We start from the raw sequence: 72,089 nt of genomic DNA, 5'->3' as shown, positions 1-72,089 counted from the left end.
ACTGATAAAATAGGGTCATGTATGGTCCAGATCCTAACTTGTTGAGCAGTGACAGGGGTTCTTTCACTCTCAAAAGCATCCATTACTAACAGTAGATCTGCAGGTTGAGGCGTCTCCACCTCAGTTGTGGGTAAGGGTAGACGACTCAGTGCATCGGCACAATTCTCAATACCAGGTCTATAGCGGATACACACAGGCCAAAGCTTCTTTCTCTACCATACTGTAAGCTCTTTCCACTTTAGACAGACTTCTCGAAGCATACGCAAAAGGTTGTAGCTTGCCCGATTCATTTGCTTGTTAGAGTACGCAGCCAACCCCACGATGAAGCATCACAGGCCAATACAAGACGCTTACACGGATTGTAATGAACAAGCAACTTGTTTGAGCATAGCAGATTCTTGGCTTTCTCAAAAGCTTTATCTTCAGATGCACCCCAGACCCAGTAACACATGCAGTGGCTCTAGTAAAGTGCTCAATCTGGGTAAGAAATTACCAAAGTAGTTGAGTAGCCTAAGGAACAACGCAGCGCTGTCACATTCTGAGACCTGGGTGCATTTTTGATGGCCTCAGTTTTTGAATCTAATGCCATCAGCAGCAATCTTCCTCCCGAGGAATTCGACTTCAGGTGCCATGAATACACCCTTCGAGCATTTCAGCCTGAGTCCCACTTTGTCCAGACACTGTAGGACTTCTTCAAGATTGTTCAGATGTTCAGCAGTGTCACGACCTGTGACCAGAATGTCATCTTGAAACACGACAGTTCTAGGAACGGACTTCAGTAACCTCTCCATATTCCTCTGAAATATGGCTGCAGCCGAACGAATCCCAAAAGGACACCTGTTGTAGACGAACTGTCCTTTATGGGTGTTGATACAGGTGAGCTTCTTCGAAGTGTCAACAAGCTCCTGGGTCATATAGGCCATTGTCAGATCCAGTTTCGTGAATGACTTTCCACCAGCTAGCATGGCAAACAGGTCATCAGCCCTCGGTAACGGATACTGATCCTGTTTCGAAAATCGGTTAATTGTAACCTTGTAGTCTCCACAAAACCTGACAGTGCCATCACTCTTCAACACAGGAACAATGGGACTAGTCCCCTCGTTAAACTCGACCGGTGATATGATCCCTTCACGCTGGAGTCTGTCAAGCTCAATTTCAACCGTCTCCCTCATCATGTACGGAACTGACCGAGCTTTGTGATCGACAGGCCTTGCATTGGAGTCAAGGTGAATTTGCACCTTGGCTCCCATAAAATTACCAATGCCCGGTTCAAACAAATAAGGAAACTTTTTCAATACTTGAGCACATGAAGTATCATCCACCGAGGACAACATCTTGGCATCATTCCAGTTCAGCTTGATTTTCTCGAGCCAATTCCTGCCGAATAGCGTTGGACCATTACCTGGGACGATCCATAATGCTAGCACACCATCATATGACACCTCGATTGCTGCACTGCAGAGCACCGGTATGAGTTCCTTAGTGCAAGTACGCAACCTGGCATTGACTGGACTCAGCTTTGGTTTCGCAGCCTTAGTGTCCCACAGCTTGTTGAATGTCCTTTGGCTCATTATCGACTGGCTCACACCCGTGTCCAGCTCCATTGATACAGGCATACCATTCAGCTTCACATTAACGACTATCGGCTGGCTCTTGCTCAGGAATGAATACAGTCCATTCACTTCCTCCTCCGGTTGTGTCTCCGAGCCATCACTGAACTGGTCCTCATCAACCATGTGGTGAGCCGCACCACGTTTGCTCTGTCGTGGACACATCCTATGAAGGTTTGAATGGTGCTGAGCTCACATGTTTAATACCATTGAGTTTCATGAACTCTTGAAACTCCAGACTTGTGAAGCAAGATCCATTGTCGCTCACAACGATGTCAGGCAGCCCATGTGTAGCAAACATGACACAAAGGCTCTCAATGGTAGCTGTGGATGTACTGGATGACATGATTATACACTCTATCCACTTGGAATATGCATCCACCACTACAAAAAACATCTTACCCAGGAAAGGACCCGCAAAGTCGATGTGGATCCTCGACATGGTTTGGATGGCCACGACCACAGACTCAGCGGAGATTCCGCTGGTACTTTGCTTAGCTGCATGCAAGTGTTGCACTGATGCACACATGATTCCAGATCAGAGTCAATTCCAGGCCACCATACGTGAGACCTGGCGATGGCTTTCATCATGACAATACTGGGATGAGTGCTGTGTAGATCACGTACAAATTTCTCTCTGCCTTTCTTAGGCATAACAACACGATTACCCCACAGTAAACAATCTGACTGAATGGATAGTTTGTCTTTGTGATGGTTGTAAGGTTTGATCTCATCACACATTTCCATAGGTATAGCAGACCAATCACCACTAAGGACACAACGTTTTACAACCGATAAAATCGGGTCCTGTCTGGTCCAGGTCCTAACTTGTTGAGCAGTAACAGGGGTTCCTTCACTCTCAAAAGCACCCAGAACTAACAGTAGATCTGCAGGTTGTGGCATCTCCACATCCAGTGTGGGCAAAGGCAGACGGCTCAGTGCATCGGCACAATTCTCGGTGCCAGCTCTGTGGCGAATGACATAATCATAGGCAGATAATGTCAGCACCCACCTCTGGATGCGGGATGATACATTGGTATTGATACCTTTGTTTTCCGAAAACAATGAAATAACTGGCTTGTGATCCGTTTCGAGTTCAAAACGAAGACCAAACAGGTACTGTTGCATCTTATTAACCCCATACACGCAGGCTAAAGTTTCTTTTTCTACCATGCTGAAGGCTCTTTCTGCCTTTGACAAACTTTTCGAAGCATACGCAATAGTTTGTAGTTGACCCGATTCATTAGCTTGGAGCACGCAGCCAACCCCATATGATGAAGCATCACAGGCCAATACTAGACGCTTACATGGATCATAATGTACCAGCAGCTTGTTAGAACAAAGCAGATTTGTAGCTTTCTCGAAAGCTCTATCTTGAGACACACCCCAGTTGTCGCCTTTTCTGAGCAGCATGTGCAGTGGCTCTAATAAAGTGCTCAATCTAGGTAAGAAATTACCGAAGTAGTTGAGTAGTCCAAGGGACGAACGCAGCTCCATCACATTCTGAGGCCTGGGTGCATTTTTAATGGCCTTAGGTTTCGAGTCCGTAGGCCTGATGCCATCAGCAGCAATCTTCTGCCCCAGAAATTCTACTTCCGGTGCCATAAAGACGCACTTCGAACGTTTCAGCCTGAGTCCCACTTTGTCCAGATGATGTAGAACCTCTTCAAGGTTGTTCAGGTGTTCGCCAGTGTCACGACCTGTGACCAGAATGACATCTTGAAACACGATGGTTTGAGCCGGACTTCCATAGACTCTCCATGTTCCTCTGAAATTATGGCTGCTGCCGAGCGAATTTCAAAAGGACACCTGTTGTAGATAAACAGTCCTTTATGAGTGTTGATGCACGTAGGTTTCTTCAAAATGTCGACGAGCTCCTGTGTCATATAGGCCGACGTCAGATCCAGTTTAGTGAACGACTTCCCACCGGCTAGCGTTGCAAACAGGTCATCAGCCTTCGGTAACGGGTACTGATCCTGTTTTGAAAATCGGTTGATCATAACCTTGTAGTCTCCACAAATCCTGACAGTGCCATCACTCTTCAACACAGGAAGAATGGAACTGGCCCATTCGTTAAATTCAACCGGAGATATGACCCCTTCACATTGGAGTCTGTCCAGCTCAATTTTGACCTTCTCCCTCATTATGTATGGAGCAACCCAAGCTATGTGATGGACGGGTCTTGCACCCGAGTCCAGGTGAATTTGCACCTTGGCTCCCATGAAATTGCCGATGCCCGGCTCAAATAGCGAGGGAAACTTGCTCAGCAATTGAACACACGAAGTGTCATCCACCAATGACAATGCTTTGATATCATTCCAATTCCATTTGATTTTTTCAAGCCAATTCCTGCTGAACAGCGTTGGACCATTTCCTGGAATGATCCATAATGGTAGATCATGAACCACACCATCATACGACACCTTGACTACTCACTGCCAATCACTGGTATGAGTTCTTTGGTGTAAGTATGCAACTTGGCATTGACTGGACTCAGCTTAGGCTTCACAGCCTTAGTGTCCCACAGCTTGTCGAATGTCCTTTGGCTCATGATCGACTGACTCCTATCCGTGTCCAATTCCATCAATACCGGCACGTCATTTAGTTTCATATTAACCATTATCGGTTGGCTCTTTGTGAGGAACGAATACAATCCATACACTTCCTCCGCGGGTATCTCGGGTTGCATATCCAGGTCCGCGCTGGACTGGTCATCATCATCCATGTGGTGAGTCGCAGCACGCTTGCTCAGTTGTGGACACATTCGCTGAAGATGCCCCGCTTTCGAACAGCCTTTACAGATTTACTGTTTAAAATGACACTGATGATGCCGATGATTGCTCCCACAATGCCAACAGGGTGAAATCAGATTCATATCCATTGGCGGACTTTGAGCAGCTTCATATTTCGCACACGCAGTCGAGTAGGCCCTGCCATAAGCAGCTCTGCCATACGACGACACAATCTTGTTTACAGCACTTGCCGTGGAGCTCCGACTCTTCGATGATATCTGCCTTAAATTATCATCCATCATCATGCATGCCTGGGCAATCGTGATGGCCTTGCTCAAATCCAGCATCTCCGCAGCCAATAACTTCTGGAGGATCACCTCGTGGTTGATTCCTATTACGAAAAAATCTCGCAGTCTCCCAATGCGTCTTCGAACTTACATGGCCCAGGTCGGCGACGAATTCTGACACATCCTGGCCCTCAGAACAAACATGCGTGTAGAATTGATAGCGTGAGATGATGATGCCTTCTTTTGGTTTGAGATGGTCATGTACCAGAGCGCACAATTCCTCATAGTCCTTGTCCATTGGATGTGCAGGCGAGAGGAGATTCTTTATGGCGCCATAGATTTTCGGATCGTAAACAGTGAGGAAAACTGCCCTGCGCCTAACTGCATCAGTAGCTTCCTCCATTTTGTTGGCCACGAAGTAGTGGTCCAGGCAATCGATAAAATCCGACCAGTACTCTCCCTCCACGAATCTCTCCAGAATTCCAATGGTGCTCATTTTGCCTGCGAAGGTTCTTGAGTTACCTCGTCAAATGTTATGTATGTAATAACTCGATAGACTGAATACTGTAAACTCACTCAGGTGCAAACCTGGCTCAACTTTATTCGGTCCCAAAGCGCGCACATTACATGGTGGCTTGCTTTATATACCTGTGTACAGCCCAATGACCTCCGACAGTGGTGCCCCCTGGTGGCTAGTAACCCCAAGCATAAATACATGACATAGGTAGAAATTGGTATGTGTTGTGCCTGTTGTTCAGGTGTACAATGGGAAAAATGCTGACCAAATTATCAGTGAGACGATCTGCATTCAATCTGTTTGGCCCACTGCTAAATTTGTTGGGACCATTTTTTGGGCAGTCCAGGCGGCTGCCTAAAACAGGCACCTTGCATATGTTAATTAGGGTCCTAACATCTGTTGAAGGACCCCATTGTCAGTTTTGTCGCCCTGAGGGGTACAGGTGCTGGGTCTGCTCCATTCAGGTTTTCTAGGCATTGATGCGGCCTAGCAGCTCGCCTCAACTGTGAGCATGCTCACAGGTTTGTAGAGCTGTTAAAACCTGGGAGGCATCCGAACCTCCATGCGGGGGCTGCCTGACTTTGACGAGGAGCGCAACAGGGTCTGGAACAAAGTCGCCTCCAAGCACAGTTCTCCCCTGTTTGGAGTGGCGGCTGTCCTTCGGGAGCCGCTGCTCAGGAATCCGTACCTCCACAACCGCGGTTTTAGGTGGCAGGGGGGTGAAAGGGCTGTGTTTGGCAAGGTGACCAGGGTCAGGGACCTGCTCGATGGCGGAGGAGTGGGCTGGATGGCGTCAGAAGAGCTGGCACAGCACCTATCCTGGGCTGACGTCCGGCGCGCGGCCGTTGCTAAAAACAGCGCTGGGCCTTGACTCCATTAGGCGTGTTGAGGAGGCTCAGGCATATGGGGCGATCCCATCTGAACTGACCCCTGTCCGGACGGAATTCCTCATCGGCGCCAAGTCCCAAAACCTCTCTCGGGAGTCGGCACTTCACAACTTGAGCCTCCTCGGTGAAATCCCCTCCATGCCTTTCAGTTCTGCACGGAGGGGATTCCTGTACGGGCTGCTCTTACACACTCCACCTTGCCATCCTCGTCTGCCGTCCTGTCACGCCACGGCACACCATCTTGCCTTCAGAGGAGGCGGGGTTCCCAAATGGAGTGCACTCTATGTGGGAGTCCTCCTTCTATTTATTGGGGACTTGACCTGGAGGGTGTTGCACGGAGCAGTCCCGTACAATAAATTTTTAAGTCGGTTCACGGGTTCCCAGGCCGCCTGCAATTTCTACGGTCTGGAGGAGTCCGTGTTCCACATTTTTATTGAATGTGCGAGGTTGCAGCCCCTCTTCCAATATTTGAAGGGACTGCTCCTCAAATTCTGGTTGCACTTCAGTCCCACACTCCTGATCTTTGGGCACCCTGTGCGGAGGGGAGCGGGCAGGTCGGAAGGCCTCCTCGTAGGACTGCTCCTGGGCATGGCCAAGGGTGTCATCAACCGGTCCAGGCAGCGGGCAGTCGAGGGAGTCATTCAGCCGACTGCCTGCCTCTCTTCTGCGGTTACATCTGAGCCAGGGTGCCCCTCGAGATGGAGCACGCGGTGTCCACCGGTACACTCACAACCTTCCGCGAGAGGTGGGCGCCGGAGGGATTGGAGTGCATCATCACCCCCAGCAACCAAATTTTGATTTGAATTAATGTCCAAAATGTAATTTGTTTTTGTGTCAGTTTTAGTGCCCCCCCCCTTTTAGCCAAGGGGCACTTGTATAATTTGTGTGTTGGTGCCCCCCAAAAAAACAAGGGGGCACTTGTTTGAAAGTTTCTGTTTTAGTGCCCCCCCCCCCCACGCCCCATCAGGGGGCATTTGAGTTAACAAATTATGTTTTACAAATTACAACAAAATAGTTGTAGAGCTGTTGAAACCTGGAATGCATCCGAACCTCCATGCGGAGGCTGCCTGACTTTGACCAGGAACTCAACAGTGTCTGGAACAAGGTCGCCTCCAAGCACAGTTCTCCCCGTCTGGAGTGGCGGCTGTCATTTGGGAGCGGCTGCTCAGGAATCCGTACCTCCACGATCGCGGTTTTAGGTGGCAGGCGGAGGGCAGTGTTTGGCAAGGTGACCAGGGTCAGGGACCTACTGGACGGTGGAGGAGAGGGCTGGATGGCACCAGAAGAGTTGGCACGGCATCTATCCTGGGCCGATGTCCAGCTTGCGGCCAATGCCATCAAGTTGCTAAAAATGGCACTGGGCCCTGACTCCACTAGGTGCGTCAAGGAGGCTCAGGCACATCGGACAATCCCATCCAAACTGACTCCCGTCCAGACGGAATTCCTCATCGGCGCCAAGCCCCGAAACCTCCCTCGGGAGACGACACCTCACAACTTGAGCCTCCTCCGGGAAATCCCCTCCATGCCTTTCAGTTCTGCGCAGAGGGAATTTCTGTACGGGCTGCTCTTGCACACTCTCCACTTTGCCATCCTCGTCTGCTGCCTGGACATGCCATGGTGCACCATCTTGCTGTCCGGAGGAGGCGTGGGTCCCCAATGGAGTGCTCTCTGCACGAGTCCTCCCTTTATTTATTAGAGACTTGGCCTGGAGTCCCATGCAATAAGTTTTTAAGTCGGTTTATGACTCCCAGGCCGCTTGCAATTTCTGCGGTCTGGAAGAGTCCTTGTTCCATGTCTATGTCCAATGTGTGAGTTGCAGCCCCTATTCCATTATTTGAAGGGGCTGATCCTTGATTTTTGGCTGCACTTCCGTCCCACATTCTTGATCTTTGGACACCCGGTGCGGAGGGGAGTGGGCAGATCGGAAGGCCTCCTCGTAGGACTGCTCCTGGGCATAGCCAAGGGGGCCATCAGCCAGTCCAAGTTGCGGCAGTCGAGGGAGTCATTCAGCCCGACTGTCTGCCTCTCTTCCGTGGTTATGTTCATGCCAGGGTGGCCCTGGAAATGGAGCACGCGGTGTCCTTCCGCGAGAGGTGGGCAACGGAGGGACTGGAGTGCATCATCACCCCCGGCAAACAAATTTTTATTTGATTTAAGTTTCAGTTAAAGTTTTATTTGGAAATTTGTGGGTTCTAGTGCCCTTGCCAAAAGAGGGCATTTGATTTAAATGTTCTACCAAAAATAGTTGTAGAGCTGTTGAGTTATGAGTGGCTTAGTCAGTCACGTGATGTTCACAAGACTCAGATCCATACAGTATGGATCTGAGGCATGGACGATGTATAGAAGGCACCTCAAGTCGCTGGAGATATACGGCAACGATGACTCTGCAAGATCCTGCACATCCCCTGGGAGGATAGGCGCACCAACATCAGTGTCCTCGACTAGGCTAACATCCCCAGTATTGAAGCACTGACCACACTCGATCAGCTTCACTGGGCAGGCCACATAGTACGCATGCCAGATACGAGACTCCATAAGTAAATGCTTTATGCGGAGCTCCTTCATGGTAAATGAGCCAAAGGAGGACAGCGGAAACATTATAAGGACACCCTCAAAGCCTCCCTGGTAAAGTGCGACATCACCACTGACACCTAGGAGACCCTGGCCGCAGACCGCCCGAGGTGGAGAAAGTCCACCCGGGAGGGCGTTGAGCTCTTCGAGCCTCAACGCAAAGAGCATGAAGAGGCCAAGCGCAGGCAGCGGAAGGAACGCGCAGCAAACCAGCCCCTCCGACCCCTTCCCTCGACGAATGTCTGTCCCACCTGTAACAGGGTCTGTGGCTCTCGTATCAGACTGTTCAGCCATCAAAGAACTCACTTTGGGAGTGGAAGCAAGTCCTCCTCAATTCCGAGGGACTGCCTATGATGATGATGACAAGACTCAATAAAACCCCAGCCAGTTGGGTTCAAGGGATCCACGATGAGGCAGGCGGTTGTGAGCCTGGTGAATGAACTGGTAATGTGTAGTGTGATTGTTAAACCTTGGCTATTAAACCAACTAGTTCTTAATAGCAATGTGTTGCTAGGAATTATTAAGCAAAGAAGCCATTGAGCAAATATATTATGTCAACTATAAAGATAAGGCTCGAGGACCAATTTCTAGTGATCCTCAGGATTGACTTTGGGTGTTTCTTTTCTCTTAAAGGGCAAGTGTTTGAATACATTTCTTAAGTGTGAATTGGGAGAAGAAAAAATTACATGGAGACTTTGTTTGATACTTATACAAAACAAAATATTGCAGATGTTGGAAATCTGAAATAAAAGCAGAAAACGCTGGAAATACTCAGCAGGTCAGGCAGCATCTATGGAGAGAGAAACAAAGTTAACATTTCAGGTCGATGACCTTTCGTCAGAACTGCAAAAGGTTAGCGATGCAACAGATTTTTAAGCAAGTGTAGGGGCAGGGTACAGTAATACGGTATCCTCTACATTGGGGAGACCAAACGCAGAACACCTCCATTCAGTCTGTAAGTGTGACCCTGTGCTTCCGGTCGCCTGTCACTTTAATTCTCCACTCCATTCCCACTCTGATCACTCTGTCCTCGGCCTCCTGCACTGTTCCAATGAAGCTCAACGTAAGCTCGAGGAACAACACCTCATCTTTTGATGAGGCGCTTTACAGCCTTCTAGACTCAACATCGAGTTCAATAATGTCAGACCTTGATCTCTGCTCCTAACTTTTTCTCACATGGCAGCTGTTGATGATTCTGCCATTCCCATTTACACCCTATCTAAACTCATCTTTTGTTTCTTAACTTGTCCCATTACCATCTCCTTTTGCTTTGCAACAGCATTCCTTTTGTCATTTAATCTCTCCTGCCTTCCACCCTTCACAGACCTTCCCTTTTGTTCTTTCCTCCCTTCCCCCATTCCCTGCCCCTACACTAGCTTAAAAACCTATTACATCTGTAACTTTTTCCCGTTCTGACGAAGGGTCATCGACCTGAAACATTAACTCTGTTTCCCTCTCCACAGATGCTGCCTGACCTGCTGATTATTTCCAACATTTTCTGCTTGATGTTTAAGTTGGGATCAGTGCTATCGATGCTTTTAAGAAAGAAAGACTTGGATTTATATCGCGCCTTTCACGACCACAGATCGTCTCAAAGCACTTTGCAGCCAATGAAGTACTTTTGGAGTGTAGTCACTGTTGGAATGTGGGAAACGCGGCAGCCAATTTGCGCACAGCAAGCTCTCACAAACAGCAATGTGATGACTAGATCATTTCTTTTTGTTATGTTGATTGAGGGATAAATATTGGCCAGGACACCGGGGATAACTCCCCTGCTCTTCTTCGAAATAGTGCCGTGGGATTTTTTACGTCCACTTGAGGGAGCAAACGGGGCCTCGATTTAATGTCTCATCTGAAAGACGACACCTCTGACAGTGCAGTACTCCCTCTGCACTACACTGGAGAGTCAGCCTAGATTTTATTGTGCCCAAGTCCCAGGAACCCACAACCTTCTGACTCAGAGACAAGCGTGCTACTCACTGAGCTACAGCTGACACTTCTGCAGTGATATTACCTCTTTAACCAAGCTTTTGGTCATCTGCCTTAATTTCTTCTTTTGTGACTCGGTGTCAAATGTATCTGTTTTGCCTTGTGGCACTGCTGTGAAGCACATTGGGACGTTTTACAATGTTAAAGGCACTATATAAATAAAAGTTGTGGTTGTTGATATATTCTCAAGTCACAAAGACTCCTGCTGCCACAGTCTCTCACACACGGATACAAACAACTTCCTCTGTTTGGAATCACAGTATCAATCTAGAGTGATATTAATGTGGAGCCCAGATACATGAACAATCCCTTCAGTTATTTAAAAAAAAAAGGAAAACCGTCAAAATTTTTCTTGAGGTCTCTGAACAAACTATCAGGGCAAGGAGAAGAAATCCTTTAAACAATTTTTCTTATGGTGGAGATTTAAAATGAAACCCAGATAATGGGGGGAACCCAAATGCATTGGACAATGCTGGTGGAAAACGATGAGTAAACAGGGCCTCCCAACAAGGCCGCTGCACTGACCTGGGTCTTGTGATGCTCCAGCCCCTGCTCGCCTTGTACTCCACACCACTGCGCTTCAACTATCTCAGCTACAAACAAATATTCTTTGTAGAAAGTCTCCTGCTCTTTCAAATAAAAAAAAGGAGGAAATCATTTAATTAACTTTGGGCCCAAAATTGAAAAACTTAATGCTCACTGCCGCTGACATTCCTCTGTAACATCCGCCCAGTGCCACTTTCGATGTGGCCTGGAGCGGGCGGGAGGGGAGAGCCACTGGGAATCGCCTGCCGACGTCAGCGGACGGTTGAGTCGCGCAACTGACCTCCCGCCTGCTGAGCTGCGATATTGATGTGCGCGGGAGTCGGCGGCAGAATGGGGGTGGACTGTTGGCTGGAGGCTGGTGTGTCCCCGACGGTAGGTAAGAAAACGGTGAAAAAAAGGTTAGTACACTTTTTTTGTAATTTTTTTCATTACAGGGACTTACCTAGATGGGGGTCCCCTGAAGGTCTTCCGATGTTTTTTTTTATGCCTTTGCTTTTCAGGTCTTCGACCCTTCGAGGGCCCGACTCCATCCTCGGCGGCACTTGGGCGGCAAGCGCCTCTGCCGCCAAGAATGAGAGCTCCCACCGGCTGCCGCCCAGATTGGCAGCGTAAGTTGCTCATTTGCCACCCGCTGACCTTCGAGGGACCTCTCCGATGAAAACCCCGCTCAAAGTACCATCAGGGACCATGGTGGCCAACGGCACTCCTTTGGGCGGCACTTGGGCGGGCGGAGGCATTGACCAATTTTGGGCCCTTTAAGTAAAAAGCTACTGATCGCTTCCAAGAGTGAGCCTGATTTAACCAAAAGATGTACATGAATGGCATGAACTTGCTTCTCTCCTGTTCTTCACAACCATGGTGCGGTTTGTAGGATTGCTGACACTAGTTGCACATATTCCTGAAGATTTCATCCCATCTCCAACTGCCCCGCCCACAATTTTTATAACTGACAAATGAAAGTGTTTGAAGAAAATTCAATAAAAAAACACACACAATTTATTTAACTGCCCCTGTGATTTTTCTCCTGGGTTGCTGGCAGTAGTGTTCAGATGACTAATCTTTCATTCCTGAAGATTCCAGGGCAAATGTGCAGGTTGGGAATGGAACAAAAACGGATCTGTGAGCAGTGACATATCTGTTGTGAAGTACTATCACACACGTTTTATAGGAATGAGCCACTAGGGATATGTTGTACAGCTACTTTAATGTGCAAGTGCTGCACAGCTTCACTCACTCCAAAACTATCGTGACTGACTGAGCGAGAAAACATTCTTTGAAGAATGGTTGACTAAGTAATTTTGCAAAATTCCATAATCCCTTGTTTCTGGTCTGGTACCTGCAGCTGAAGCCATAGAGGATTGAAATAAATATCCGTTTTAGCAACTTCAAAACTCTTGAAGGAATTTATTTGCTTCCAAGTTTTTCATTGTCTGCACTTTCAACATTTATACATACACACTGAATCAATTTTATCATTAATATACACTTTTATTCTTACAAAAGGTTAAGTCTTCTTCTTCTTAGGTAGTCCCTCGGAGTCGAGGATGATTTGCTTCCACACTAATGAATTCTCTGGTTACTGAAGAGACCAATGTGGGACCTACAGTCTCTGTCACAGGTGGGGCAGACAGTGGTTGGAGGGACGGGTGGGTGGGGTGCTTGGGTTGACCTGTGCTCCTTCCACTGTTTGTGCTGGGCTTCCGCGTGCTCCCAGCGAAGAGACTCGAGGCGTTCGGCGCCTTCCTGGATGCTTCTCCTCCACTTTGAGTGATCTTGGGCCAGGGGTTCCCAGATGTCGGTGAGGATGTTGCACTTTTTCAAGGACGCTTTGAGGGTGTCCTTAAAGCCCACCTGGGGCTCGCTTACCGTGTCGGAGCTCTGAGTAGAGCACTTGTTTTGGGAGTCTAGTATCGGGCATGCGGATGATGTGGCCTGTCTAGCGGAACTGATCGAGTGTGGTCAGTGCTTCGATGCTGGGGATGTTGGCCTGAGCGAGAACACTGACGTCGGTGCACCTATCCTGCCAATGGATTTTCAAGATCTTGCAGAGGCAGTGTTGGTGGTACTTCTCCAGTACTTTGAGGTGCCTGCTGTACATAGACCATGTCTTTGAGGCATATAGGAGGGCGGGAATCACTACTGCTCTGTAGACCATGAACTTGGTGCTGGGTTTGAGGTTCTAGGATTAGAACCTCCACTTTTGAGTTTATTGCCCAAAAATGGGTGTTATTTCCGGCGTGGGCGGTAAAAAAGGATTTTCAGATCGCTGACTTCTCGCCCATTCTCAAAACACCTAGTTTACATTTTTGAAAATGGGCGTTACCGTGAGCGATATCAAATGGGCAGTAGCGTTACATTTTTTTGACCTTCTGCCATAAAGTGTGGCCGTCCTTAGCAACGGCATGGCAATGCTCGATTCCCGTGATTCGGGAGGTCAAGGGTCACCATGACATGTGCATAAGAGGAGACAGAGACAGAGGGAGCTCAGAGGGACTGAAGGCGTGGCTGGGTGTGATGTGGCTGCTTTGGGAGGAAGGAGGGAGACTTTAGAGCTTCACAGCAAGTAGGCAAACAAAAAGTAGCTGTTACCAGCCACATATTTGACCGAATTTGCCCTATAATGGAGGGAGAGGAGGAGGCATCACAGCACGCTGTGGAGACTGACGCTGGAGAGAGCAGTGAGGTGGGAGAGGAGCACATTGGAGGGCGCAAAAGAGCCAGGAGTTTCTCGGACGAGGCAAATGCCTCCCTCCTGCAGGAGGTCGAGTCACGTTGGGATGATTTGACACAGGGAGGGCATGGGATGCCCACCCCAAAGGCCTACCAGAGGATATGGACCGAGATAGCAGAGGTGGTCTCGTCAGCGACCAACGAGGTATATGACGGCAACCAATGCCACAAACGATGGAACGACCTTGTGGGATCCGCAAGAGTAAGTATTACATTGATTTACTTATGTATTTATATCATTTGATTTGTAACAGTCATGAGTGACTATCAGCAGATGTGAGGTCTTGCACTTTGATCAGGAATGTTTTACTCAAAGCCTGCGGGTCACGATGTACGTCTTTCGGAAAAGAATGTTAATAATCATAATAATCATCATTACATCTGTCGGTTATATGTTGTATCAGTCTCTGTGACAGTACCTAGCAATTATATCATGCAATGATCTCATGCCATGTCGTCGTGTCACCTTTTACAGAAGAAGCTATCAATGATGAGGTCCATGCAGAGGCGAACGGGTGGGGGGCCACTAGGCCCCAGCGACATCACTATCATGGAGGAGCGAGTGCTAGCACTCATGGGGAAGCACCCCCGGACAGCCACGGACACATCTGCAGACCCTGAAGTGATGCCACGTGAGTAAAGCTTACACCATTGCGTGATGTAAAGTCAATAGATGCCACACCAACTCATATCCAACCAATCATATTTGATAGATGATTTCTAAAAGTATCGTAGAAATAATGCTGGCCTAATGAAAATCATTGCAATGCACAATGTGTTGATGGTCATGAAATGTGATGTCTGCGATGGTTTTGAGAGCAGTGGTGCTTTTGTCGTGCATATGTTGTGTGTAGCGCTGGACTCACCTTGTCACTCTAGCACCCCCTTCTCCTCTAATAACCTTATTTGTGTCTTGCAGCTCAGCCAGCAGCACAGCCACAGGCAAGGCCACAGAGACCAGAAGATAGGAGCGTGGGGCAAGAGTCGACCGATGATCCAACTACATCTGGTAATGAGGAGCCCCGATTGTTGTCCATCAATCCATTGGGTCTATTCTCGACGGATGAGAGTGTGGACTTCGAAGAACCTGCATCACCACGCTCCAGAACCCATTCCACCCCAAGGCCATCTATTGGTCCTCCAGTCACTCTGGAGATGCCGACCCCAAGCACCTCTCCACAGGGTGCCCAGTTTGTCCCCAGGACGGCACCAACCCCACAGAGGCCTTGTGGACACAGCAGGTCTGTTTCACAAGCGCGACATGACAGCGGAGAGATGGTACAGTTGTCCAGAAGGACAGTAGACATTGGTGACCAGCTCATCAAAGATTTGGGGGGCATATCTCAGCACCTCGCCACCATGTCCGAGTACATTCCACGCATGGCGGAGTCCCTGGATGTGATAGCCAGGAACACTGCTGCCACAACCCTCCCAGTGGTCCCAGAGCGTGACACTCCACCCCTAGGTACGGCACCACCACTGCGAACGACAGATGCGAGCAAAGACCAAGATCCTGCTTCTGCATCAGAGATTGTGGCACCCCCGCTCCCGAACCCGTGCAACCACTGCATCTACCTTCATTCTCCCCAATGAGGCACCGCCTGAGGAGCTCCTCGGCCAGGCGGGGAAGGGATAGAGATGGGGAGGTGAGGAGAAGAAAGAGAGGGGGGAAGGAAAGTGAGGTGCATGTGCACAGGTGATGGCTGTGTTATGGCTCCATCTGTGTGTATGCAATGTTTTGCAATGTATGTGGGCTGGGGACCATGCTTCTGTTTTGCCTTTGTTCTCTGTGTTGCTGGATATGTTGACCATGTGATTTATGTTAATGGTGGAAAAAGTGAGATGTGGGTGGGGGTTGGGTGTTATTGGCTGTGTTACTTATGATTTCAGACCAATGTTGGTATTAAACTTTTGTTATTGAACATAACCTTGTTGCGCATTGTCTCAGATAGCTGGACCATTACACACTGGTGATTCCTTACCGTGAAAGGGTTAAATACAACTTAACATCAATCAATGTAAACTTTAACTGGCACCAAGATGATGGGCACCATTGATGTTTGAGCTGCACACACACAGCAGTGTGTCAGCATTGTTACTCACATCAGTGCTCTTTCAGGCAAATCATTCAGATATCAGCTCCTCATGTAAGAGTGGGATTTAACAAATGTCAGCTACACCGCTGGCGTCCGTCCCGGTTAGTTCCACTTTTTTGGCCGTTTTTTTGAGCGGGTGATATTCTGGGAGATATGTGTGGGAGGTGCTGAAATTGACGGTGGCCGATCTCCATGGCTGCTAGTTTAGGTAAATATGCTCCTTACGACAAAAAATAGTCGGTGGGCGTTATTATTGAATGTCGGCGTTAAGACTGTGTGGAAAGTAACGCTGGGCGATAAGATGGGTGTTGAAATCGCCCATTCTGCTGATTTTGCCCCAAAAAAGTGGGCAGGCGGCAATATTTTTTTCTCGGCGTTAAGCCCATTGGGAAAATAACGTTCGGCAATGTCTCCTAAAAAAGCCCGTCAGTTTCCATTTTGTGCCAAAATGGCCGATATCTGGACGTTATACGTCATTTCAGCGGTTAAATGGGCATTAAGTGGGCGTTAAGCAGGCAAAAAATGTGGCGGTTCTAGCCTGTGGTCTTTTCCTCAGGCGACCGAAGGCTGCACTGGCACACTGAAGGCGGTGTTATACGTCGTCATCAAAGTCTGCCCTTGTTGACAGTAGGCATGGAAAATGGTCCACGTTGTCCAAGGCCTCGTCATGGATCTTGATAATCGGGGGGCAGTACTGTGTGGCGGGAGCAGGTTGATAGAGAACCTTTGTCTTACGGATGTTTAGTGTAAAGCCCATGCTCTCGTACACTTTGGTGAAGGTGTTGATCATGGATTGGAGTTCAACCTCCGAGTGTACGCAAACATATGTGTCATCTGCATACTGTAATTCAATGACAGGCTGGGACGGCCTTGGAACTGGCCTGGAGGCGACGGAGGTTGAACAGATTCCCATTGTCCGGTAATTTAGCGCCACTCCAATGGGGAGCTTGTTGAAGGTGAGATGGAGCATTGCAGCAAGGAAGATCGAGAAGAGCGTTGGTGCAATGACACAGCCCTGCTTGACCCTGGTCCGCAAGTGTATTGGGTCTGTGGTGGATCCGTTGGTCAGGATCACGGCTTGCATGTCATCGTGAAACAGGTGGAGGATGGTGATGAACTTTTGAGGGCAGTCGAATTTGTGGAGGACCTCATGGTTGACTGTGTCGAAGGCCTTTGTGAGGTCAAAGAAGACCATGTGCAGGGGTAGGTGCTGCTCCCTGCATTTCTCTTGAATTTGACGCACGATAAAGATCATGTCCATTGTGCCCCTTAGTGGACGGAATCTGCATTGCGACTCTGGGAGGAGCTCTTCAGCCACTGGGAGAAGGCGATTGAGGAGGATTCTTGCGATGACTTTCCGTGTAGCAGACAGCAGGGAAACTCCGCTTTAATTACCGCAATCGGACTTGTAACCTTTCTTGAAGATAGTCACGATTACAGCGTCTCTGAGATCCCCTGGCATGCTCTCCTCCTTCCAAATAAGGGAAATAAGTTCATGAATTCACGCCAATAGTGCTTTAGTGCTTCGGCAGGGATTCCATCTGATCCTGAGGCCTTGTTGTTCTTCCGTTGGCGGATGGCCTTTTCAACCTCATGCCAGGCTGGGTTTGTCCTAAGGTAGTAACGGGTAGCATGCTGCGGGATGAAGTCGAGGAGTCCTGCGGCAGCGATTCTGTTGCCACCGCTGTTTTGGGGCTACATTGATGGAAATGACAGCAGATTAGACGGTAGTCTGACCAGCAGTTGTCAACTCCTGTCATGGTGCGGGTGATGAGGACGTCCTTGTGGTCCCTCGCTTAGCAGATGCCAGTGCTTGGAGCGAGGGTGTTGCTGTTGTGTATCTGTAAAGCATGCACTCCCATGTTCCACCACCAGGGAGCTCATCCCCTGAAGTCCCAAGGGATCCCAGCATCCCTTGCGAGCACTGTACATCAACCGGCCCCTAAGGCATGTTCCTCACTCCGGAGTGTCTTATTAAAGACTGAGGTCACTGTTATCTTAATCTCCCTGTGTGCAGCCTCATCCGTATTAGGAACACAATAACTGGTGACGAGAATACGAATCCAACGCAAAGATGCAGCAAACTGTGGGCATCCTGGAGAAGTTCTCAGAGTGTGAAGACTGGAAGCATATGTCAAAAGGCTAGACCAGAGCTTTGTAGCCAACGAGCTGGACGGAGAAGGAATCGCTGCAAAAAGGAGAGCGGTCCTCCTCACGGTCTGCGGGGCACCGACCTACAGCCTCATGAAGAATCTTCTGGCTCCAGTGAAACCCACAGATAAGTCATATGAGGACTGTGTACACTGATTCTGGAGCATCTTAACCCGAGGGAGAGCATGCTGATGGCGAGGTATCGGTTCTACACGTGGCAGCGATCTGAAGCCAGGAAGTGGCGAGCTACGTCGCCGAGCTAAGGCGACTTGCAAGACAATGTGAGTTTGACGGCTACCTGGAGCAAATGCTCAGAGACTTTTTTGTACTGGGCATTGGCCACGAGGCCATCCTACGAAAACTTTTGACTGTTAAGAAGCTGACCCTCAGTAAGGCCATTGCAATAGCACAGGCGTTTATGTCCACCAGTGATAACAACAAACAAATCGCTCAGCACACAAGTGCTAGCAATGTTCAGAAATTAACTGGAACTGTGTTTGCGAGCAGAAATGTACAGGGCAGAAACCACGAATCTGCAACTGCCAGCAGGCCTCAGGTGACCCAAGTGACTCAGAGTCCCCAACAAAGGATGAATGCAAGGCAATTCACACCTTGTTGGCGTTGTGGAGGCTTCCATTCAGCCTATTCATGCCGCTTCAAAGGGTATGTTTGCAAGAACTGTGGAACAATGGGGCATCTCCAACGAGCTTGCAAACGAGCTGCAAGCTCTGCAAAACCTGCTAACCACCACGTGGCAGAGGAAGATCGGTCCATGGTGGATCAAAGCAATTTCGAGCCTCAGAGAGAGGAGGCAGATGCTGAAGTACACGGGGTGCACACATTTTCAACGAAATGTCCACCTATAATACGTAAAATTGAATGGCTTACCCATAGCCATGGAACTGGACACTGGCGCTAGCCAATCCATCATGAGTAAAATGTTTGAGAGACTGTGGTACAACAAGGCATTCAGACCAGCCCTGAGCCCCATCCACACGAAACTGAGAACGTACACCAAAGAGCTTATCACTGTCCTGGGGAGCGCCATGGTCAAGGTCACCTACGAGGGCACGATGCACGAACTGCCACTCTGGATTGTCCCGGGCAATGGCCCCATACTGCTTGTAAGGAGCTGGCTGGGCAAAATCTGCTTGAACTGCGATGGCATCCGAGTGCTATCACATATCGATGAAGCCTCATGTACCCAGGTTCACAACAAATTTCCTTCCCTTTTTGAGCCAGGCATTGGAAACTTTTCCGGGGCGAAGGTGCTAATCCACTTGGTCCCAGAGGCACAACCCATTCACCACAAGGCGCGAGCGGTACCTCACATGATGAGGGAGAGAGTGGAAATCAAGCTGGATAGGCTGCAATGCAAGGGCATCATCTCCCCAGTAGAATTCAGCGAGTGGGCCATCCCAATTGTTCCAGTACTCAAAAGTGATGGCACGGTCAGGATTTGTGGCGATTATAAAGTAACTATTAATCATTTCTCGCTACAGGGCCAATACCCGCTACCTAAGGTAGGCGACATATTTACGACGCTGGCAGGAGGCAAGATGTTCACCAAGCTCGACCTGACTTCGGCCTACATGACGCAAGAGCTGGAGGAGTCTTCGAAGGGCCTCATCTGCACCAACATGCACAAGGGACTGTTCATCCACAATAGATGCCCGTTTGGAATTCGATCGGCTGCAACGATCTTCCAGAGAAACATGGAGAGCCTACTCAAGTCAGTACCACACACAGTGGTCTTTCAGGACGACATATTGGTCACAGGTCGGGACACCGCCGAGCACCTACAAAACCTGGAGGAGGTCCTCCAGCGACTGGATTGCGTAGGGCTGCGGCTGAAGAGGTCAAAATGCGTCTTCATGGCAACAGAAGTGGAGTTTTTGGGGAGAAAGATCGCCGCAGACAGCATTTGGCCCACAGACGCCAAGATAGAGTCTATCAGGAACGCGCCCAGGCCACAGAACGTCACGGAGCTGCGGTCGTTCCTGGGACTCCTCAACTATTTTGGTAACTTCCTACCGGGGTTAAGCACCCTTTTAGAGCCCCTACATGTGTTATTACGCAAAGGTGAGAACTGGATATGGGGACAAAAAACAAGTAATTGCTTTTGAGAAAGCCAGAAACATTTTATGCTTCAACAAGCTGTTTGTATTGTATAGCCCGTGTAAAAGACTTGTGCTAGCATGTGACGCGTCGTCGTACGGAGTCAGGTGTGTATTACAACAAGCTAACATTGCGGGGAAGTTGCAAATTGTCGCCTATGCTTCCAGGAGCTTGTCTAAGGCCGAGAGGGCCTACAGCATGATTGAGAAGGAGACATTAGCGTGTGTGTTGGGGGTAAAGAAAATGCATCAGTACCTGTGTGGCCTCAAATCTGAGCTGGAAACCGATCACAAGCTCCTCACATCCCTGTTCGCTGAAAACAAGGGGATAAATACTAATGCCTCAGCCCGCATACAGAGGTGGGCACTCGCGCTATCAGTGTATAACTATACCATCCGCCACAGGCCAGGCACCGAGAACTGTGTGGATGCTCTCAGTCGGCTATCATTGCCCACCACGGGGGTGGAAATGGCGCAGCCTGCAAACTTGTTGATGGTGGCGCAGCCCGCAGACTTGTTGATGGTCATGGAGGCGTTTGAAAATGATAAATCACCTATCACGGCTCGCCAGATTAGGACTTGGATCAGCCAAGATCCTCTGCTGTCCCTAGTAAAAAAAACTGTGTACTGCATGGGAGCTGGGCCAGCAGCCCCGTTGAAATGCAAGAGGCAATCAAGCCGTTCCAGCGGCGAAACAATGAGCTGTCCATTCAGGCAGACTGCCTGATGTGGCGTAACCGCGAAGTGCTACCCAAAAAGGGCAGGGAGACATTCATCTCGGATCACCACAGCACACACCCAGGTATAGTAATGATGAAAGCGATAGACAGATCCCACGTGTGGTGGCCCGGTATCGACTTTGACTTAGAGTCCTGTGTACGGTAATGCAGCATATGTGCGCAGTTGAGCAATGCACCCAGAGAGGCACCACTAAGTTTGTGGTCCTGGCCCTCCAGACCATGGTCGAGGATCCATGTCGACTATCCGGGCCCGTTTCTCGGTAAAATGTTCCTGGTGGTGGTGGTGGATGCTTTTTCTAAATGGATTGAATATGATGTTGTAGTGGTGATGTTGGGGAGGGCATCAAACTGGAAATTAGGGGTGCATGCAATAAAGGTGCAGCAGTTATCATGGGTGACTTTAATATGCATATAGATTGGGCTAACCAAACTGGAAGCAATACGGTGGAGGAGGATTTCCTAGAGTGCATAAGGGATGGTTTTCTAGACCAATATGTCGAGGAACCAACTAGGGGGGAGGCCATCTTAGACTGGGTGTTATGGAATGAGAGAGGATTAATTAGCAATCTCGTTGTGCGAGGCCCCTTGGGGAAGAGTGACCATAATATGGTGGAATTCTACATTAGGATGGAGAATGAAACAGTTAATTCAGAGACCATGGTCCAGAACTTAAAGAAGGGTAACTTTGAAGGTATGCGGCGTGAATTGGCTAGGATAGATTGGCGAATGATACTTAAGGGGTTGACAGTGGATGGGCAATGGCAGACATTTAGAGACCGCATGGAGGAACTACAACAATTGTACATCCCTGTCTGGCGTAAAAATAAAAAAGGGAAGGTGGCTCAACCGTGACTATCAAGGGAAATCAGGGATAGCATTAAAGCCAAGGAAGTGGCATACAAATTGGACAGAAATAGCAGTGAACCCGGAGACTGGGAGAAATTTGGAACTCAGCAGAGGAGGACAAAGGGTTTGATTAGGGCAGGGAAAATGGAGTACGAGAAGAAGCTTGCAGGGAACATTAAGACGGCCCTGGGGATTTATCGGCCTTCAATCCCATCAATTTCCCCAAAACAATTTCCCGACTAATAAGGATTTCCCTCAGTTCCTCCTTCTTACTAGACCCTCTGACCCCTTTTATATCCGGAAGGTTGTTTGTGTCCTCTTTAGTGAATACCAAACCAAAGTACTTGTTCAGTTGGTCTGCCATTTCTTTGTTCCCCGTTATGACTTCCCCTGATTCTGACTGCAGGGGACCTACGTTTGTCTTTACTATCCTTTTTCTCTTTATATATCGAATTTAAAGAATTCATGACCCGCAATGGGATCAAACATGTCACCTCGGCCCCGTTTAAACCAGCCTCCAATGGGCAGGCAGAGCAGGCAGTACAAACCATCAAACAGAACCTTAAATGAGTCACAGAGGCTCACTCCAAACCCGCCTGTCCCGAGTACTGCTCAGCTGCCGCACGAGACCCCACTCGCTCACAGGGATGCCCCCAGCTGAGCTACTCATGAAAAGGACACTTAAAACCAGACTCTCACTGGTTCATCCCAACCTGCATAATCAGGTAGAGAGCAGGCGGCAGCAACAAAATGTAAACGATAGTCGCGCCACTGTGTCACGGGAAATTGATCTGAATGACTGACCCTGTGTTTGTGCTAAACTATGGACATGGTCCTAAGTGGATCGCGGGCACGGTGATAGCTAAAGAAGAGAAACTTTGTAGTCAAACTACACAATGGACAAATTTGCAGAAAGCACCTGGACCAAATGAGGCTGCGGTTCACAGAATGCCCTGAACAACCCACAGCAGACACAAACTTTTTCGAGCCCACAACACACACCCAAAGGATCAACGACATCACACCGGACCAGGAACTCGAACCATACACGCCCAACAGCCCAGCAAGGCCAGGCTCACCTCGCAGCCCTGCAGGGCCAACAACACGCCAGCCCAGCGAGGGCACAGCCAACACACCAGAACAGACATTTGTACCGAGGCGGTCCACCAGGGAAAGAAAGGCTCCCGACCACCTCACCTTGTAAATAGTTTTCACTTTGACTTTGGCGGGGGGGGGAAGGGGGGGAGTGATGTTTCTATCTGTAAAGCATGCACTCCCATGTTCCACCACCAGGGAGCTCATCTCCTGAAATCCCAAGGGATCCCAGCATCCCTTGGGAGCACTGTATATAAGCCGGCCCCTAAGGCCTGTTCCTCACTCTGGAGTGTCTTATTAAAAACTGAGGTCACTGTTACTTTAACCTCCCTGTGTGCAGCCTCACCTGTGTTAGGAACACAATAGTTGCCACAATGCCTTGTACTTGTCTATCTGACAAAACAAAGTGTTGGTTATGATCAGACCATGTTCTAAGTATTTCAGCAGGAGGTGGTGTTGGTTTGCCCTACCCCCTCTCTGCCGATCACACCTCCCCAGAGGTCTGTGTCCTTTCCAACTCTGGCATTAAAGTTGCCGGGGAGGATCAGCTTGTCGCCCGGTAGGGCTTGGGTCAGGGATTGTTCGAGGCTGGAGTAGAATTCCTCTTTGGTCTCGTCTGTCGCTTCAGTGTTGGGGTATACGCACTGATGACCGTAGCAAACTGGTTCCAGGCTAGGGTGAGCCGAAGGGTCATGAGGCGCTTGTTTATCCCACAAGGGGAGTCTCGGAGATGCCCAACCAGCTCATTTTTTATGGCGAAGCCCACCCCATAAAGGCAGCGTTCTTCTTCTGGTTTACCTGCCCACTGAGTTTCACTTAGGGCGGCGATGTCTACATCGAATCGTGTGAGTTCCCGGGCAACGATAGCAGTATGGTGTTCCAGTCTGTCGCTATTGGGGTTGCCCATGAGGGTCCTGATGTTTCAGGTCCAGAACTTCATTTTTAAAGTGTAAAAGATGCCTGTGCATGACTTCTTTTAATGTGGGGTGGCCGTTGACACCAGCTACCACACGGGCTTGACAGAGCTAGGTCTTGGTTCAGTGGCGAGGGGATCCAAGATGATTGGAGACCAGGCTTTGCTGCATGGGTTTAGTATACACACACACATACTCCTACTGTCTTTCATCCTCCTTCCCACAGGTCCTCTCTCCCTGGTTTCATAGGATGCACTGTAGGCCTCCCGACCTCGCTGTTGGCCCACGCTGCACCATTCCTGGGCCTCGACCTCACTGCCCCTCGCTGCCCTTCCCGATCTCGCTCCTGGGTCCCGACCTCGCTGCTCCTCCCGACCTCTCTCCTGGGTCCTGACCTTGCTGCTCCTCCCAACCTCGCTCATGGGCCCCGACCTCGCTCCTGGGCCCCGACCTCGCTCCTGTGTCCCGACCTTGCTCCTGGGCCCTGACCTCGCTGCTCCTCCTGACTTCATTCCTGGGTCCCGACCTCGCTCCTGGGTCCCTCGCTCCTGGGTTCCGACCTCGCTCCTGGGCCCCGACCTCGCTCCTGGGCCCCGTCCCTCGCTCCTGGGTCTCTACCTTGCTGCTCTTACCAACCTCGCTCCTGGGTCCCTCGCTCCTGGGTCCCAACCTCGATCCTGGGTCCGACCTCGCTCCTGGGCCCCTCACTCCTCGGTCCCGTCCCTCACTCCTGGGCCCCGACCTCGCTCCTGGGCCCCGACCTCGCTCCTGAGTCCCGACCTCGCTCCTGGGCCCCGACCTCGCTCCTGGGCCCCGACCTCGCTCCTGGGTCCCGACCTCGCTCCTGACCTCGATCCTGGGTCCCTACCTCGCTCCTGGGTCCCGACCTCGCTCCTGGGTCCCGACCTCGCTCCTGGGTCCCGACCTCGCTCCTGGGTCCCGAACTCCCGGCACCTGGCCACCATGTCCGAGTACATTCCGCGCATGGCGGAGTCCCTGGATGTGATAGCCAGGAACGCTGCTGCCACAACCCTCCCAGTGGTCCCAGAGCGCGACAATCTACCCCTCGGTTCCGCACCACCAATGCGAACGACAGATGCGAGCAAGGAACAAGATCCTGCTTCTGCATCATAGAATGTGGCTCCCTCGGCACCTCCCGCTCCCGTACCCGTCCAACCAACACATCTGCATTTATCCCCCCCAATGAGGTATCGCCTGAGGAGCCCGAACTCGCTCCTGGGTCCCGACCTTGCTGCTCCTCCCGACCTCGCTCCTGGGTCCTGACCAAGATTAATAAGGATAGCATGATGGTGGGATTGATAATGTGAGTGGCGGCTCCTCATTGTTTAACAACAGTTTCTGGTAGTTTATTACATTATCAGAAAGGAAAAAGATGATCAGAAGGAACAGAGAATGGCATATATTTAATCTGAGTAAGTATTTTGTTTCCTATTGAGTACAGGTTTTAATCTTCCATACTGACAAAATCAATAAGTACCAAATGGTAGTTTTTTTTATGTTATTCAGGAACATGGGGCTAGAAATTATCCTCGACCAGTGACACAAAACGGGCGGTACGGGATCGACCGCCTTTTATACACAACGCCTAATGGTCAGTTCCACTACAGTCAATAGAACTAAATAGCAGGTGCTGCGTATAGCGGGCAATCTATCCCATACCGCCCGAGATGAATTTCTAGGCCATTATTTTTACATAAGAATGTTTAGCATTACAAGCAAGTGATTATAAGAAACTTACTCAATAATTCAGCCAATTAGTATGAAATTGGGAATTATCCCAATTTCCCTATTGATTAGCTACAGGTATTTGCAACACAGAGGGCACATAATCAAGGCCAGTGGAATACCCAATTTATTCCCTTAGTGGGAACAACTTGATAGTTCATGACTGACAAATTACTAATTCCTAATATGCACTCTGCTGATGAATAGGTTTAAAGATGATTACTTAAATTAATTTCATTTTCTTAAATAGTGATATGAAGTATTAGGAGCATGGATACAGCAGTTCTACCTCCAGCTGTGTCTGGAAAGCTCCTTTTTGCCTTTGCAAATATTCGTTTCTAGAAATAGAAACCGATGGATTGGTTCCTCCAGGGGACAACAAGTTGGCTAAATTTCTGTTTCGGCTCTTTGTAACACGCACACACATGGACATGAATTTGTGCATACACTTTAACACCTGTAGTCTCTAAATAATAGGAGTTCAGCTGCATCTAATTTATAGTTTTGTACATCAATGTAACTATTATTTAATGAGGATAAATAGGATCTATGTATGTTTGGGCACTTGTTGTGCTCCATCAGTTTTCCATATGACCTTTAGCACAGGGAAAATGCTCTCAGTCTGTGTGGTGTACTGTTTTGCATAAGAACATAAGAACAGAAGAAATAGGAGCAGGAGTAGGCCATTTGACCCCTTGAACCTGCTCCGCCATTTAACAAGATCATGGCTGATCTGATCATGGACTCAGCTCCACTTCCCTGCCCGCTTCCCATAACCCTTCACTCCCTCATCGCTTAAAAATCTGTCTATCTCCGCCTTAAATATATTCAATGACCCAGTTTCCACAGCTCTCTGGGCAGAGATTCCATAAATTTACAACCCTCTGAGAGAAGAAATTTCTCCTCATCTCAGTTTTAAATGAGCGGCCCCTTATTCTGAGATTATGGGCTAGATTTTCCATTTTTTTTGTATGCATACCGCCCACTTAACATCCATTTTAATGCTGAAATGAGGTGTAATACCCACATTCCGCCCATTTAGGCACAAAATGGAAAGTATCGCCCTTTTCTTGGTCATTTATCGCCGAGCGTTACTTTCAGCACATAATTAACGCCGAGATTTAATAATACCGCCTGGCCACTGTTTTTTGTCGTAAAGATCACATTTGCTAAAAGTAACGGCCAGAAATTCACCCATCCTTACTTTCGGCATCTCGCACACATCTCGCCGACAATATCGTTTGCCGAAAAAAACGATGTGAAAAAGTTGAACTGACCGGAACTACTCACAGCGGTATGGACGCCATTTTCTCCGGTCACATCATTTAAAAAGGCTGCTCTGTTTCAACTTCGGAAGAGTTTGGATGTACTCTGGAGATGTTTTGAGGTGATGTGAACATCTGAACAAATATCTTATCATACTGTGGATGATTGGAATTTACTTTAGGTGTCTTAGTGGGGACATTCATTGTTTGTGAATAATCAGTGTAATACAGATTGCTATTGAACATAAGAACATAAGAACATAAGAATTAGGAACAGGAGTAGGCCATCTAGCCCCTCGAGCCTGCTCCACCATTCAATAAGATCATGGCTGATCTGGTCGTGGACTCAGCTCCACTTACCCGCCTGCTCCTCGTAACGCTTATTGCTTAAAAATCTATCTATCTTTGACTTGAAAACATTCAATGAGCTAGCCTCAACTGCTTCCTTGGGCAGAAAATTCCACAGATTCACAACCCTCTGGGAGAAGAAATTCTTTCTCAACTCGGTTTTAAATTGGCTCCTCCATATTTTGAGGCTGTGCCCCCTAGTTCTAGTCTCCCCCACCAATGGAAACAACCTCTCTGCCTATATCTTGGCTATCCCTTTCATGATTTTAAATGTTTCTATAAGATCACCCCTCATCCTTCTGAACTCCAAGGAGTAAAGACCCAGTCTACTCAATCTATCATCATAAGGTAACCCCCTCATTTCTCGAATCAGCCTAGTGAATCGTCTCTGTACCCCTTCCAAAGCTAGTAAATCCTTCCTTAAGTAAGGTAACCAAAACTGCACGCAGTACTCCACGTGCGGCCTTACCAATACCTTATACAGTTGCAACAACACCTCCCTGCTTTTGTACTCCATCCCTTTCGCAATGAAGGCCAACATTCCATTTGCCTTCCTGATTACCTGCTGCACCTGCAAACTAACCTTTTGGGATTCATGCACAAGGACCCCCAGGTCCCTCTGCACCACAGCATGTTGTAATTTCTCCCCATTCAAATAATATTCCCTTTTACTGTTTTTTTTCCCCAAGGTGGATGACCTCACACTTTCCGACATTGTATTCCACCTGCCAAATCTTAGCCCATTCACTTAACCTATCCAAATCTCCTTGCAGCCTCTCTGAGTCCTCTACACAACCCGCTTTCCCACTAATCTTAGTGTCATCTGCAAATTTTGTTGCACTACACTCTGTCCCCTCTTCCAGGTCATCTATGTATATTGTAAACAATTGTGGTCCCAGCACTGATCCCTGTGGCACACCACTAACCACTGATTTCCAACTGGAAAAGGACCCATTTATCCCGACTCTCTGCTTTCTGTTCGCCAGCCAATTCTCTATCCATGCTAATACATTTCCTCTGACTCCGCATACCTTTATCTTCTGCAGTAACCTTTTGTGTGGCACCTTATCAAATGCCTTTTGGAAATCTAAGTACACCACATCCATCGGTACACCTCTATCCACCATGCTCGTTATATCCTCAAAGAATTCCAGTAAGTTAGTTAAGCATGATTTCCCTTTCATGAATCCATGCTGCGTCTGCTTGATTGCACTATTCCTATCCAGATGTCCCGCTATTTCTTCCTCAATGATAGTTTCAAGCATTTTCCCCACTACAGATGTTAAACTAACCGGCCTATAGTTACCTGCCTTTTGCCTGCCCCCTTTTTTAAACAGAGGCGTTACATTAGCTGCTCTCCAATCCGCTGGTACCTCCCCAGAATCCAGAGAATTTTGGTAGATTATAACAAATGCATCTGCTATAACTTCCGCCATCTCTTTTAATACCCTGGGATGCATTTCATCAGGACCAGGGGACTTGTCTACCTTCAGTCCCATTAGTCTGTCCAGCACTACCTCCCTAGTGATAGTGATCATCTCAAGGTCCTCCCTTCCCACATTCCTATGACCAGCAATTTTTGGCATGGTTTTTGTGTCTTCCACTGTGAAGACGGAAGCAAAATAATTGTTTAAGGTCTCAGCCATTTCCACATTTCCCATTATTAAATCCCCCTTTTCATCTTCTAAGGGACCAACATTTATTTTAGTCACTCTTTTCTGTTTTATATATCTGTAAAAGCTTTTACTATCTGTTTTTATGTTTTGCGCAAGTTTACCTTCGTAATCTATCTTCCCTTTCTTTATTGCTTTTTTAGTCATTCTTTGCTGTTGCTTAAAATCTTCCCAATCCTCTAGTTTCCCACTAACCTTGGCCACCTTATACGCATTGGTCTTTGATTTGATACTTTCCTTTATTTCCTTGGTTATCCACGGCTGGTTATCTCTTCTCTTGCCGCCCTTCTTTTTCACTGGAATATATTTTTCTTGCGCATTATGAAAGAGCTCCTTAAAAGTCCTCTACTGTTCCTCAATTGTGCCACCGTTTAGTCCTTGTTTCCAGTCTACTTTAGCCAACTCTGCCCTCATCCCACTGTAGTCCCCTTTGTTTAAGCATAGTATGCTCGTTTCTGACACAACTTCCTCATCCTCAATCTGTATTACAAATTCAACCATATTGTGATCACTCATTCCGAGAGGATCTTTTACGAGGAGATCGTTTATTTTTCCTGTCTCGTTACACAGGACCAGATCCAAAATGGCTTGCTCCCTTGTAGGCTCTGTTACATACTGTTCTCAGAAACAATCCCGTATGCATTCTATGAATTCCTCCTCCAGGCTATCCCCTGCGATTTGATTTGACCAATCGATATGTAGGTTAAAATCTCCCATAACTACTGCCGTTCCTTTTTCACATGCCTCCATTATTCCCTTGATTATTGCCCGCCCCACCGTGAAGTTATTATTTGGGGGCCTATAAACTACGCCGACCAGTGACTTTTTCCCCTTACTATCTCTAATCTCCACCCACAATGATTCAACATTTTGTTCATTGGAGCCAATATCATCCCTCACAACTGCCCTGATAACATCCCTTATTAACAGAGCTACCCCACCTCCCTTCCCTTCTGCCTATCTTTCCGAATCGTCAGATACCCCTGTACGTTTAATTCCCAGTCCTGGCCACCTTGCAACCATGTTTCTGTAATGGCCACCAAATCATACCCATTTGTAATGATTTGTGCCGTCAACTCATTTACTTTATTTCTAATGCTGCGTGCATTTAGGTAGAGTGTTTTCATCCTAGTTTTTAAACCATGATTTTTAGTTTTTATCCCTCCTGCAGCCCTTTTATATTCAGTGGCCCTTTTTGTTTCTTGCCTTTGGTTTTTCTGCCCTCCACCTTTACTCATCTCTTTTCTGTCTTTTGTTTTTGCCTCCTTTTTGTTTCCCTCTGTCTCCCAGTATTGGTTCCCATCCCCCTGCCATATCAGTTTAACTCCTCACCAACAGCACTAGCAAACACTCCTCCTAGGACATTGGTTCCGTTCCTGCCCAAGTGCAGACCATCCGGTTTGTACTGGTCCCACCTCCCCCAGAACCTGTTCCAATGCCCCACGAATTTGAATCCCTCCCTGCTGCACCACTGCTCAAGCCACGTATTCATCTGTGCTATCCTGCGATTCCTACTCTGACTAGCACGTGGCACTGGTAGCAATCCTGAGATTACTACTTTTGAGGTCCTACTTTTTAATTTAACTCCTAGCTCCTTAAATTCGTCTCGTAGGACCTTATCCTTTTTTTTTACCTATGTCGTTGGTACTAATGTGCACCACGACAACTGGCTGTTCTCCCTCCCTTTTCAGAATGTCCTGCACTCGCTCGGAGACATCCTTGACCCTTGCACCAGGGAGGCAACATACCATCCTGGAGTCTCGATTGCGGCCGCAGAAACGCCTATCTATTCCCCTTATGATTGAATCCCCTATCACTATCGCTCTCCCACTCTTTTTTAAGCCCTCCTGTACAACAGAGCCAGCCATGGTGCCATGAACTTGGCTGCTGTTGCTCTCCCCTAATGAGTCATCTCCCTCAACAGCACTCAAAACAGTGTATCTGTTTTGCAGGGGGATGACCAGATGGGACCCCTGCACTACCTTCTTTGTACTACTCTCCCTGCTGGTCTTCCATTCCCTAGCTGGCTGTGGATCCTTCTCATGCGGTAAGACCAACTCACTACACGTGCCACTATGTCATTCTCAGCATCGTGGATGCTCCAGAGTGAATCCACCCTCAGCTCCAATTCCGCAACGCGGTCCATCAGAAGATGGAGGCGGATACACTTCTCACACACGTAGTCATCAGGGACACCGGAAGCGTCCCTGAGTTCCCACATGGCACAGGAGGAGCATATCACGTGACCGAGCTCTCCTGCCATGCCTTAACCCTTAGATACCCACAATAGCCAAACAAGCACACAACACACCCATACACGCTTTCAGTCCCTCTCTGCCCCTCTCTCTCTGTCTCCTCTTCTGCGCATGTAATGATGACCACTGACCTCCTGAATCGCGGGAAACGAGCGTTGTCATGCCGTTGCTAAGGACGGCGACACATTATGGCAGAAGGTCAGAGAGCTTTAACGCTAACGCGCATTTCAGATCGCTCGCGGTAACGACCATTTTTTTAAAAATGGAAACTAGAGGGTTTGAGAATGCAGGATAATCCGACAATCTGAAAACACATTTTTACCGCCCACACCAGAAATAACGCCCATTTTTGGGCGAACTGCACAAAAGTGTAAAATCTAGGCCAGAGTCCCCTAGTTTTAGTTTCCCATATGAGTGGAAATATCCTCTCTGCATCCACCTTGTCGAGCCCCCTCATTATCTTATATGTTTTGATAAGATCACCTCTCATTCTTCTGAACGCCAATGAGTATAGGCCCAACCTACTCAACCTATAAGTCAGACCCCTCATCTCCGGAATCACCCAAGTAAACCTTCTCTGAACAGCCTCCAATGCAAGTATATCCTTCCTTAAATAAGGAGACAAAAACTGTAAGCAGTACTCTAGGTGTGGCCTCACCAATACTCTGTACAGTTGTAGCAGGACTTGTCTGATTTTATACTCTATCCCCCTTGCAATAAAGGTCAACATTCCATTTGCCTTCCTGATTACTCACTGTACCTGCATACTAACATTTGTGTTTCATGCACAACGACCCCCATGTCCCTCTGTACTGCAGCACTTTGCAATTTTTCTCCATTTAAATTATAATTTGCTTTTCTATTTTTTCTGCCTCTAGTGCACCAGTGCAGCCTTTGGCTGCCTGAGGAAAAGAGCATTTGAAAACCAGGCCCTCAAAACTGCCACCAAGCTCATGGTTTACAGGGCTGTAGTAATACCCGCCCTCCTGTATGGCTCAGAAACATGGACCATGTACAGTAGACATCTCAAGTCGCTGGAAAAATACCATCAACGATGTCTCGGCAAGATCCTACAAATCTCTTGGGAGGACAGACGCACCAACATTAGCGTCCTCGACCAGGCCAACATCCCCAACATCGAAGCACTGACCACACTTGATCAGCTCCGCTGGACAGGCCACATAGTTTGCATGCCAGACACGAGACTCCCAAAGCAAGCGCTCTACTCGGAACTCCTTCACGGCAAACGAGCCAAAAGTGGGCAGCAGAAACGTTACAAGGACACCTCAAAACCTCCCTGATAAAGTGCAACATCCCCACTGACACCTGGAAGACCCTGGCCAAAGACCACCCTAAGTGGGGGAAGTGCATGGGGGAGGGCGTTGAGCACCTCGAGTCTCGTCGCCGAGAGCGTGCAGAAATCAAGCGCAGGCAGCGAAAAGAGCGTGCCAGTCCCACCCACCCCTTCCCTCAACGGCTATCTGTCCCACCTGTGACAGAGACTGTGGTTCTCATATTGGACTGTACAGCCACCTAAGAACTCAAGTTAGAGTGGAAGCAAGTCTTCCTCGATTCCGAGGGACTGCCTATGATGATGATCCACCCTGCTCGTTATACCCTCAAAGAACTCCAGCAAATTTGTCAAACATGATTTGACCTTTCATAAAACCATTTGACTCTGCTTGATTGAATTATGCTTTTCCAAATGTCCTGTTACTGCTTCCTTAATAATGGACTCCAGCATTTTCCCAACATCAGATGTTAGGCTAACTGGTCTATAGTTTCCTGCTTTCTGTCTGTCTCCTTTTTTAAATAGGGGCGTTACATTTGCAGTTTTCCAATCCGCTGGGCCCTCCCCAGAATCGAGGGAATTTTGGTAGATTACAACCAATGCATCCACTATCTCTGCAGCCACTTCTTTTAAGACCCTAGGATGCAAGCCATCAGGTCCAGGGGAATTGTTCACTTTTAGTCCCATTATTTTATCGAGTACTACTTCTTTAGTGATAGTGATTGTATTACGTTCCTCCTTCCCTATAGCCAGCCCCTTGATTATCCACTATTGGGATTCTTTAGTGTCTTCTACTGTGAAGACCGATACAAAATATTTGTTCAACGTCTCTGCCATTTCCCTGTTCTCTATTATTAATTCCCCAGTCTCTTCTTCCAGGGAACCAACATTTACTTTAGCCACTCTTTTCCTTTTTATATACCTGTAGAAACTCTTACTATCTGTTTTTATATTTCATGATAGATTATGAAAGTAATCTATCTTCCCTCTCTTTATTATTTTTTAGTTGTTCCTTGCTAGCTTTTAAAATGTCCCCAATCCTCTGGCCTCCCACTAGTTTTGGCCACATTGTATGCACTTGTTTTCAATTTGATACCATCCCTTATTTCCTTAGTTAGCCACGGATGGTTATCCCTTCTCTGACAGTCTTTCCTTCTCATTGGGATATATTGTTGTTGAGAGTTATGAAATATCTCCTTAAATGTCTGCCACTGCTCATCAACTGTCCCACACCTTAATCTATTTTAAGTTGGCTACTTTAGCCAACTCTGCCTTCATACCTTTGTAGTCTCCTTTATTTAAGCTTAGGACACTGGTTTGAGATCCTACTTTTTCACCCTCCAACTGAATTTGAAATTCAACCATGCTATGGTCACTCATTCCTAGAGGATCCTTTACTAGGAGATCATTTATTAATCCTGTCTCATTACACAGTACCAGATCTAAGATAGTCTGCTCCCTGGTTGGTTCCTCAACGTACTGTTCAAGGAAACTATCCCGGACACACCCTATGAACTCTTCCGCAAAACTATCCTGGCCAATTTGCTTTGTTCAATCAATATGAAGGTTAAAATCACCCATGATTATTGCCGTTTCTTTTTTACAAGCCTCCATTATTTCTTGATTTATACTCCGTCCAACAGTGTAGCTACTGTTAGGGGGCCTATAGACTACGCCCACCAGTGACTTTTTCCCCTTATTATTCCTAATCTCCACCCAAACTGATTCAACATCTTGATCTTCTGAGCCAATATTGTTTCTCACTAACGCACTGATCTCATCCTTTATTAACAGAGCTACCCCACCTCCTTTTCCTTTCTGTCGGTCCTTCCGAATTGTCAAATACCCCATAATATTTAGTCCCCAGCCTTGGTCATCTTCCAACCACATCTCTGCAATGGCTATCAGATCATACTCATTTGCATCTATTTGCTCCATCAACTCATCTATTGTGTTATGAATACTGCATGCATTCAGATAAAGAGCTTTCAAATTTGTTTTGTTACTATTTTTTCCTGCTTTGACCCCACTTTCTGATTCACTTTTATGTTTATACATTCTGTCCCTTCCTGCCATGCTCTGGTTTCATTTTCCCTAGTGCTACCCTGGTCTATTGCCTTCTGCTTATTCTTTGACTTTTAAAAATTTTGCTCACTTGAACCCTCGCCTCCCACTGATTAGTGTAAAGCCCTCTCTACAGCCTTAGTTATTCAATTCACCAGTATGTATCTAATTATACGGTGAATGGGACAATGGGGAAGTAAGGAACATCCTACATGCTTCTCCTGGAGGTGTACAGGGAAAGAACCCCCTTCACCAACTAGACAACTTCCCTCCCTGAGGAAGGTGCAGGCTGATGTGAGAGGAGAGATGGGAGTACATGATGCATTAACTCCAGATGCCTGAAAAATAGTCAACCAAATTGCAAACCCTGTACATTCCTGCCCAGTACTGCCAACACAATAAACAATGCTAGACCAGTATGTCCAACATGGCACTCTCAATAAAAACTGATGCCTCTTAAAAAATACACATTGAATATGTCAACAACACTTCAATGAACAAAAACAATCCTAACTAATTTTGAAGTTGATGCAGAATTACTGTAATTTACAAGCTTATTTTTATATCAGTGCAATTTTCAGTGTAAATATTGACATACAATTTTGAATACTCGTCTGCCTAGAAAATTCCTTGGTATGGTACAAAGTTAAAAAATTAGACTTCTTACATAACAAGAAAGGGGTGTTCATAATGCTTTCCAATAATTATCTGAATGTGTTTAAATGTTCTGATTATCACTGTGACTAACACAGAAAGGCACAAAGTCATTTCAGTTTATGATAATTATACAGAGAATTAGGGGATATTCAAAAGGGCCTATTGTGATAGTTTTGTTAAAATATTAAATAGATGATTATTGAATAGGGGCATTATAATATATTGAGATTATATCTTTCATTGTGATTAATAATCTAAAGACAGGTGATTGGTTTTGTTCATTGTAAAGTTATGAAATACCTAAATTATATTGTTAATGACAAGCAGGGCAATTTTCAGGATTTTAAAATAAGTGCTCGAATGTTCTGTCATTGAATGGATAGTGGCAATTGTATATACTCAGTGATGTACATTGTAAGAAATCAGTCATGTTAAAGAGACTTTGTCATGTCTGTTTTAAATATACCAATAATCCAATTTAAAAAAATAAACATTTGAATTTAAATTGAAAAAAATATGTTGCTTCTGATATTTTTAATGATATACTTTCAGTGATGAAGTCATTAAATATAATAATAGTCATGCTTCTTGTATACATATTCCCTGTTAGCATAATGAATTGTGATTAGGGGGAGTAAAAATTCAATGTCACTGCTTTTTTTCAAAATAACACAAAGGAATTGCAATTTGAATTACACAATCTGTATAGGTTTGGTATTTCTGAGGAAAACAACATAATTAACATCAAAGTTTGCACTTAAAGACTTTAGGATGCTACAGCCACTTCCTTTGAGAGATGCTTTTCATTTCGCACCGTCAGATTTTCTTTTGATGCTGTTACCTTGTGGAAGAATTTATGACCACGCGAATCAGTGTTTTCATAAACATAGCCAGGTGGAGTAGGATAACTTGCTGGACAGATTTCCAGTTTCTTTGGTGTATACTCAATATGATATAAGGTTCCAGCATCAAATGGTGTTTTACTATGTAGAGGAAGATCTATTGGTTTGAAGCTTTGCGTTGGATTAATTGGATGAGGGACATAATTAGCTTTAGAGATTGTTAAGTCATCAAACTTTACACTTGGTATCAGCATTTCTTCAGCCCTTTTGATCATCTCTGTCTTCTTTACATCCCATTGTTTGAAGTCATCTTTCAATGTAGTACTGTCTTGGAAGGGAGCATGGACCTTTCTTGCACTTGCAGGTCTAAATGGAGCAGGTGGCTTGACTTTATGTCCAACATAATCAAGGTGGGAAGTGCTATTCAAATCCATTGGACCATCAGGTGGCATGTAATCTGGATGCTTGTGGAGATATGGCAAGGTAACAGGCCATGCCTGATAACGGTCACGGAATTCTGAGCTGCCTTCAGAGGGCACATCTGACCCTAGCTTACTTTGCTCGGGTTTGAAGCTTTTCGTAGGAACTCCAAGTATCCCCCTGTAATCATGGCGGTGAATGGTGAAACCTTCAAAAGATTTGTCATTTGGTTTGTATTCATCTTGTGGTCTAACATAACAATCCCCCAGCGAATGAGGAACATAAGAGATTTTATGATTTGTTAGACCATCAAACGGGACATCAGATATGTTAGGGACATTGGGTGGTTTGAAAAGCTCTCTTTGTGAATATCTCTTGGAACCATAGTCATCTTGGAATGTAGATGGATTTCCAAACCGTGCTGTAGGAGGGCAGTAACCTTGTTGTATGGTTAACTATTTAAGATTTTTGCCCCAGTACTTCATATTAGCTTATGAGTTCCTAAATATATTGGACAATACTTTTAAGCAAACAGAAATGGGAATTATCATTACTATTTTACAAAAGTGTGAGCGAATTGAAATGATAGTTAACATACCACGCCCTGCTAGTTTTTATAACAGCATTAAAGAAAATTGGAGGTGGGGAGATGACAATGCTCATCAATCACAATACTAAAGAATTATCTTCACCTTCACAAAGAACTCACTGCTGAAAGGATGGTAGAGGCAGGAACCCTCACCACATTTAAAGAGTACTTGGATATGCACTTGAAGTGCCATAACCTAGAGGGCTACAGACCAAGAGCTGCAAACTGGGGTTAGGCCGGATAGCTCTTTGTCAGCCGGCGCGGACAAGAAGGGTGAAAATGACCTCCTTCTACAATTCTATGATTCTATGGAGTTGTCTGCATGTAATAATACATAAATATTAGCGTTTAAACAATATCAGATTTATTACAGAGACGTGGTTGCGAGGTGACCAAGGCTGGGAACTAAATATTATGGGGTATTTGACATTTCGGAAGGATACGCAGAAAGGAAAAGGAGGTGGGGTAGCACTGTTAATAAAGGATGAGATCAGTGCAGTAGTGAGAAATGATATTGGCTCAGAAGATCAAGATCTAGAATCAGTTTGGGTGGCGATAACAAATAATAAGGGAACGAAATCACTGAGTAGTCTATAGGACCCCTAACAGTAGCTACACTGTAGGACAAAGTATAAATTAAGAAAAAATGGAGGCTTGTAAGAAAGGTACTGCAATAATCATTGGTGATTTTAATCTTCATATAGATTGGACAAATCAAATTGGCTTGAGGACGAGTTCACAGAGTGTATTCAGGTTGGTTTCTTAGAACAATACATTGTGGAACCAACCAGGGAGCAGGCTATTTTAGATCTGGTAATGTGTAATGAGATAGGATTAATTAATGATCTCATAGTCAAGGATCCTCTAGGGAAGAGTGATCATAGCATGTTAGAAAGGTATGAAGATAGAGTTCGCTGAAGTGGACTGGCAAAATAGATGAAAGGGTAAGACAGTCGATAAGCAGTGGCAGACATTTAAGGAACTATTTCATAACTCTCACCAAAGATATATTCCAGTCAGAAAGAAACATAGATACATTGAAAAATTGAAAATAGGTGCAGGAGTAGACAATTCGGCCCTTCGAGCCTACACCGCCATTCAATGAGTTCATGGCTGAACATGCAACTTCAGTACTCCATTCCTGCTTTCTCACCATACCCCTTGATCCTCCTAGTAGTAAGGACTACATCTAACTCCTTTTTGAATATATTTAGTGAATTGGCCTCAACAACTTTCTGTGGTAGAGAATTCCACAGGTTCACCACTCTCTGAGTGAAGAAGTTTCTCCTCATCTCGGTCCTAAATGGCTTACCTCTTATCCTTAGACTGTGACCCCTGGTTCTGGACTTCCCCAACATTGGGAACATTCATCCTGCATCTAACCTGTCAGAATTTTAAATGTTTTTATGAGATCCCCTCTCATTCTTCTGAACTCCAGTGAATACAAGCCCAGTTGATCCAGTTTTTCTTGATATGTCAGTCCCGCCATCCCGGGAATCAGTCTGGTGAACCTTCGCTGCACTCCCTCAATAGCAAGAATGTCTTTCCTCAAGTTAGGAGACCAAAACTGTACACAATACTCCAGGTGTGGCCGCACCAAGGCCCTGTACAACTGTAGTAACATCTCCCTGCCATTGTACTCAAATCCCCTTGCTATGAAGGCCAACATGCCATTTGCTTTCTTAACTGCCTGTTGTACCTGCATGCCAACCTTCAATGACTGATGTACCATGACACCCAAGTCTCGTTGCACCTCCCCTTTTCCGAGAGAAAGACTCTAAGAGAAGGATGAACCATCCGTGGCTAACTAAGAAAGTTAAGGATAGTATCAAATTGAAAACAAAGGCATACAATGTTACAAAGCTTAGTGGGAGGCCAGGGAATTGGGAAATTTTTAGAAACCAGCAAAGGACGACTAAAAAAGTAATAGAGAGAGAAGATAGATTATGAGGGTAAACTGGCAAGAAATATAAAAACAGATAGCAAGAGCTTCTACAGCTATATAAAAAAGAACAGAGTCGCTAAAGTAAACATTGGTCCCTTAGAGGATGAGACTGGGGAATTAATAATGGGGAACAGGGAAATGGCAGAGACTTTCAACAAATATATTGCATCGGTCTTCACGGTAGAAGTCACTAAAAACATCCCAATAATAGATAATTGTGGGGCTATAGGGAGGGAGGAACTTAAAACAATCACTATCACTAAAGAAAAAGTACTCGGTAAAATAATGGGACTAAAGGTGGACAAGCCCCCTGGACCTGATGGCCTGCATCCTCGGGTCTTAAAAGAAGTGACTGCAGTGATATTGGTTGCACTGGTTGTAACCTACCAAAATTCCCTGGACTCTGGAGGGGTCACAGCGGAATTTAAAAACTGCAAATGTAACACCCCTTTTTTAAAAAGGAGGCAGACAAAAAGCAGGAAACTACAGACCAGTTAGCTTAACATCTGTCATTGGGAAAATGCTGGGATACATTATTAAAGAAGCAGTAGCAGGACATTTGGAGAAACATAATACAGTTAAGCAGAATCAGCATTGTTTCATGAAAGGGAAATCATGTTTGACAAATTTTCTGGAGTTCTTTGAGGATGTAACGAGTAGGGCAGATAAGGGAGAACCAGTGGATGTGGTGTATTTGGATTACCAGAAGATATTCGATAAGGTGCCACATATAAAGTTACTGCACAAGATAAGAGCTCACAGGGTTGAGGGTGATATATTAGCATGGATAGTGGATTGGCTAACTAACAGAAAACAGAGAGTCGGGATAAATGGGTCATTTTCCAGTTGGGAAATGATAATTCAGGCAGGCAACACAGCCTTTGGGACTCACACTCCCGGCTACAGATAACAGTATCTATCCCCACCACTACAACATTTCTTTTTACTCCCCCCACGTGAATGACCCCCTGTACCATGGTGTTGGGTCAGTTTGCTCATCCTCCCGTCATTTGCCGCGTCCGAGAACCTCCTGGCTCTTTTGCGGCCTCCAATGTGCTCCTCTCTCACCTCACTGCTCTCTCCAGCATCAGTCTCCACAGCGTGCTGTTGTTATGTATTGATGTGTGTATCGTCCTGGTACCTTAAATGTATAATAAGAACAATGGTACACCACAGAGGGCGCTGTGGTGGGAGACCTGAAAGTACCTGCACGAGGCAGTATAAAAGGCTGACCACCACACCTGAGAGTCACTCTGGAGCTGTTCAATAAAGGACTAAGGTCACAGCAGTTAGATCAACACCAGACCGTGTGGAGTCAGTGATTTGTGTGCTACATACACCACATTGGCGACAAGGAAGCGGATGAACTCCACGCAACCAAGGCTACTCTGGGCTCGCTAAAGGATTTTACCGTGGGCAATGATTTGGAGGTCTTTACAGAAAGGCTCAAGTACTACTTCACAGCAAACGATCTGACGGAGGACACGAATGCACTGAGAGAGAAGCGTAAGGCGATATTGCTCTCCAGTTGTGGCGATGAGGTTTACTGTCTCGTCAGGTATTTGCTGGCACCCGGGAGCGCCAGGGACAAGTCATACGAGGAGCTGACTGAACACATTCGTGACCAGTTGAAACCGAAGGAGAGCATCCTCACGGCCAGATACAAATGTTACCATCACTGCAGACCTGAGGGCCAGGATGTCACCAAATATGCTGCGAACCTCAGGAGACTCGCGGCGCCGTGTGATTTTGGCGCACACCTTGATGAGGCATTGCGGGACGTTTTCGTCATGGGAATTGGCCATGAGGGCCTCCTTCACAAGCTGCTAGCCACTGAACCCACAGTCACCCTGACAAAGGCCATCATGGGCCGGACATATATGACCTCTACTTGCAGCACTAAACAAATGATTCACACAGTCTCGAACCCGACAGGCACTGTCCACAGTATAGCGCCCACCATGGACAAAACTGCAGAACGTGGCTCTGCCCAGGGCAGAGAGCATGGACCTCGGGATCCTGGAACTCAGAGTCCGCTGAGGGGGGCCAATCAAACAGCACCATGCTGGCGCTGCGGAGGAAGCCATGGGGCTCACCGGTGCAGGTTTGCGGAGTACACGTGCAATACCTGCCACACGAAAGACCACCTTCAGTGTATGTGTAAAAGAAATCGGACTCACCATGTGGCTGAGGAGATGGGGGATGATCCACTGTTCAGCGAGGAGCAGGCAGAAGAAGATGAGGTGTTGGGACTGTATACGTGTACCGACGATTCGCCCCCAGTGGTAATGGAAGTAAAAATCAACGGAGTCCCTGTGAGTATGGAAGTGGACACGGGCTCGGGTCCGTCGTTGATGAGTCAGAGAACTTTTGATAAACTGTGGATTAACCCAGCTGCACGACCCAAGCTGGTCCCGGTCACGGCGAAGCTGCGTACCTACACCAGGGAACTGATACCTGTTCTTGGCAGAGCAATGGTGCAGGTATCCCACGGGGACAAGACGCACGGTTTACCTTTGTGGGTCGTTGCAGGCGATGGGCCGACACTCCTCAGCCGGAGGTGGATGGGGACGGTCCGTGGGAGCTGGGAAGACTTCACCACTCCACCGGCTGCTGCTCCCTGGGGTGCTGCCATGTCCCGGGTCCCCAGAGAGCAGCGCCGACCGAGCTGGAGCTGCAGCCTCAATCCACCCACAGGCAAGCCCCAGGCCCGGACCTCACACAGAGATCCTGCAGCCTTAGCCCCCACAGGCAAGCAGCCCTGCAGAGGCAGGCCCAGTGGGGGGGGTGGGGGGGTGAGCCGGCGGGGCGCTGCGGGCGGGGTGCGAGGGATCCAGGATGGCCGGCGGATCGGAGGGGCCCACGCAGAGGGAGAGTTGGGTGGCGGCAGCAGCTGGAGGTCGGCGGCCACGACGGCCGCAGTGGAGGCCGCTACGGAGGCCGCGCGAGAGGCGGCAAGTGCGGCGGCTAGAAAGGCCACGACGGCCGCAGGGGAGGCGGCTACGGTGGCCGCCGGAGAAGCGATGACGACGGCCGCAGGAGAGGCGGCAAGTCAGGTGGCAGCAGAGGGGAGCGGAGGCTGTGGCGGCGGAGGACATCTGGAGCAGCGGAGAGCAAGATGGCGGCGGTCTCGTGTCCAGAGCAGCAGAGCATCAAAGATGGCGGCACCCAAGGAGAAGCCTCGTGGAATCCTGCTGCATCAAAGATGGTGCCTTAAAAAGGAAATGTACCCGGGAGTCTTAAAAGGGCCTTACCACGTGGTGGTCCCCACAAAGTGACTTCTGTGAGGCAAGAGCGAGTCTAAAATGAGCTATGTTAATGTGAGATGACAGATTTATAATAAGAATTAATATTTTAATGCTGAATGGTCACTGTGTTTGGGTAAAATAATGGATATGAAGTACAATTAATGATAAGAGCTAATAAGGAAATCAGGGATCTGTTACCAGGTCACTGCACCTCACCCAGAGAAGCTGGGATTTAATAACTATTTAATGTAACTGCTCTGTGTACCCGCAACCCGTTGACGCAACATCTGTACCAGATAACATGTACCTTACAAACGCACTCTCTATGCATACCTGCCTTCCGTTGGACAAACAAGGTCGAGATCCCCGGCAACGGCTTCAGGACTGGGGGGGAAGTGAGATGTTATGTATCGATGTGTGTATCGTCCTGCGTCCTGGGTGGAAGTGAGATGTTATGTATTGATATGTGTATCGACCTGGTACCTTAAATGTATAATAAGAACAATGGTACACCACAGAGGGCGCTGTGGTGAGAGACCTGAAAGTACCTGCAAGAGGCAGTATAAAAGGCTGACCACCACACCTGAGAGTCACTCTGGAGCTGTTCAATAAAGGACTAAGGTCAGAGCAGTTAGATCAACACCAGACCGTGTGGAGTCAGTGATTTGTGTGCTACATGCACCACAGCTGTGATGCCTCCTCCTCTCTCTCCATTATAGGCCAAATTTGGGCAAATATGTGGCTGGTAACAGCTAATTTTTTTTTGCCTACTTACTGTGAAACTCTAAAGTCTCCCTCCTTCCTCCCAAAGCAGCCACACCACACCCAGACACGCCTTCAGTCCCTCTGGGCTCCCTCTCTCTCTGTCTCCTCTTCTGCGCATGTCATGATGACCCTTGACCTCCTGAATTGCAGGAATCGAGCGTTGCCATGCCGTGGCTAAGGACGGCCACACTTTACGGCAGAAGGTCAAAAAAACTTTACGTTACCGCCCATTTCATATTGCTCACGGTAACATCCATCTTCAAAAATGGAGACTAGGTACTTTGAGAATGATCGAGAAGCCAGCGATCTGAAAACCCTTTTTTACTGCCCCACGCCAGAAATAATGCCCATTTTTGGGCGATAGGCACAAAAGTGCAAAATCTAGCCCAAGATCTAAGTCTTGGGGCTAAGCATTGATGAACTCAACCTCTTTCAATCTTTTGTCCTATGATACCACCTCGTAATGTCGTTAACATCATGCAATGAAATTCATCATGTTTGTCACCCCAATGGTTGATTATTGTCAAAATTTAATGGAACTTGTATTTAACCTGCTACATATTATGATGATATGGATTCTGGATCTCCCTATATGTTCATTGAGATAGAGGCAAAAACCTCTGACTGCTGGATTCCTTTATTTTTCATGTACAACTTTATTCAAGGTTTCTTGCCATCATTAAAATGTGTCCCTTTAAAAACTGTCACCATTTAGTTTCTTATTTTACAACCACAACCCGTAATCTAGAGGTTTACTGTGATTATCCAAGGATGTCTCAGCCTCTCTACTATCCCTTGTCTAAACTCCATCATTGCAGTACTAATCTGCCTTATACCCTCCCCTATCCCTTCTCTAACTTCCATTATATTCTTTTGTATGGTAGTAACAAAGCAAATCAAATGTCAATACCCAAGTCGGACATCCAGGGCAAAGTTTCCGGTATAACAGCGTGGATATCTTGTAGGCTGCCTGCGAATTTCCGATGATATGCTCCAGGGTCTGAGTAAGAGCTCCACAGTCGCATGATGGGGATGCTTTAATCTTTTTTAAAAAGGAGGGAGAGAGAAAACAGGGAATTATAGATCTGTCAGCCTGACATCGGTAGTGGGTAAAATGATGGAATCAATTATTAAGGATGTCATAGCAGCGCATTTGGAAAGAGGTGACTTGATAGGTCCAAGTCAGCATGCATTTGTGAAAGGGAAATCATGCTTGACAAATCTTCTGGAATTTTTTGAGGATGTTTCCAGTAGAGTGGACAAGGGGGAACCAGTTGATTTGGACTTTCAGAAGGCTTTCGACAAGGTCCCACACAAGAGATTAATGTGCAAAGTTCAAGCACATCGGATTGGGGGTAGTGTGCTGACGTGGGTTGAGAACTGGTTGGCAGACAGGAAGCAAAGTATAGGAGTAAATGGGTACTTTTTGGATTGGCAGGCAGTGACTAGTGGGGTACCGCAAGGTTCTGTGCTGGGGCCCCAGCTGTTTACATTGTACATTAATGATTTAGACAAGGGGATTAAATGTAGTATCTCCAAATTTGTGGATGACACTAAGTTGGGTGGCAGTGTGAGCTGCGAGGAGGATGCTATGGGGCTGCAGTGACTTGGATAGGTTAGGTGAGTGGGCAAATGCATGGCAGATGAAGTATAATGTGGATAAATGTGAGGTTATCCACTTTGGTGGTAAAAACAGAGAGACAGACTATTATCTGAATGGTGACAGATTAGGAAAAGGGGAGGTGCAACGAGACCTGGGTGTCATAGTACATCAGTCATTGAAGGTTGGCATGCAGGTACAGCAGGCGGTTAAGAAAGCAAATGGCATGTTGGCCTTCATAGCGAGGGGATTTGAGTACAGGGGCAGGGAAGTGTTACTACAATTGTACAGGGCCTTAGTGAGGCCACACCTGGAGTATTGTGTACAGTTTTGGTCTCCTAACTTGAGGAAGGACATTCTTGCTATTGAGGGAGTGCAGCGAAGGTTCACCAGACTGATTCCCGGGATGGCGAGACAGACATATCAAGAAAGACTGGATCAACTGGACTTGTATTCACTGGAGTTCAGAAGAATGAGAGGGGATCTCATAGAAACGTTTAAAATTCTGACGGGTTTAGACAGGTTAGATGTAGGAAGAATGTTCCCAATGTTGGGGATGTCCAGAGCCAGGGGTCATAGTCTAAGGATAAGGGGTAAGCCATTTAGGACCAAGATGAGGAGAAACTTCTTCACCCAGAGAGTGGTGAACCTGTGGAATTCTCTGCCACAGAAAGTTGTTGAGGTCAATTCACTAAATATATTCAAAAGGGAGTTAGATGTAGTCCTTACTACTAGGGGAATCAAGGGGTATGGCGAGAAAGCAGGAAGGGGGTACTGAAGTAGCATGTTCAGCCATGAACTCATTGAATGGTGGTGCAGGCTAGAAGGGCCAAATGGCCTACTCCTGCACCTATTTTCTATGCTACTATGCTTCTATGTTTCCACCTATGGAGAAGGTGACAGCAGCGACCTTGACCAGTTCTGAGGCAGTTGATGGTTGTCCACTCTTAGCGAGGAAGGTTTGATTATTCAGATTGTACTGTGGGGTCCTCTATAAGGAATCCATTATATTACTAACCCGCCTTACACCTTCCCCCATCCCTTCTGTAACCTCCATTATTGTGTTACCAAACTACCTTGTTACCTCTATGTGTATGTTAGCCCAGTGTTTATGATACTGAACCAGCACCCCGGAGAGTCCAGGTTCAATTCAACGACTAAAACTTGTATTTATAAATCATAAGAATATAAGAAATAGGAGCAGGAGTCGCGTATACCACATTTTGCCGGTCATTACTGTCGCTTTGCTCCCGGCGGTGTTTAGAGGGAAATTCAGCTATTTTGGGAAAAAAATTGGAGCGGAGTGGTATTGGGTGCAGTAATCGGCAGGTTGCAGTAGTGTGCGAGTGGAGGGGCCTTAGGACCACGAAATTCAGCAACTGTGTGTCATGTATCTCACACTACTGTACATAACTGTATCTTACCATGCTACACATGACTGTAACTAGAGATGACCTGTAACCACTAGCTTACCTTACCACCAGGGGTGCACTTGCAAGAGACACTGGATACCTGTCCCAGACAGGTATACAAGGACAGGTCTCAGGCAAGTGTGGCATTCGAGAGCTGTGTAATAAAGGTGCAGGTCCTGAGTGACCTTGACTTCAGTATGTGCCTTGTGTGAATCTGTACTGCAGGGACAGGACTTTACAGTGGCGACGAGTTACGGGATTACAGAATCTACAGAATGGCGACCAGCAGCTCAAAGGAAAAATACAATGCTGGAGATAATTGGGAGGACTTTATAGAAAAGCTCCAGCAAAGCTTCGTAACCAAAGACTGGTTAGGCGATGATAAAGCAGACAAGAGAAGAGCCCATCTCTTGACCAGCTGTGGCTCGAAAACATACGTCTTAATGAAGGACCTGCTGGCAGCCGAGAAACCAGAAAGCAAGTCGTTTGAAGAGTTGAGCACACTGCTAAGAGAAGAGACCACCTGAAGCCAGCGAGTAGCCTACACATGGCCAGACACAGGTTCTACAACTGCAGACGCTGTGTGGGCCAGAGCATACTTCGTGGCGGAACTTCGGAGGTTGGCTAGCTTATGTGAGTTCTCCGATGAAATAAGGAGAGAAGTACTGAGAGACTTTTTTATTGAGGGAATAGGCCACGCAGGCATATTCCGAAAGCTTATAGAGACCAAGATCTTGACCCTAGAGGCAGCAGCACTGGTTGCACAGACATTCTTGGCAGCAGAAGAAGAAACGAGGTTGATCTACACTGCGGGTACGACAACTAACGAAACATCGGAACAAGGGGTTCACAAGGTGTGAAAGAAGCTGCTACCCCCACACACAGACAAAGGCAGGAGAGCAGGCCTTCAACAGCAGGCAGTGGCGCCAGAAGCCATCAAGGGCCACATGAACGGCCGTTCACACCTCATCAACCCACAATGCGAGCAATCAACTACAAACTGAGAGAAGCTCAAGAGAGATCAGCCAGATGCAGCTCATCCTTTGGAAATAATGGAAGCGGTCTGTGCTGGAGATGTGGGGGAAGGCACTCATCAAGGGGGTCTCGATTTCAGCATGTTGTTTGCAGAAACTGCGACTATACAGGGCATCTGGCCCACATGTGCAGAAAAATGGCAGCTCGGCTGGCATACAAATCGGAAGGGTCGGAAAGCGGACCAGAAGACAGTGGGGACAGTACCCGGGACACCGAGGTACAGCAGGTCAACACGATCAATGGCCACTGCTCTTACAACAAGACACCTCCAATAATGATGAGGGTCCTACTCAACGAGATACCCGTCAACATGGAGCTGGATTCGGGAGCGAGTCAATCTCTCATGACCGTTCAACAATTTGAACAGCTGTGGCCGCACAAAAGAGACAGACCAAAGCTCACAAGGGTCGACACCAAACTAAGGACCTATACCAAAGAAATCATCCCAGTCCTTGGCAGAGCCATGCTCTCAGTCACACACAAAGGGACAGTGAACCGACTTCCCCTGTGGATTGTCCCCGGAGATCTCCCAGCACTGCTGGGGAGAAGCTGGCTGGCAAAACTAAACTGGAAATGGGATGATGTTCACGCCATGTCGTCAGAGGAACGGACCTCCTGCTCAACAGTTCTAAGTCAATTTGAACATCTCTTTCAGCCAGGCTTGGACACCTTCAAAGAGGATGAGTTTGCTACCCCCTAGCCAGGATAACAGCATTGAGGGCATTGGCATCCATGGCCAGGCCGATTCCTTACAGGCCACTGGGAGTGTGAGCGTGGACGACACCCTGGACACCACTGGGTATGTCGGCATCTGCCTCCTGTGCATCCTCCCATCATGGTATCTCGTCCACTATCTGGTGCAGGGGCTCAGCATACCTGACCCTCCTCCTAACGTTAGGTCCTTCCAGGAAATGAGGTCTCTTCCCATTTCCAGGGCCTTCCCTATGTTGGGCATCCATGGCTGCTGCCTCCCTTGCCCGCTGCCTCCGGAGCCATTGCAGACGGCGGCACCTCCTCCATTACGCACATTGTGAACCAGGTATTGCGCTGCCAGCATTGAGCCCATTGCCTCTGGAAGCTGAGCCTTCACAATGAGGCCCCCAATCCGGTAGCACTGAGTGCAGTGCCGCCGAGAAATGTCTTTAAACTGCGAGAAACTATCGTTCAAAAAAAGATCGACTCCCACGCAACATGCGTTTGAAGTCCGCAGTCGCTCTTCAGCCGGCACAGTGCATCGACACAAAAAACAGTCGCGGGCAACGGCAGGTGGGCGGCTGAGTTTTCCGGGTGAATTTAGCTTCCGGACCGGAGCCACGGTGGCACACACTGTGATGACGTCTTTAACGAGGCGTCTGCAGGAGTGCTGCGGAAGTGAGGGGAGAGGGATGGATCTGCACACCGCTGCTGAAACGCAGTAACAAGCCTTATCGAGAGGCCGAATTTGGGCCCCCAAATATCTATCTATCTCAGCCTTGAATATACTCAAAGATTCAGCATCCACAGCCCTCTGGAGCAGAGAATTCCAAAGATTCACACCCCTCTATGTGCATAAATTCTTCCTTCTCTCGGTCTTAAATGATCTACCCCTTATCCTGAGACTGTGCCCCCTAGTTCTAGACACTCCAGTCAGGGGAAACAATCTCTCAGCATCTACCCTGTCAATCCCCTTCAGAATCTTGTATATTAAACATAGAAACATAGAAAATAGGTGCAGGAGTAGGCCATTCGGCCCTTCGAGCATGCACCACCATTCAATAAGATCATGGCTGATTATTCACCTCAGTACCCCTTTCCTGCTTATTCTCCATACCTCTTGATCCCTTTAGCCGTAAGGGCCATATCTAACTCCTTCTTGAATATATCTAACGAACTGGCATCAACAACTCTCTGCGGTAGAGAATTCCACAGGTTAACCACTCTCTGAGTGAAGAAGTTTCTCCTCATCTCGGTCCTAAATAGTTTACCCCTTATCCTTAGACTGTGACCCCTGGTTCTGGACTTCCCCAACATCGGGAACATTCTTCCTGCATCTAACCTGTCCAGTCCCGTCAGAATTTTATATGTTTCTATGAGATCCCCTCTCATCCTTCTAAACTAGTGTATAAAGGCCCAGTTGATCCAGTCTCTCCTCATATGTCAGTCCTGCCATCCCTGGAATCAGTCTGGTGAACCTTCGCTGCACTCCCTCAATAGCAAGAAGGTCCTTCCTCAGATTAGGAGACCAAAACTGAACACAATATTCCAGGTGAGGCCTCACCAAGGTTCCATGAGAGTACCTCTCATTCTTCTAAATGCCAGAGAGTATGGACCCATTCTACGCAATCTCTCAGGATAGTCCTGGAATGAGAGGGCTGTCCTTAATCTAGTGAACCTCCATTGCACCGCCTCCAAGGCAAGTATATCCTTCCTTAGATATGGAGACCAAAACTGTGCATGGTACTTCAGGTCTCACCAAGGCCCTGTACAATTGCAGCAAGACTTTGTTACTCTTATACTCTAACCCCCTTGCAATAAAGGCCAACATGCCATTTTCCTTCCTTATTGCTTGCTGTACCTGCCTGCTAGCTTTCTGTGTTTTTTGCACGAGGATACCCAAATCTCTCTAAACACCACCATTTAAAAGTTTCTCACCATTTAAAAATGATTCTGATTTTCTATTCTTCCTACCAAAGTGAATAACTTCACATTTCCCCACATTATGCTCCAACTGCCACCTTACTGCCTGTCATGTATTCAACTGTCATTGTAATCCATGTATAAACTGACCTAAGTTGTACACCGTGAGAACACTGACCACTAGGTGGCGAACTTGTGGGAGACACTCCTAAACTGGACTTTCAGGTATAAAAGAGGAAGCTCCACCCAAATTCTGCACTTCAGTGCTGGCTAATAAAGGTTACTGGTCACAGAGTGACCTTCTCTCAAGTATGGGCCTTGTGTGCATTTGTACTGTATAGTAAGGACATATTATTGGCGACGAGAAACTGGGATTTAAACCACGCGAGCATGGCCACTAGCAGCACAGACGAGAGGTACTGTGTTGGTGATGATTGGGATGATTTTATTGAGAGACTACAGCAAATTTTCGTCACTAAGGAATGGCTGGGACAGGATTCGGCTGACAAATGCAGGGCTCATCTCCTGACGGTTTGTGGATCCAGGACGTACTCCTTGACAAAGGACCTTCTAGCGCCAGAGAAGCCGGTGGACAAGACTTTTGAAGAGCTCAGTAAGTTGATCGGGGAACACTTTAAACCGGCGAGCAGCATGCACATGGCGAGACACCGGTTTTACACGCATCGGCGGCAAGAAGGGCAAAGCGTTCCAGACTTCGTGGCAGACCTCCGGCGACTGGCAAGCCTATATAAGTTTCCAGATGCATGCAGAGCGGAGATGCTGCGAGACTTTTTTATTGAGGGCATCGGGCACGCTGGGGTTTTCAGGAAACTGATTGAGACCAAAGACTTGACCCTGGAAACGGCGGCTTTGATGGCCTAGACATTTATCTCAGGGGAGGAAGAGACCAGAATGATGTTTGACAAAAATCTTGGTTTAAATGCAACAAATGGACAGGGAGTCAACATTGTTAACACAGCACACAGTTCCCCAGGCAGACAGGGGCAATCGGATATGCCCGAGCATGTATTCGAATCCAAAGGGAGATTTTAACAGAGACAATGGCTAGCTGAACGGCGATTCATGCCATCGTAAGGGACAATGGGGCCATCAACACCTGTCAATGGTGCTCTTAAGGACAGTTACAGAGACAGTCAGAGACAATCGAATGGTAATGGACCTTTTGTTTCCAACAACGGCTCATGTTGGAGATGTGGAGGCAAACACCCAGCCAGAGATTGCAGGTATCAGCAATATACCTGCAGAAACTGCAACGTCAGCGGTCACTTAGCGCATATGTGCAGGAAGCCTGCAACCAAGTTGATGTATGAGGAAGACGGGCCCAATGTAAGCCCTACGAGGCCAAATGGACACTGGGGGAAAATCGCTGGAAGCTGAAGTTCAGCGAGTTCATGTGGAGCACATATACAGTTCATACACCAGTACACCATCAATAATGATGAAAGTGCTCCTCAATGGCATTCCAGAATCAATGGAGCTAGACACAGGGGCCAGCCAGTCCCTGATGAGTATCAAACAATTCGACAAGTTGTGGGCGTCCAAGGCCAGGAGGCCAAAATTAGTGCCGATTGACGCATAGCTACGGACATATACAAAGGAGATCATTCCAGTGCTAGGCAGCGCCACGGTAGTCGTGACCCACAAAGATTCGGAGAACAGGTTGCCACTCTGGATTGTCCCGGGGGACGATCACGCACTGCTGGGGAGGAGCTGGCTTGCTGTCATGAACTGGAAATGGGGCGATGTCAATGCAATTTCTTCTGTGGAGCGAATATCATGCTCACAGGTCCTGGACAAATTTGACTCACTATTTCAACCAGGCATTGGCACTTTCATGGAGAGCAAGGTAGTGAATCACATAAATCCAGACACCAGGCCAGTACACCACAACACCAGAGTGGTGCTGTACTTGATGCGGGAAAAGATAGAATGCGAATTGGACCGCCTGCTGAAGGAAGGCATCATCTCGCCAGTCGAATTCAGTGACTGGGTGAGCCCAATCGTGCCGGTGCTCAAGGCAGATGGGTCAGTCAGGATATGTGGTGATTGCAAGGCCACCATCAATCGGGTATCACTCCAAGACCAGTACCCGCTACCGAGAGCGGAGGACCTCTTTGCGACGCTATCCGGTGGCAAACTTTTTTCAAAATTGGACCTGACCTCAGCTTACATGACCCAGGAGCTGGCGAGTGAGTCGAAGAAGCTGACCACCATCACGACACACAAGGGTTGTTTGAGTACAACAGATGTCCGTTCGGGATTCGCTCGGCCGCCGCGATCTTTCAACGAAACATGGAAAGCCTCCTCAAGTCGATTCCAGGGACAGTGGTTTTTCAAGACGACATCCTCATCACGGGTTGTGATACTGAAGAACACCCCCACAACCTGGAGGAGGTGCTACACAGACTGGACCAGGTAAGTCTGCGACTGAAAAAGACGAAGTGCGTCTTCCTGGCTCCAGAAGTAGAATTCCTGGGGATGAGGGTAGCAGCAGACGGGATCAGACCTACTGCGTCCAAAATGGAAGCGATCCAGAGAGCACCCAGACCCCGTAACACGACGGAGCTGCATTCGTTCTTGGGGATCCTGAACTATTCTGGTAACTTTCTTCCCAAATTGAGCACGCTGTTAGAGCCGCTACACGTGCTCCTACGCAAAGGTCACGAATGGGTCTGGGGGGACAACCAAGAAAGGGCTTTTGATAAAGCACACAATTTGTTATGCTTCAACAATCTGTTAACGCTATATGACCCATGTAAGAAAATTGTTTTAACATGCGATGCGTCGTCCTATGGTGTCGGGTGTGTGTTGCAGCATGTTAATGCCAAGGGTCAGTTACAGCCGGTAGCTTATGCCTCCAGAAGTCTGTCCCAGGCAGAAAGGGGCTACGGAATGGTAGAAAAGGAAGTGCTTGCTTGTGTATATGCTGTAAAAAAATGCACCAGTACCTGTTTGGCAGGAAATTTGAGCTGGAGACAGATCACAAACCCCTAACGTCCCTTTTGGCCGACAACAAGGCTATAAATGCAAATGTGTCGGCCTGCATACAGAGGTGGGCACTCACGTTAGCCGCCTATGACTATACAATTCGGCATAGACCGGGCACTGAAAACTGCGCCGATGCACTCAGCAGGCTCCCACTAGCCACCACCGAGGGGGCAACCGAGCATGCTGCTGAGATGGTCATGGCTATTGAAACTTTCGAAAGCGAAGGCTCACCCGTGACAGCCCATCAGATCAAAGTCTGGACAAATAGAGACCCACTACTGTCTTTAGTCAAGAAGTGTGTCCTGAATGAGGACTGGGTAGCCATGTACGGGGCATGCCCTGAGGAATTTAAACCATTTCATAGGTGCAAGGATGAACTCTCGATTCAGGCCGATTGCCTACTGTGGGGAAACCGAGTAGTCATGCCCCAGATGGGCAGAGAGGTGTTCATCCAAGAACTCCACAATGAGCACCCGGGCATTGTCATGATGAAGGCAATTGCCAGGTCACACGTTTGGTGGCCAGGGATAGGTGCAGACCTGGAACTTTGTGTTCGCAGGTGCAACACGTGTGCGCAGCTGGGCAATGCGCCCAGGGAAGCCCCCCTTAGCCCCTGGCCATGGCCCACCAAGCCATGGTCTCGCATCCATGGTCCTTTCATGGGAAAAATGTTTTTGGTTGTAGTAGAAGCCTACTCCAAATGGATCGAGTATGACATTCTCATTTCAAGCACATCCTCTGCCACGGTAGAAAGTCTACGGGCAATGTTCGCCGCCCATGGTCTACCGGATGTCTTGGTCAGCGACAATAGCCCATGCTTTACAAGCATTGAATTCCAGGACTTCATGGCAGGAAACGGTATCAACCATGTCAGAACGGCACCATTCAAGCCGGCCTCAAACAGCCAGGCGGAACGAACAGTGCAGATAATCAAACAGGGGCTGCTCAGAATCCAAGAGGGTTCCCTACAAAGCCGCTTATCACGCCTCCTGTTGGCCAATAGATCCCGACCACACTCGCTCACAGGGGTTCCACCCGCGATCTGCTAATGAAAAGGACGCTCAAAACCAGGCTATCCCTTATACACCCCACCATGAAAGAAATTGTTGAGAGCAGGCTCCGGTCACAATGTGACTACCATGACAGGAATGCGAGGGCATGATGTATCGATGTCAATGACCCTGTCTTTGTCCTCAACTACGCTGCAGGGCCCAAATGGCTCGCAGGCACTGTGATTGCTAAAGAGTGGAATAGGATTCTGGTAGTTAAACTTACCAATGGACAAATCTGCCGCAAACACGTGGATCAAACAAAAAGGAGGTTCAGCAACCCCATAGAAGAAGCAGTGGAAGAACACGATGCAGAGTTCACTCCTCCACAGGTGACCGAACACCGGAACCAAGTGGAGGAGAGCCCAGTCACTGTGGGCAGTCCAGACAGGCCTGAGGCACCACAAACAGCAAGACAGTCAGGCCAGCGCCCAACAACCGGAGCCCCAACTCAGTCGCTCTACAAGGGAGCGTAAACCACCAGAGGGACTTAACCTGTGATCCCAATAAGACTTTGGGGGAGAGGTGATGTCATGTATTCAACTGTCATTGTAACCCATGTATAAACTGACCTAAGTTGTACACCTTGAGAACACTGACCACTAGGTGGTGAACTTGTGGGAGACACTCCTAACCTGGACTTTCAGGTATAAAAGGGGAAGCTTCACCCACCTTCTGCACTTCAGTGCTGGCTAATAAAGGTTACTGGTCACAGAGTGGCCTTCTCTCAAGTATGGGCCTCGTGTGCATTTGTACTGTATAGTAAGGACATATTACTGCCCACTCACTTAGTCTATCTATATTCCTTTGCAGACGCTTTGTGTTCTCCTCACAGCTTACTGTCCCACCTAGCTTTGTACAGTCAGCAAACTTGGCTTCATTACACTCGGTCCCTTCATCTAGGTCATTAATATAGATTGTAAATGGCTGAGGCCCCAGCACTGACCCTTGCGGCACTAGTTACAGCCTGCCAACCTGAACATGACCCGTTTATCCCTACTCTCTGATGTCTGTCCATTAACCACATCAAATTCTACCATATCAAGTTATGAAACTGAATTCAATAAAAATCTGGTAATTTGTGGCTGGCACCAGAAAAAAATAACTGTGGATGCTGCTGAATTGCCCAGGTAGGAAGCCTACCATCCACTCCAGTCCCACACTATCTGGTTGGCTCTTAATGGCCTCCTGGCAAACAGGGATGGGCAGTAAAGGCTGCTCTGCCACTGTTGCCAACATCCCCAAGAACATCCATCATTGTATTCCTCAGCTGCCTCATAACTTGCTCCAACCTCTCTCATGCAATTTGTTGTAGTTTCTTTGGGGCTGAAATTCATCAGCCCTCCGCCCACTGCCGCTGACATTCCTCCTGCAGATCCACCCACTGCCACTTTGGAGGTGGCCTGGAGCGGGCGGGAAGGGAGAGCCACCGGGAACCATCCGCTGACGTCAGCGGATGGCCGAGTGGCACAACTGAGCTCCTTCCTGCCGAGCTCCCAGATTCCTGTGGGCAGGAGTCGGCGGCAGAACGGGGGTAGACCGCTGGCTGGAGGCTGGTCTGTCCCTGACGGTAAGTCTGAGGAACCTGAAAAAAAGATAAGTGAATATTTTTAAAAACATTTTCAACAGCGACTTACCTGCATGGGGTCCCCTGAAGGCCCTCGGATAGTTCTTGTATTTTTTTATTTGTATTTTTTTTCAGATCTTCGACTCTCCATGGGCCCGACTCCATCCTTGGCAGCACTTAGGCGGCAAGCGCCTCTGCCGCCAAGAATGAGACCTCCCGCCTGCTGCCGCCGAGATTGACGGCGTACATCTTCCATTTGCCACCCGTCAACCTTTGAGGGACTTTCTTCATGAATATCCCACCCAAAGTACCCCCAGTACCTCAGCGGCACTGGGCGGGTGGAGGCCTTGCTGAAAATCGGCCCCTTCGCTTTATTGTCTTTCACATGCTTTTCATTACCTTTCACACTCTCTATCGTGAATCGCCAATTTGTATGCTTGTATGAAATTAGTAGTTTCTCTTGGCATGAGACAGGTTATTAGTACAATGAGGAACTTTAGAAAAGCAATATTTGTGGAGCATGAGACCAGTTAATAATACAACGAGGAAGAGATGGGGAGGGTATGAGGTCAGTTAGTAATAGAAAAGGGGAAATTAATAAGAGAGGGTTCTGTATTGGAAATTATGAATATGTACAGGAAATGAAGTTAGATAGCTCCATAAAACAGTAATGCGTGTTACTAGGCAGTGTTTAGACCCGTTGGCCATTCAACCATACATTGATACCGATATGAAGTGATCCAATTCCTTACATTTTCTGATCAGGCTTCCTTACACTTAATTCCAAAGAAAGATCAGCATTCTGGGCCCAAGTTTCCACATGATTTGCACCTGATTTTTAGGAGCAACTGGTGGAGAATGGACTATCTTAGAAATCGCAATTCTCCACATTTTTTTTTCTGCAGTTCTAGTCAGGTAGAACAGTTCTACTTTGGAACAGAATTTTTTCTTCAAAAGGGGGCGTGTCCGGCCACTGACGCCTGATTTGAAAGTTTCCACAGTGAAAACGTACTCCAAACTAACTTAGAATGGAGCAAGTGAAGATTTTTGTAGAACTGAAAAAACCTGTTCTACACATTAAAAAATCAGGCGCAGGTTACAAATTAGGCGTCCAGAACGAGGTGGGGGGATGGGGAAGGGAAGTCATTAAATTCTACAATAAATCCTTATTTATACTTATACAAATATTATACAAATAAATCCAACCTGAATAAACATTTATAAGCAAAGAAAAGATTAAATAAACCATCTTCCTACCTGTGTGAAAGTGCTTCAGCCAGGGAGAATGCTGCAGCAAGCCTCACAAAATGAGGCAGCCGTTCCCGAACGCGGGGGGGGGGGGGGGGGGAGGAAGCCGTTCCAGACGGCGGGAGGGAGGGAGGGAACCGACCGCCGACCGAACCGGGGGGTGGGGGGGGAGCGGAGAAAGCCGTTCCAGACGGCGGGAGGGAGGGAAGGAGACAGAAGGCTGCAGGAAGCCTCAGAAATTGAGGAGCCATTTCCCGACGGCAAAAGGGGGAGGTCATCGGGAAACGGCTGCCTCAACTTTCTGAGGCTTCCTGCAGCCTTCTCAGTGCTGATGTGCTGATGGCAATGTGCTTTTATTAAAAAATGTTCAAAAACTAAACAGCTACAAAGAACTACAAAAATGGCCGAGTGCCAATGTTATTTTCACACTGAGCATGCGCGAATGCTCCAACGCGCACGCGCAGCGTTGCCGGCAGGAAAAAAACTAATTTAAATAGTACCCGCCCCCTCCCACTTACAAAATCGGCGCGAGTGTAGGCTCCGCCCCCCTGGGCGCCGCGCCAAACAGACAAGGAGCTGCAGAACGCTCCAGAATCGCGCGTTTTTTTTCCGGCGCCGTTTTAGCCGCGAAAAACGGGCGCCCAGCTCGGAGGGGCGCCCGTTTTTTATCGTGTGGAAACTTGGGCCCTTTATGTGTATGTTCAAATAATGTGGAAATATTTATCATGTAAACTTTGACTTTAAATATTTATTTAATCATCTGAATAATTAAAATTAGACGCCATAATTTATTTTTTGATGTAAATTTTTTTTCAAAATCAAATTCAGTATAATTGTTCCCCATTATCTCATTCTTCTCACAGTGACCATTCTTTGCAATAGGTTTCTTCAACATCAACTTCGATCCCTGCCCAGCCTTTGCTCCCGCCTCTCTCATCTCTTCAAGCTAACACAAGCTCCACAGCACAACTAAGACCACCTATTTCCACCTCCGTAACATCACCCGTCTCCGCCCTAGCCTCAGCTCACCCACTGCTGAAGCCCACATCCATGCCTTTGTTACCTCTAGACTTGACTATTCCAACGCACTCCTGGCTGGCCTCCCACATTGTACCCAAGTAAACTTGAGGTGATCTAAAACTCAGCTGTCCGTGTCCTAACTTGCACCAAGTCCCATTCACCCATCACCCCTGTGCTCGCTGACCTACATTGGCTCCCGGTTAAGCAACACGTCGATTTCAAAATTCTAATCCTTGTTTTCAAATCCCTCCATGGCATCGCCCCCTCCCTATCTCTGTAATCTACTTCAGCCCATCAACTGCCTCCCCCTCCTCCCCGAGAAGTCTGCGCTCCTCTAAGTCTGCCCTTTTGAGCATCCCTGATTATAATTACTCAACCATTGGTGGCCGTGCCTTCTTTTGCCTAGGCCCCAAGCTCTGGAATTCCCTGCCTAAATCTCACTGCCTCTCTACTTCTCGTTCCTCCTTCATGATGCTCGTTAAAACCTACCTCTTTGACCAAGCTTTTGGTCACTTGCACTAATTTCTCCTTATATGGCTTGGTGTGAAAAAAGTTTTGTCTCATAATACTCCTGTGAAGCGCCTTGGGATGTTTCACTAGGTTAAAGGCGCTATATAAATACAAGTGGTTGCCTCACCAAGTAACGCAGACAAATGAGAGTGTGCACACCTGTATCGATGCCCCTTATTTATTACAGTACACCTCAAGCATGTGACAGCATGCCCAATGTAACATCACTGAGGACGGGGGCATTACGAATGTCACTAGCAGATACATGGTCACGATCCTGCACATTCCTTTGGCCAAAGACCACCACAATTCACCTGAAGTTGTTGTCATCTGGCACACAGATAATACAACAAACTATCGCTTGTTGTGCAGATGAAAGGAAAGACTATACAAGAACTTGCATTTATATAGTGCCTTTGACATTGAAAAGGTCCCAAGGCACTTCACAGAGGCACCCTGAGCCAAAGAACATGTCTAGTTTGGGCGATTAAGCAATAGAATCCTAGGCCATAACTTCAGACCATAACCTTGGTTACATAAATAAGAACATAAGAATATAAGAAATAGGAGCAGGAGTAGGCCATATGGCCCCTGGAGCCTGCTCCGCCATTTAATACGATCATGGGTGATCCGATCATGGACTCAGATCCACTTCCCTGCCCACTCCCCATAACCCTTTATTCCCTTATCATTTAAGAAACTGTTTATTTTTGTCAAATTTATTCAATGTCCCAACTTCCACAGCTCTCTGAGGCAGCGAATTCCACAGAGTTACAACCCTCTGTTTTAAATGGGCAGCCCTTTATTCTAAGATTATGCCCTCTAGTTCTAGTCTCCCCTATCAGTGGAAACATCCTCTCTGTATCCACTTTGTCAAGTCCCCTCATAATCTTATACGTTTCGATAAGATCACCTCTCATTCTTCTGAATTCCAATGAGTAGAGGCCCAACCTACTCAACCTTTCCTCATAAGTCAACCCCCTCATCTCTGGAATCAACCTAGTGAACCTTCTCTGAATTGCCTCCAAAGCAAGTATATCCCTTTGTAAATATGGAAACCAAAACTGCACGCAGTATTCCAGGTGTGGCCTCACCAATACCCTGTACAACTGTAGCAAAACTTCCCTGCTTTTATACTCCATCCCCTTTGCAATAAAGGCCAAGATTCCATTAGCCTTCCTGATCACTTGCTGTACCTGCATACTAACCTTTTGTGTTTCATGCACAAGTACCCCCAGGTCATGCTGTGCTGCAATCTTTCTCCATTCAAATAATAACTTGCTCTTTGATTTTTTTCTGCCAAAGTTCATGACCTCACACTTTCCAACATTATACTCCATCTGCCATACAATATAGGTAACATGCATGCTGAGATCCACATCTTGCTGTCTCATATAACAGCAATCAACGAGTCAATTCTCCATCTCGAACTCCCAGCCTTACTGTTGTAAGCATTGGCAGACAGAGTTGGTGGGTGCCAGGATAGTTGGCACGCGTGCAAAGCATCTGCTGCAGCACACACTCGCTTAACATGGCAGACTATTTTTTAAGCTGTCGCAAGGATTTATGCTGCCCACAAAGTAAATAATGCAGCATGGCCAACTCTTCATGCTGCACACATGGTACATCTTGGTCTGTTGGGTGTTTTCAAAGCTCTTAACTGCAGTTGTGAGGTTTCTCAATCACCATCTGCTTCAATCATTTCACTTTTCTTTCATAAAAGGCGATGTTTACTGCACCCATAACTGTATCTCTCACTTTTCTTTAAGCTTTCAATTTCATGCCTGATGTTGCTAATGATTGATTACTGAACACTCGCAGTGTAATTTTGCAATTCAGTCTTTGCCTCAATTAAAGGATTATTTTCCCTGCTTTATCCTTGTTGGCACAGTGTGCGGTTTGAAAGAATCCCTGTAACAAGGCTGTGAGATGTGTAAAATTGCATTCAATTTTTTTATTGCATGGCTTTCGGGTGGGGTGGGGAGTGTAAGTGTCGTGATGGCATCACAACTGGATGGGACAGGCTGGATGGACCAGTACGTCTTTTTCTGTCCCTATCTCTACAACCCCCTCCAGCTCTACAACCCTCCGAGATATCGGCACTCCTCCAATTCTGGCCTCTTGTGCAACCCCAATTTTTATCACTCCACCATTGCTGACCGTGCCTTCAATTGCCTAAGCCCTAAGCTCTGGAATTCCTTCCTTAAACCTCTCTGCCTCGTGACATCTCTTTCCTCTGTTAAGACGCTCCATAAAACCTACCTCTACCTCTTTTGGTTACCTGGCCTAATATCTCCTGATGTGACTTGTATCAAATATTGTTTGCTAGCGCTCCTTTGAAATGCCTTGGGAAGTTTTACTACATTAAAGGCGCTATATAAATGCAAGTCATTTTTCGTATGCTCGTGTCTACTTTCCCCTCACCTCCAATTTGCTTCTGTACTCTTCCGAAAGTGCCCGACTCATGTTGGGATGTGGTTCCATTTTTCATGACTGAGCTTGACAGAGTAAGATAAGTTCACCAATCCCATGCTCCCAAGCAGGGGGCCGTGCTCAAAGGAAATGCAGGTCGGGGACAAGGCTTTCACGCTGCGACATCGATTCTCCACCCCACACTCACCTTCAAGAGTAATTTTCCGCAGGGAATGAAGACTGGATGAATTTGCCCGAGTGAGTGTTGGCAGGATTTCCAGGCCTTAAGCCTGATCCTGTCCTCATCTGAATACCCTTTCCAGCAGGGGGAGGGGGAAGCAGGGGGTGTCGCTGAGTAGCAAACAGGAATAGGAAGGCAGGCTTGGTTTTTCCTCTCCTCAGCCGAGGGATGCTAATGATGATTTTACCCGTCCTACCCGTTGGGACCAGAGTCCCAAAGTTACTCACCATTTCCAGCATGTCATTGGTGTTGGAATGGTATTACTCGCATATACAATGGGCTATAAATTGCGTAGCGCTCCGTTTGGGGCGATAGCTTTTGAAGGAGCCCAAAATTATCGGCAGGCGAAAATGATTTGCGGCTCCTGGGAACGTCAGTTTTAGCGCTCCAAGAGGGAAGTGGAGTGTTACAACAAGCGCCACCTTAGAGCACTAAAGTGTGGGAGAGTGGCGGTAGTGGCAGAGCGCTGCCGTCTTTAGAGGCTCCTTCCCTCGCTTAAAGGGAAGGGTCCATGATGGGTTCAATCAATCTTCACGCTTTGTCTGTTGGGCCACGGGACCTGTGCTATGTGCATAGCAGACCCAAGCACGCCAAGAGAGTGCCGGGCTGAGGGATCGCGGGATCAAAATAAATCAGGAGGCACCAGACTAGGGAGAACAATAAAGTTTGAGCTACCTGACCACCACTGCCTTTAAATATCACTCCCCAAGCGGCCAGCCGAGGCCACAACGCCTCCTGCAGCTGCATTTGTTGACGCCTGGCGATGCTGCAGGGGGCAGGAGCGAATAGCACATCCGGGGACATAACGGGGCGTTGTGTACCGAATGACGTCACGATCTACGTGGCACAGGAAAGCAAGGCGGTAAGTGTTAGCGCCAGCGCAAAACCACCAGGGAAGTTCTCAGGCATCGGTGAATTCGCCGCGCCCGGTCGGTAACCCATTACTGCCCCCTGCAGGTGCTAATGGGAGGCACAAATCAGGCAAATTTCTCTCCCGTAGTATTTACAGCACAAAAACAGGCCAACAGGCCCCTGCCAGTGTTTATGCTCTACACGAGCCTATCCTTCTCTGGATCAGTTCCTATAGAATGGAGGGTAGCTAAAGTAACACCACTTTTTAAGAACGGAGGAAGAGAGAAAACGGGTAATTATAGATCGGTTAGCCTGACATCAGTAGTGGGGAAAATGTTGGAATCAATCATTAAGAATGAAATAGCAGCGCATGTGGAAAGCAGTGACAGGATCGGACCAAGTCAGCATGGATTTATGAAAGGGAAATCATGCTTGACAAATCTTCTGGAATTTTTTGAGGATGTAACCAGCAGAGTGGACAAGGGAGAGCCAGTGGATGTGGTGTATTTGGACTTTCAACAGGCTTTTGACAAGGTCCCGCACAAGAGATTGGTGTGCAAAATCAAAGCGCATGATATTGGGGGTAATGTACTGACGTGGATAGAGAACTGGTTGGCAGACAGGAAGCAGAGAGTCGGGATAAACGGGTCCTTTTCAGAATGGCAGGCAGTGACTAGTGGAGTGGCACAGGGCTCAGTGCTGGGACCCCAGCTCTTTACAATATACATTAACAATTTAGATGAAGGAATTGAGTGTAATATCTCCAAGTTTGCGGATTACACTAAACTGGATGGCGGTGTGAGCTGTGAGGAGGACGCTGAGAGGCTGCAGGGTGACTTGGACAGGTTAGGTGAGTGGGCAAATGCATGGCAGATGCAGTATAATGTGGATAAATGTGAGGTTATCCATTTTGGGGGCAAAAACACAAAGGCAGAATATTATCTGAATGACAGCAGATTAGGAAAAGGGTAGGTGCAACGAGATTTGGGTGTCATGGTTCATCAGTCACTGAAAGTAGGTATGCAGGTACAGCAGGCGGTGATGAAGGCAAATGGTATGTTGGCCTTCATAGCTAGGGGATTTGAGTATAGGAGCAGGGTGGTTTTACTGCAGTTGTACAGGGCCTTAGTGAGGCCTCACCTGGAATATTGTGTTCAGTTTTGGTCTCCTAATCTGAGGAAGGGCGTTCTTGCTATTGAGGGAATGCAGCGAAGGTTCACCAAATTGATTCCAGGGATGGCTGGACTGTCATATGAGGAGAGACTGGATCAACTGGCCTTTATACATTGGAGTTTGGAAGGATGAGAGGGGATCTCATAGAAACAGATAAGATTCTGACGGGACTGGACAGGTTAGATGCGGGAAGAATATTCCCGATGTTGGGGAAGTCCAGAACCAGGGGGCATAGTCTTAGGATAAGGGGTAGGCCATTTAGGACTGAGATGAGGAGAAACTTCTTCACTCAGAGAGTTGTTAACCTATGGAATTCCCTGCCACAGAGAGTTGTTGATGCCAGTTCATTGGGTTTATTCAAGAGGGAGTTAGATATGGCCCTTATGGCTAAGGGGATCAAGGGGTATGGAGAGAAAGCAGCAAAGGGGTACTGAGGGAATGATCATCCATGATCTTATTGAATGGTGGTGCAGGCTCGAAGGGCTGAATGGCCTACTCCTGCACCTATTTTCTATGTTTCTATGTTTCTATGTTTCCTCCCTCATGTGTTTATCTAGCTTCCCCTTAAATGCATCTATGCTATTCGCCACAACCACTCCTTGTAGTAGCGAGTTCCACATTCAAACCACTCTCTGGGTAAAGAAGTTTCTCCTGAATTCCTTATTGGATTTACTGGTGGCAATCTTGTACTTATAGCCACTAGTTCTGGTCTCCCCCACAAGTGGAAACATCTTCTCTACATCGACCCAGTAAAACCTTTTCATAATCTAAAAGACCTCTATCATGTCACCCCTTAGCCTTCTCTTTTCTCGAGAAAAGTCTGTTCAATCTTTCCTGATCAGTATAACCTCTTAGTTCTGGTATCATTCCAGTAAATCTTTTCTGCACCTTCTCCAGAGCCTCTATGTCCTTTTTATAATACGGAGACCAGAACTGTCCACAGTGCTCCGTGTGTGGTCTAACCAAGGTTCTATACAAGTTTAACATAACATCTCTGCTTTTCAATTCTATCCCTCTAGAAATTATACCCAGTGTTTTGTTTGCTTTTTTATGGCCTAATTAACGTGTGTCGCTACTTTGAGTGATTTGTGTATCTGAACCCCAGGATCCCTCTGCTCCTCTACCCCATTTAGACACTTAGTTTCCAAGGAGTATGTGGCCTCCTTCCTACCTAAATGTACCACCTCACACTTGCCAATATTGAAGTTCATTTGTCAAATACACACCCATTCAGTAAGTTTATTAATGTCTTCCTGTATTTTATCGCAGTTCTCCTCTATATTAACTACACCCCCAATTTGGTGTCTTCTGCAAATTTTGAAATTGTGCTCCCGATTTCAGAGTCCAATTCGTTTGTGTAAATGGTGAACAACACTGATCCTCCTGGAACACCACTTCCCATCTTTTGCCAATCTGAGTGTTGGGGTAAAAAGACTTTTCTTCAAGTTGGATTCCCTGATATAAGAAATCGACACCTGCCCATATTGTATAGTGACCACGGAATCACGCAGAGAAAACCTCGGTTAATCATTCTTTATTCGAACCTGCTCGGGAAACATTCCGATGAATACTTTCAAGTACAAGCACTGTTATACGATTTTTCGATTTGTGTGACCCTGCTACAAAACCATCGATTGGCCAAATGCTATCAGTGAAGTTACATTGATTTATTGACTCTTATCAGACTAGCTCAATGGTTCTCCCCCACCTGTCCATCTCCCATGGTGTCACCTTCCCAGAATGTGTTCAACTTTGCCTCAGTTCCTCATGACGTGTGAAGTAACCTTACTTCCCAGGGTTTGCTATCTTTCTAGACTGTTGACTCTCCACCACCCTTGGTGGATGTGTTATTCAGTCCTGAGTGTATGTTTTCATCTTTTATCAGTCTGTGCTAAGGGTCAATGCAGTGTTGGCTCCTTATGATTGTTCATTAACAATCAATCTTTGCAACATAGCAAGCTTTGCTGTTTCCCCTTCTTAAAACCCATTCAAGCAAGTGTATAAGCGTGCTTTACATACATAAGCGAGTTCTACATACAATTACAATCGCTATAAAGACAGAGGAACTCCCGATTCCTCAGAACCTCCTAATACTGATAAGCACTACAATTCAGTTTGGTATCGGTTTTCCTCCCCTTACATGAGTAACTACCTTTAATCTTTACTCACTGTTTTCTGTTTTGTAGCCAGCTTGCTATCCATTCTGTTACTTGTTCCCTGGCTCTACATGTTCTGGCCTTACTCACGTACTACTAGACACTACCTTATCAAAGGCCTTTTGAAAATCCAAATATATTACATCTACTATGTTACATTTAGCTACCATTTCTGTTCTGTAAGGTTGATCGTGATTGACCTTCCCTTTTGAAATCTCTATTATATTTTCAGTTTCTAGGGGGCTAAAATTGATCAACTCACTGCCCACTCCCGCCGACTGCTGCCCACTGCCACCAACATTCCTCTGCAAGATCTGCCCAGTGCCACTTTCGACGTGGCCTGGAGCAGGCGGGAGGGGAGAGCCGCCGGGAAGCACCCGCTGATGTCAGTGGATGGCCGAGTGGCGCAACTGAGCTCCCGCCCGCCAAGCTCGAGGAGGCTGGTCTGTCCCCAACGGTAAGTATGAAGCTCCTGAAATAAAGGTTAGTAAACATTTTAGATTTTTTTTTTCCACGGCGACTTACCTGAATGGGGATCCCCTGAAGGTCTTCTGATAGTTTTTTAATTTTTTCCTCATGAATTTTTTTTTCAGCTGTTCAACCCTCCGTGGGCCCGACGCCATCCTCGCCGGCACTTGGGCGGCAAGCGCCTCTGTCGCCGAGAATGAGAGCGCCCACCCGCTGCCGCCCAGATTGGCGGCGTACGTCGTCCATTTGCCGCCCGCCGACCTTCGAGGGATCTCGGCGATGAATATCTCACCCAAAGCACCGTCCGGTACCTCAGCGGCCATCGGTGTTTTTCTATTTCATCTTTGAGTAAGGATACGATTATCTTTCCTACCACCGACGTTAAGCTAATTGGTCTACAATTCCCTGGTCTTGTCCCATCTCCCTTTTTAAATAACTGTCCTCCAGTCCTCTGGCTCAATTTCCTTTTCTATTGAATTGTTATGTATATGTAATAGTGCCTCTGTTATCCTTTGCCTAATTTCTTTTAATATGCGTTGTGTTTTCACTTTATGAGAGCTGCAAATTGGAGCAGATCCCCTTTACAACAGGCTTCCATCTCACATGGGTGCAATGCTATTCTTACACATTGAAACAGGACAGGCTCTAGCCTGTACTACATATTTTATGCTTCTTTCATCCCATTTTCTTCTCAATGGTGTGTGAGTGTGCGATTGGCTTCATTGATTTTTATCGCTTTGGAATTAACTAAGCATTATATGGTTCAATTAGTCTGCCCACTTCCACTTAACCTGGCAGCAGTGGTGAGATGCAGCCTGAAGCCAGAATGACACCTCGCTGATTTGAACGTCAGCAAGTAATAAGGCTGAAAAGCAAGTATGAAACGTCTGTAGAAAATTTTAAAAATCAACTGAAACTCCAAAAAGACTGCAGTGAAGCACAGGTACAAAATGTTTCCATTGACATGCAGTTAGAATACAAGAAAACATGGAACGAGAGTAACAGCCCATCCCTTCGGTATTGAGCTTGCCAGAGTCTGGGGAGCTGAGGGTGGAGAGAGCAGCACTTGTAGTGACCTTCAGGCCTCTTGAGCTGGACACAGATGGCAGCGGCTTCCTCACAATCCACCACGATTACTTGATATGCAAAATGGTGGCAGGCAGCAGCGAGGCAATAATTTGGCCCTTTGTTTTAAAGGGCCCAAATGACAAACTGATCCAAATTCAGCTATTTTGCAAGTTAATTCAACACCAGCCAATTCAAAGTACTTTGCTCTCGAAATTTAGATCATCATTCATCCCTACGCTATGCTTTTATTTTACCATCAGTCTGGCATTTAAAGTGAACCATATGGATAATATAACTGGCAGTCTAGTAAATACACATCAGCTTCCATACAGTGAGATGCAACAGGAATTCAATTAGTTTGGGAGTTTATAACGACACACTACTAATGGACAATGCCCATTGAGGCCCATAATTTATGTACACAATTAACTATCAGTTTCAGCAATTAAAAATAATTACATTGCATTCAGCAGACGGTACACCAGTATTCAAGAGCATTTAAACAACTTGCGCAAAAAGAACATGAATCCCACATTGTGGTACATTATATCCTTTCATTTCTGTTTCCATTGCCTTATAATACAAACAAATCAATGATTAGAAGTTGAAAAAAATAACAACATTTTATTCTCTTTTCTACTGCATGCTGCCTGTTCGGAGTTAGCAAATATTATAAGATGGTTTTTCTTATTATGGTTTGTCCTATCCAGTTTCTTTGGTGTCTTCCTTTCTTGTTGGGACGCTCATTATCTTCTGCATTCAAAAAAGCAGTTTGAGCTCATTCAGGCACTGCTCCTTTATGACGGTGAATCGACTACAGGTGCTTAGCAAGGTTGCCAGTGATTTGACGAGCCAGAATAATCGGTTGGCTCTTGTTAACAACATGCTGCTTTGCTAACCGAAATAAGTAATCAGATGCAGAGAGAATGTTTTCCCTCGTGGGGGAATCTAGAACTAGGGGGTATAGTTTCAGAATAAGGGGTCGTCCATTTAAAATGAAGGAATTTCTTCTCTCAGAGAGTCGTGAATCTTTGGAATTCTCTGCCCCAGAGAGCGGTGGAGGCTGGGTCATTGAATATATTTAAGGTGGAGATAGACAAATTTTTATATGATAAGGGTTATTGGGAGCGGGCAGGGAAGTGGAGCTGAGCCCAAGATCCGATCAGCCACGATCTTGTTGAAAGACGGAGCAGGCTCGAGGGGCCATTTCTTATGTTCTAATCAGAGAAAAGGGTAAAGCCAAAATTTCCTTAAGATTTCAAAAGAATTGGTGATTGTTATCCAGTGTACAGCATCAAGGACATTCTCAAATCATGGGCAGCAGTCCCCTTACTTGTCCCTCGTACACATTTTTTCTAAAACAAAAGTAAATCACTTTGAAAAATAAAACATATCGAACTAGTGATTCTTTAACAAATCTGCAGTGAAACCACATTTCACTCTAAGCCCACTGTGTTGCATTAGCCATAGGCTGCAGGGCAGTGAGACGGAGGTGGGATATGATCGAAGATATTATATTAATACAAGATAATTTCATCACAGTAACTACTGTATAAAGAATTGCTCCCATTTTGTTAAACTTAGTTACAGCACATCAGTATCCAGCTCGGCACTATATATAGCACTGTGCAGCATTGCCTGTTCTACCCCCATTCTTCTTAGAATGACAGTTCGACACCAGCCCCATGATTCCATGGTTCTGATTCCATGTGAGCAAATCATTCTGAGTCAAGTTAATTATACTGGACAATTGTACGGATATAATGGAGCTCCTTGCATGCATGTTTACTGGCCATGCATTCACACATATTTAGTTGATTCTGGCATTTGGTCGAGTGCTGTTTTTGTAGGCAGATATCATCGCTAACATTTTAAAGGATTTCAAAGGTAATTACAGCCTCCTCCCGCCCCCCTCCCTCCACTTCCCCTGTGTGTGAGTATAGGAACCTATTGTCAATAGGATCAGAATGAAAATAGATCCAGGGGAGATATAATCAAAGATTTTATGGAAGAGTGAGATCTACAAGCAGGTAATACGCATTCAAGAAGGGCTAAATAGCATATCCTTATTTGATTTCGGTGGCAGCAATTGTATTGAAACTTACTTAGTGTATAATGGGGCAAGAAAATAGTATGGAGTCATCAGCTGACAGGTTCCCTGCAGCCAGTAAAAACACTACAAGAACATCCCTTGGAAATACAGGTTGAACCTCTCTGGTCCGGCACCCTTGGGACCTGATCGGTGCCAGAACAGCGAGTTTTCCGAACCACGGGAGGTCACGCCGAGCCTAGGCTTACTGGTACCTGATGACAGCGCTCGGGCTCCTGAACGCCACCGCCACGCTCTGGAACTCTGGCCTTGCTCTCTGTCTGTGCTAGTTGCTGGGTTTTTTTAAGGTCGTGTCTCTCTTTCTCTTCCATCACCCCCCTCCCCCGGCTCCAGGCAGTTCGAAACAAGATGGAGGCGGCTGTCGGATCCTGACCCCGAAGCTGGATTTGTGCGGTTTCTGTGTGCATGCGCAAATCTATTCAATCCAGTTACAGGGTGTGACATGGCTGGGACCAATGACCCAGAAGCGTTCGGTGCATGCGCGGCGCAGAAAGCCACTGCACAGCATTTAGCCGTTGTCTACAATCACTCCTCACTAAACAGCACGGGAAACCGGGGCGCCACCCACGCTGGGACTGATGCTTCTGGATTAGAGAGTCCCAGACTGGAGAGGTACAACCTGTAGCCTCCTTTCTCCTTGATTTTGATAGCTCTGGATACCAGGTGACACTCGGTTTTGCAGTTTTTGTGGAATGGCCCGATTTCCTAAGGCTGGAAAATGAAAGATAGAAAGACATGCATTTACATAGCGCCTTTCACGACTGCCGGATGTCCCAAAGCGCTTTACAGCCAATGAAGTACAGTCACTGATATAATGTGGGAAACACGGCAGCCAATCTGCTCACAGCAAGCTCCCACTAACAGCAATGTGATAATGACCAGATAATCTGTTTTTTGTTATGTTGATTGAGGGATAATTATTGGCCAGAACACTGGGAAGAACTCCCCTGCTCTTCTTCGAAATAGTGCCCTGGGATCTTTTACGTCCACCTGAGAGAGCAGACGGGGCCGCGATTAAGCATCTCATCTGAAAGACGGCACCTCCAACAGTGCAGCATGCCCTCAGCACTGCACTGAGTGTCAGCCTAGATTATGTGCTCAAGTCCCTGGAGTGGGACTTGAACCCACAACCTTCTGACTCAGTGTGTGAGAGAGTGCTACCCACTGAGTCACAGCTGACATCTATCTCCTAGCAGGCAACAGATGGGGACCATGGGTTGGGGGTGGGAGGGATGATGTTCGTTCTGGGATCGGAACCTGCAGCCATCCCCACCCAGACGCAGCTATTTAGGCCAGACATTCCGGCCTCTAATGTGGAAGATGCGCTAGATGTGCCCATATACAGCTGCCTGCATTGCCACGTTAATTAGCAGACTTCCCCTGATCATGGGGTGAGTGGCAGGGGTCCCGGGCACTTAACCCGTAATACGCCCCCTCCACACACGATGGATGGAAATATTTCTAAACAACAACTGGAAACTTTCCTCTGTCAATAATTATGTTTCTCTGCACGTACAATGTCTGGCCCGGTGCTATCATTAAAATTAGCTCCCTCAAAGATTCAGTGGGCAAGTAAGTGTACTATGTAGTGTGACACACAACCCATTTCAGAAGGAGCCATAAAGATGCCAGATTTGTCCCTGGTGCGTGTTAAAATGCCCAGACTTAGCTGGAGTGGTTGTGCCAATGATAGTGCAATTAATCTCAATGCCTGTGAGCTACAGAGCAGAAAAGAATTAGCCAGGGTATGCTCTCCTTACCCCCTGCTGAAAGTATTTGTGTGTGAATGGCAGATCATCTGTGTCTGTGCAATGGTCCCCTTTGTACCAAACAGCCCAGTGACACTCGGGGGGGGGGGGGGGGGGGTGGGGGAGGAGAGTCGAGGGAAATGCATTTTAGAAAAACTTTCCGCCATGACTCCTGTGAACCTTTACTAATGAAGAATGTAAGACAGCGTAGAATGAGAGAAAGTCCTTTGACAGATCATGCATCATTTGCACTGTCACAGACATATTTAGTATCCTAATGAAAACAAATAGCCACAGACAAAACTTCCAAGAAGGTAAACTTTGTGGAATTTCACCCTGGCCTCCAGTCATTGATCAATACTTTAGGATATCAAGCGAACAATTAACTGTATTACTCAAGTGTGATCCATATCATTCTTCAGGTGGCATTTATGTGTCCTGTAGCAGCATTGTCACTACTGCATCCATTAGGTTATTTGATCATTTATATCTCTATTATCCTTGTAATCTTCAAAGATCTAAAAAAAAACTGATTGATTTTTCTGCTGCAAATGCACTTCTATGTTATCAGCATCTGCAAGAGGGCCCCTACTACCTGTCTTAGTGGTTCTCTTATCTACTCTCGTGCTCCTATGCGGTGCTCCCTCAGTGGGTTCAGCACTGGAGGTGGAACAATGCCTGGGCTCAGTCAAAGGCTTGTGAGATACTCACGGTCTGCAATCTCCAGGAGCTGGGTCCAAGAGGGTCCTGCAGAAGATGGCAGAAACTCAGCCTCTGCTCGGGGCCAGTCTGGCCCAGCTGATTGTCTGGCACCAGGCCAAGCATTGGTTCAGGGGATGGTGAGGGTGCAGACATGCTGAGAGAGGGCAACACATTCCTTTCCCATTGCACAACCACCCCAGCTATTGCAGGAGATGGTGGAGCCCAGAGCCTGCGTGGCTGTAGTATGAGCGTGCCAGAGAAATGTTACTACTGGTGACTCCTGCAAGGAGGGCCCATCCATTGAGGTGACCACATGCTCCATGGTTGACTGCAGATGGTCACTGCCATGCGCCAGAACTCCACACAGGTTGGTGGTGGACTCCGCTACACTCTGTGACATGTTCGGGAAACTTCCTGGCAAGCAGTCCAATGCACTGAACAATTGCTGCTGCATTTTCATCAGAGCAAAGCAGATTACCAGGCAATACAATAGAAGTGTTGGAAATTATGAAAAGATGGGGCAGGGTAGATAGAGGTCGACTGTTTCCAGTAGGTGAGAGCTTTAGAATGAGGGGCCACAGACACAAGAATAAATATGTGATTTAGAACACAGCGCAGGAGAAATTTCTTTAGACTAGAATTCACTTCTAGTGTTTGAGGCAGAAACTATGACAACATTCAGGATTAGATTGGATGGGTGGATGATAAAAAGATGAAGGAATATGGGAACAGGGTGCATAAGTGTGGTTAGAATGTTTTGCTCATAAACACCAAGACAAACTGGTTAGGTCAAACGGCTGTACAGAGAGTAAAAGAGTTGTGAAGGGAAGACTTATCTTGACAGCTCTGGTGAGGTCATTAATATTCTTCCTACACTTCAGCCAGAACCTGGAAACAGTGCTGGTGGCATTGAACACCTTTCTCTACTGCTGCTGGCCAATTTGATGGGGCAACTGTTGCCCATCGGAGAGGCAGACAGCTGCCTTCCCATTCCTCACCAGCTCTACAAACACGTCCATGGCTGCATCGTGAATTGGGGGTGGGAGGAGGGGGGGGGTGCCTGAACCACTTCATGCTGCATCAATAACTCACACTCCACTTTAAGGAGCTGCAAGCTGGCTTAAAGTAACAGCCACCCCACCATATTGCTCCACCCT

The 72,089-nt window shown here is 47.1% G+C and overlaps 1 protein-coding gene across 1 annotated transcript; it reads right to left on the bottom strand.

Annotated features, from left to right (window-relative positions):
* Nucleotides 1-35,893: 35,893 nt before the first annotated feature.
* Nucleotides 35,894-65,627, bottom strand: LOC139255601 (stabilizer of axonemal microtubules 1-like). The gene is made up of 4 exons (XM_070873961.1): nucleotides 65,362-65,627; nucleotides 61,331-61,421; nucleotides 47,860-48,346; nucleotides 35,894-36,828 (listed from the first exon to the last, which is right to left on the bottom strand). Exons 1-4 carry the CDS (start codon nucleotides 65,625-65,627, stop codon nucleotides 35,894-35,896), a joined length of 1,779 nt encoding a protein of 592 aa, XP_070730062.1.
* Nucleotides 65,628-72,089: the final 6,462 nt, after the last annotated feature.

This window comes from Pristiophorus japonicus, chromosome 3, assembly GCF_044704955.1.
Source record: "Pristiophorus japonicus isolate sPriJap1 chromosome 3, sPriJap1.hap1, whole genome shotgun sequence".
NCBI classification, from domain to species: domain Eukaryota; kingdom Metazoa; phylum Chordata; class Chondrichthyes; family Pristiophoridae; genus Pristiophorus; species Pristiophorus japonicus.
The sequence above is the reverse complement of the archived record's forward strand: the minus strand, read 5'-3'. Positions and strand labels throughout refer to the sequence as shown.

Excerpts from the sequence above, each read along its gene's own strand:
- LOC139255601 (XM_070873961.1), bottom strand. The coding sequence starts at position 65,627 with ATGGCCGCTGAGGTACCGGACGGTGCTTTGGGTGAGATATTCATCGCC. Across the intron at positions 48,347-61,330 it reads TTAAAGGCAGTGGTGGTCAG|CACTCCTGCAGACGCCTCGT; the intron begins GTAGCTCAAACT and ends TCACTTCCGCAG. Across the intron at positions 36,829-47,859 it reads AACGTTAGGAGGAGGGTCAG|GTTACTGCCCTCCTACAGCA; the intron begins GTATGCTGAGCC and ends CCATACAACAAG.